The 58263-nt window shown below is 53.3% G+C and overlaps 2 protein-coding genes across 4 annotated transcripts; one reads left to right on the forward strand and one right to left on the reverse strand.

Annotated features, from left to right (window-relative positions):
- The first annotated feature begins 8182 nt into the window (after positions 1-8182).
- HK1 (hexokinase 1) lies at positions 8183-41482 on the forward strand. Of its 3 annotated transcripts, XR_013922322.1 has the most exons (19): positions 8547-8852; positions 15197-15359; positions 19727-19875; positions 23428-23547; positions 25931-26026; positions 27208-27307; positions 27403-27586; positions 27668-27823; positions 29454-29687; positions 31089-31393; positions 31775-31923; positions 32030-32149; positions 33313-33408; positions 34267-34366; positions 36531-36714; positions 37900-38055; positions 39069-39302; positions 39930-40800; positions 40917-41482. XR_013922322.1 is itself a non-coding variant. In XM_080347352.1 (18 exons), exons 1-18 carry the CDS (start codon positions 8390-8392, stop codon positions 40072-40074), a joined length of 2754 nt encoding a protein of 917 aa, XP_080203478.1. In that variant the 5' UTR covers positions 8183-8389; the 3' UTR covers positions 40075-41482. The 3 variants fall into 3 exon arrangements, 2 of the variants coding, with proteins under 2 accessions (XP_080203478.1, XP_080203477.1); XM_080347352.1 differs by lacking the exon at positions 8547-8852 and adding an exon at positions 8183-8452 and having other exon boundaries at positions 39930-41482; XM_080347351.1 differs by having other exon boundaries at positions 39930-41482.
- A 3721-nt stretch (positions 41483-45203) lies between these two features.
- TACR2 (tachykinin receptor 2) lies at positions 45204-53848 on the reverse strand (the record flags this gene model as incomplete). The annotated part of the gene is made up of 5 exons (XM_080347613.1): positions 45204-45399; positions 46368-46564; positions 46853-47009; positions 50304-50498; positions 53445-53848. 5 exons carry the CDS (start codon positions 53846-53848, stop codon positions 45204-45206), a joined length of 1149 nt encoding a protein of 382 aa, XP_080203739.1.
- Between the last annotated feature and the right edge of the window lie 4415 nt (positions 53849-58263).

Genomic DNA, 58263 nt, shown 5'->3' on the forward strand with positions numbered 1-58263 from the left:
TGGAGACAGAGGTGCCCGAGTGAGACCGCGGGTCCCGCGTCAGGGCCCAGACGGGGCTGGTGAGCTCATGGCAGCCGTCGAAGGGGCTGCCAGGGATGAGCTGCAGTGGCCCCAGGTACCGGGGCTGTTGTGAGGATGCTTTTGCTTTGCCGAAAGTTGCGTCTTCCCCCAAGGCAGGAAGGAAGGAAGGCGGAACCGGCGGGATGGGGTTATGTGCTGCTGCTGGGCCGCCCGTTTAAAGCACTGAGAGCACAAGAAAAGCTTCTTGGCTTAAATAATTAAAAAGAAGCGATTCTCCGTGGCCCACCTCTCGTGGCTGTGCTGTGAAGCCAGGCTCACAGGTTTACTACCAGGAATGGCTCAGGGGGATGGAGAAACCTATTTCATTACAGTAAGAACTTTCTTTCTGACTCATATGTGAATTTTTGAAAATTGTTTATTCCCCCTCTACTTTTGTGTGTGTGTGTGAAAACCTGAGATAAAATAGGGGTTCAGCGTCTCTTGTGGGTTCGTATTTGCTCTGATGTGCTGGGTTGACCTCGCCCGGCTGCCTGGCGCCCTCCCAGCCGCTCTCACTCCTCTTCCTCAGTGCGACTGGGGAGAAAACAGGAGGAAGAAGCTGGTGGGTGAAGATGAGGACGGGAGATCACTCACGGGTCACCATCACAGGCAAAACAGGCTCCACCTGGGGAGTCAAAATAGATTCAGATGGTGAGAAACAAAGGCAAAATTAAAATGCCACCTTGGGGTTATTAGTGTGCGCCAGCACGGATACCGGCCCCGCTGCAGCCTCCCCAGGGGCGCTCGGGAAGACCCGAGAGAGCCAGAGAGGACTGAGGGATGAAATGCCGGAGAAGGGAGAGAGGGGGACCCCGAACAGGCCACGTAGAGTTTCTGATCCTTCTCTAAACTGTTCTGTGATGGCAGCGCGTAAAATTGCAGGAGCCACCGTCTTCCCCAGAGGGTCTGTTTCCATCCGCCCCAGCCTCAGTGAGGCAGGTCAGAACCTGGGCCAGGAAAAGGAGTCACCGGATTATCGCAGAGCAGCTCAAAATCTGCAGTTGCTCCTGGATGATGCTCCGCATCGGTGACTGTCTCCTTGTACTGATTATTAATGGGAATATTTTGTATCGTTAAGGTTTGGTGGGTTCTTCTGGTTGGGATGACAAACCTTTAGGAGGACTCGGTTGCTTTACCACGCAGCACTGTCTCGCTGAGCCCCGTTCCCTGTGTGTGGCAGGAATCCCAGGGCACTGCTGTGTCTTGGAGCCGTTCACAATCTAGAGCTCTGCCCGCACATTCCCCGTTATTCTGGGTCACGCTCGTGGTCCGCAGCCTGCGTGGCCCCACTTTCCCTCTCCTTTGGGGGATGCCGTGGCTCTGCGGCTGCTGTGTCCCAGCTGCTGGGTGGGTTTGTAAGAGAAGACCCGTGTGCGGGTGTGTGCCTTTCAAAGACACTCTGAGGTTGGGAGGGGAGACGTTAGCACCTACAGCTCTGCCTCCGTTCCCGTTGACAGCCCCTGCGACGACGATGTGACGTGGCCAGAGGTGCCATGGCCGTGCGGAAGGAGCCGAACGCCCTGGACATGCCCGGCTGCTGCTGCTCCCCGCTGTGCAAGGTGAGTACCTGCCGTGCGCCCCTCTGGCTACAATGGGGGGGTCATTAACCTAATTTTGGGGAGAGCTCCGTATTGTGAGGATATTAACCCGGCCTGCACAGGGGGCACTTACACTGGGTCTTGCTGGAGAAGGAGCATGAACCAAAAGCCTCTTCAATTAATCCGCGACCTGCGAGGAGCTGGCAGCAGTTGGGAAAGCGGTGTCTGTACAGTGCATCAAGTTAGGTTATATTTTCATTCATCTAAGTAGTCGTAACTGCCTCATCGCTTCAGTGAATTTCTGGTTATGCAGACATCCTTTAATTGGTGTTGAACTGCCTCTTTTCAAGACAAAAGATTTGAATCGAATGACTGCAAATACTTTACATTTAGCCCTTAACTTCTGAAATTTCAAACCAGTTTGCCCTTTCTTTTGGTGACGTTTCTTTTAACATGTTTTACTAGCATTGGAGATTTAGTGGAGTATCAAATCTGCATTTGTGCCCATTCCAATTTGCTGCAGGCAAGAGATGTCCTAAGAAATGAAAAAATCCTTCACCTCTGGGCCAGGAACGGCAACTTATTGACACTAAGTTCATCACCATAACACCACCACCCTTCTATTGCCATATAAACCGAGTTTGTTGATATGGTTATGTGTGCATATAAATATATGTGTGGGTATGGTCTGTTTCACGTGTACATGATCTGCAATAATAATGGGTATGGTCTGTTTCACGTGTACATGATCTGCAATAATAATGTACTACCAATGCACTAGAAAAACTGGTTGCTCGATGCAGCAGTTCTCACCTCAGAGGAAAAACCCTGAACTACTGCAGGGCCCCAAGGCGAGTCAGAAAACAGGGTGGTAACTGCTTTCCTCTGCAGACATGTAAATGGGCTGTAATCGTGGCACTGGGCAGGGAGAAGCTGCTGCGGTGAATACCCAGGACAGGAGGGGAAGGAGAAAGAGATGGGTTGGGATGGACGGCGCTTCCATTTCATGTTTAGTGTGTAAGGAAAGAGCAAAGTGAGTGGACTTGCACGCAAGGTGCCCAGGAATAAGCAGGCTGGGTCTGTGCTGGAAAACCGCAGTCAGCTGGAAAACCTCTGCCTTAGTTCATTGTAACTCGCATTGATACAAGACCCAGCGTCTTGCACGGACAGGAGCGCGTTGTGTTCTGCCTTGGCTGCTGGCTCGACGTTGCTTTGGCCACACGCGGGCTTGGCCGGGCGGCTGGTGGCAGGGGGGGTGGCGGCAGTGCGGCTGGTGGCAGGGTGGGTGGTGGCAGCGCGGCTGGTGGCAGGGGGGGTGGCGGCAGGGTGGGTGGTGGCAGCGCGGCTGGCGGCAGGGGAGGTGGCGGCAGTGTGCATGGACATGGGTGTGCCCGCGCTGCCCGGAGCCGTCGCCGGGCCGGATGTGCCATCGCAGCTGGGGACTCTTCTCTGGGGGGACTCCTGTCATCATCCACAAAGCGTTTTAGCACAGCAGGGGGGTCACACTCTCTGCTGGCAGTGAAACTGGTTCCCTGCTTTGTCCGTCACCCCGGCAGCAAGAGGGGCTGTCTGTGCCAGTTAGTGCCTGTGCTGCGTTTGGGGACGCCAGCAGCACAAGGGAGACTGTGCTGTGAGAAAAGTTCCCCTTCGCCAGAACTGCTGCATGTTGGAGCTCGTGCTGGAATGAGTCCAGCATGGGACAGTATTTGAGCTTTCAAGTTGTTTCTATACATTACAAAGTACCAGGAAACAGGTTCCTCTCCGTGCAGCAGGGAGATGGCTCCTTGTCCCCCTTCACCTCCGGGCAGCGGGGCGGCTTGGACACAGAGCTGCTCATGGCCCCCGAGCCGTGCCCCTCCAGCTGCGCTGCCCGCAGGGTCCTCTCGTGTGCATTGAGGTTTTTCTGTCTTAAAACAACGCACAAGAAACCCCTGAAGATCACAGGGTTGTTGGCAGCCTCCTCAGCGGCACAGAGAAGCTCTGCTGTGCGGTGCAGAGGTTAAGTCTGGTGGCGGTGTGACTCCAGGGGGCTGTTTCATCTTTTCCCCCGTGAATATGAGGATTCGGATAGAGTCCTTTGTGGTGTAGCACATGCAGCCCACAGCTTTTGGAAGTTATTGGTTAACTAAAGGTTGAGTAATTGGGTTTGCCCCCAGTTTGATGAAGCTTGCCGTCACCAAGAGCTTCCAAAAGAAATTGTCAGCCAGGCCTCCTACATAGTGGGGCTTCATCATAAGCCTTGGGGTTTGGACTTGTGTTTATCTGCTTTCTGGTACCGTGGAGGTTGTGTTCTCTGCATCCCTCTGATGCTGAAGAACAGCGACTACTTGAAGGAAATAAAAGCAAACACAGCTGCCCGTGTTTAGCTGTGGGGAGCTGAGACAGGGAGCATTTCCATCTGCCCCAGCAGCCCCTGTTCCCATGTGAACCAGTGGACCACGCTCCTCCTTTGCTGCCTTGGCTTCCTTCTCCGCTCCCCTCATGGCCGCAGCCTGGACACGGCTGTTTGTGACCCTTGGTGGTGCAGTACGCAGCTTCCAGGGGTCGCTGTGCTGTCCTTGGAGATCTCTGGGATTTCAGTCTCGAAAGCCATAGCCCTGGGTAGCGTCATTTTGCCCTCAAACGCTCAGCTCAGTGAATGGTGCTAAATGGTGCTAAAATCCTTCCAAAGGGATCTTATCCCTGCAGCAGCTCCAACAAAACAGGGCAGATCCCTTGTCAGCCTCGGTGCCGGTGCCTACGGTAGGGCTGGGTGTTGCCCTCTCGGGAGGCAGAGGACAAGGGTGTGGGACATCTCCTGTGTTATCCCCAGCGCTGCACCGTCCGTGCCCCGTCCGCTGCGCGGGGACCTGGCGAGGCTGATGTGTGTGTGCGCTCTGCCTGCATGTGGTGCGGCCTTTTCCGAGCGGAATGAGCTCCCCCCGAGGCGTTCCTGGCTATTTCATCTCCTCAACAGGGGAAAGGTGAGATGAAGCATCCTGGCTGTGTGGCTGCTGCCTGCTGAGCCTGCTGGCGAGGGGCGATCGCGTGGTGCGTTCAACCTCGGCTGGCTGAACTGCTTATCGAATCGATAGCTCTGCTGCTTGTAGGTTTTCTTAGTGGCTTCTGCACCAAGTTGGGCACAAGTGAGCAGTGATTTCTTTTGCAAACACGTAGTTTCCTACCCTGAAATGGGAGCTTCAAAGGCTACTGAAAAATTCCCTTGTTAGAGGTGCTGTCACCAACGGGGAACTTACTGTTTCTCAGCAATGGTGTTTTCTTTTACTTCGCTCTGAGTATTGTGGAAGGAAAATGCCACGTGGGGAAAGGTGGGCTGGTCATTTTCCAGACACTTAAAAGCAAGAACAACAAACACAACTACACCTTCGTTGTTTCTTTACAGAAGTAGAAAGCACCTAGCGGCTGTGTACACCAAAACTACCTGATGGACAACCCCCATTGTACAGGAGTCAGATCTGAATGAGACTTGTATAGAGCAGTAATCATTTATTGAAGAAATAGACAAAGCAGGAAAAAACACACCCAGGAGACCTGATGCACCAAATTACTTCAGTCACTTAAAACACTTCAGTACAGCTAAACCTGGACAATAAGATTAGAGCACAATCAAAATAGCTGCAAGTCGTCGGGTGTCACGTTCAGCCTCCAATAATTTGTCTTAAAGGACGGTGGCTTTCAAAATAGCCGGCAGGCTGCCTGGCAGCGTACATTAGGTGCTGGTAATTAATTGGCTGCTGAATTGATCTCTTCCAGTAAAGCAGAAGGGAAAAGCCAGGGTTAGATGGAAGGAGAGACTTGCCGAGATGAAGAGCTGGTTGGTCGTGCTGGGCTGGGCAGGCTGTGCTGGGCTGGGCTGGGCGGGCTGGGCTGGGCGGGCTGGGCTGGGCTGTGCTGGGCGGGCTGGGCTGGGCTGGGCAGGCTGTGCAGCCCCTCACTGCTGGCCTGGCAGTGCAGAGAGGGCTTGCAGATGGTTTGGGTGTCCGTAGGGACATTTAGCCGCCCTTCCAGCTCTTCGATAGGAGGAAAGCTCATTCAGCCGCTGCTGGTTACACCATCGAAGCTGGCCATGTGCTCTTACTTGTCCTTGCAAGGAGACATTTAAAAATACTAGATGTGTACACCCCGCGGCTGTTTTGCCTTGGATGGACTGTCACTTTTTCTCTAATGGCTTTTAGGCTGTAGAGCTCATTTTTCTTTTTCTCCTGAATGCCACGCGCAGCAACTGAAGACTGACCAGATTATTTGCAGTATTTCTTTAACTGTCGCGTGAACCACCTCCTGTTTAAGTGTATAATTTATTTGGGGGTTTGCAGTTTGGGTGGGTTTTATTTTCCTCACACAGAACCAAGGGGGCTCCAGAGTAGTGATGTTTTGAACCTCTTGCTTTTGGTGGCTTTAAAAGAACCTGACCAGTTGTTTCTGGTGAGTTTGAAAGATGCTGTAATACAAATGGTTGGTGGAGCCAAAAGCCACCTGAAGATCTGTGACATTTTCAGTTCACTTCTAAGTCACCATTTTGGCAGATGAAGAAGACAAACTTGTCCTCCTCTTGCACATTCTTAAGGCAGGTGTCATGCTAAAGAGAAGGCCATTCTTATTCATAAGGCCATTCTTATTCACTTGGATATTTTGGAGTTCCCAAGCTTTTATCTGGCCCATTCAAATTCCTTGAGAGCCAGAGGAGATGGTTTGAATTCCTTCATTTTGGTCAAAGATGAGTTGAAGAGAACGTGAGCCTGTGTCCAAGCGTTTTGACTGAGTGAGCATCCCTGCAGCCGAGTGTTTCTGTGTCTGGGGGTGTTCAGCTGTCCGAGCGGGAGCAGACAGGGAGTGGGGCTGTAGCCTGGGGCGGGGGCAGCTCAAACACGGGGCCTGCGGGGGCCGAGGGGCCAGCCTGCGCTCCCACCGGACAGAGGGCGAATGTCAGTGCAGGTGTGCACACAGCGCCTTCGTGCTTTTACGTTTTCACCTGGGCCGCTGCGGGACGGCTTTTTGGCGAGGACGTCCCTGGTGCTCAGGATGCTATTTGCCATGCTGGGGAACGGGAACAAGGGTGTTTTTCGGTGCGGAGCGGAAGGTCTGCCGTCTCCTGGCAGTGGTGGCGGATGGTGCTGGGGATCCTGGGGTCCAGGTTCAGCTCAGGAGCCTCAGGGTTTGTGCTTGTTAATGGGAAGGGCTTTGGCAAGATGTTTCCAGGAGAACGGTGAATAACTCAGGTGACTCCAGCTGCTGTGTTTGATAAAGGTGAATTAGCGCTGGACTGAGAGCAGAAAAAGGCTGCTAAGCCAGCCTGGGCATTTTAGAGTAAAGGGACCAAAGAAGAGCTAGATCTGTCTTACCTAGTGAAGCAAAAGCTGAGGATGCATATGGTTACTTGCCTCTGTATTTACAGAAAGTGAACATCCGAGAGTGAGGCGAGCAGTTTCAGCTGAAAGATAAGGTTTAGCAGGTGACAGTCGGATGGAAAACAGGAGCCAGCCTGGGCTGGGCATTAAAGCAGAAGAGGAGGGGCATGGCCGAACAGCGAACTGTGTCCGAGTGGGAGCTCGGTCGGGCTGTGTGAGGGACGGGGCGACGCTGCCGGACGCTGTGGGACGGTGTCGCCCAGCTCCACGTTTCCGTGCCCCGAGGGCTGCAGCCGCGCCCGGTCACAGGGCGACGCTGCGGGGGGGCGCAGGCGTGTTCGCTCGTTAGTTTGCCAAACAAACGAGCAGGAGTAACACATGCAGAGCAATGAAACGCTGGATGGAAATCTCACTGGGAGTGAGCGTAACGCTAATGTGGTGAGGTGAAGAAGGAAATCCTGCCCAGCCGCCCGCAGTGATGAGGGCAGTCTAAAGGAGGATATTCCTGCCAAAGCAGTGCTTGATTTTGTCTGGTGCAACCATTTAATTAAAGTAGCACTGGAAAGGAAGCTGGAAATTCCAGAAGCAGGTTTTTAATCACTTGGACTTTGATAAGACAGTCTGTGCAACTCACGCCTCCAGCATCACTGCTGTTTGCATGGACGTGCGCTCCTGTCCCCGCGGACGGACGGGGTGCGGGCACACGCCCCGTGGGCTGCCAGCATCTGCATTTGGCCTCCAGCTCTCGGAGGGGCACTGTGTCTCTTGCTTTTCAGAGGCTCTGCAGCGCTGCACGTCTCCTTGGGCGCTGGAGAACGCGCCCCAATGTGGCAAAAATGTGGGCAGCGCACAGGGAGGAGAGGTCCTGTCCGCCAGTCTGTTTGATGGTGGGATCTTGTGGGTGGAATATGAATGTGGAATCCCCCAAATACAACTGCCGTAGCAATTGTCTGCTCTGGGGGGCTCCCTGCACGGCTCCCAGCGGCTCAGCCGCCAGCCCAGTGGCTCCAGGCTGGGTCCTGCTCCCGCTGGCAGGGGGTGCTCCGTGTAAGCGGAGGTTCCCACGGTTTTGCTGTTTTCTCAAAGATTTCTGATGGCAGAGGCTTTTCTGGAAACACCTTTGTTTTGGTGTTTCGTTGTTTGTTTTGTGCGTGCTGCTCCCGTACCGCAGCAGAGCTCCGGCAGCCTCTGGCAGCCCGTCTAGGGTACCCTGTGGGGTGCGGCGGCGCATTGCCCTCCTCTTCCTCCTCCTCCCCGCTCCGCCAGCCAGAAATCGCATCGAGAGGGCTTCGTGCCGCCACGTCCGAGCGGGGCTGCGGGCGGGGCCGGCCCGGAGGAGGAGGAGGAGGAGGAGGAAGGGGAGGCGCTGCGAGCGGCGCGGCCATCCCGGCCATCCCCGGCCGCCGCATCGCTGCGTGCGCGGAGCCGCCCGCTGCAGCCGCCAGGATGATCGCCGCCCAGCTCCTGGCCTACTACTTCACGGAGCTAAAGGAGGACCAGGTCAAAAAGGTAGCTGGAAATCCCGCAGCGAAAGGCTGCGCCACCCCCCGTCTCCCCCGGTTTTATTTTTTTAATTTTTATTTTTCCTGTTGGTTTTGTTTCTTTGTCCCCAGAGCTGTGGGGGCAACGGGAATAAGCACGTTTTTGAGACCAGCCAGACGGGCCCCTCCAAAGCATCCCGGTGGCGAGCGGGGCGGCGGCCGCCGGGCGCGGGCGATGCTGCGGGTCAGGTCGCGGGATGGAGCTGGTCGGAGCGGGGCGAGGGCTGGGGGCTCTGCCAGTGGAACGGTGCTGGTGCCCTTCCGCGGTTTTCCTAGGCACCAGCATCCCTGCAGGGCAGACTTCGTCTTCCCCAGGGTGCCCGTGGGCATCTGGCACTCCAGCAGCGGGTGACGAAGACGATGAGCAGGTAGTTTTCACATGATTTGAATTTGTGTGTTGCTGCAGCTTCTGGATTACAGGAAGTGGTTGTCAGTTGTGCTTAAAAAGAAGAAGTATTTCTGTGAGCCTCTTTTCCTTTAGCATTAGGTGGCTGCTGCTGCGTGGTTGTTATAGCCCTGGGATTTAGCACTGCCACAAGGAAACGGGTGCAGAGCACAGGATAAATAAAAACATGGCAGTTATGTCCCGGCTGAGCATATTGCTGAGCTGTAGGGAGCCGAGAGCTTGGGGCGACGGATGTGGGGACACCAATCGGGAAAATAATTGCAAACATGACAGGGCCGGGCTGACGTCAGTAGCAGAGCTTCCCCACCACCTCCTGCGGCCGTGCTGGGTGACCCGCCGGGCGCGTGGCCGAGCGCCTCAAGGCATCCCGAAGGTATTTTTGGGAAGCCTCAGTGGCAGCATTTGCAGGGTCGATTTGTAGTGGTCTCGGGGCTTGTCCCGGTGGGAAGAGAGCACCATTCCCTTGGGGCTTCTGGCTGTGCCTGGGGAGCCCTCCGCTCCTGTGTGCCCTGCTTGAGACGTGCTCACCTGTGCCCACTCTGCTGGATGAAACCTGAGGCAGCACCCATATTTTCCACATCTTCTTGTGTGGTTTAGGTCATTTGCTTTTCCAGCCGGCAGCTCTCACGAGGAGCTGAAAGCTGCGCCCAGCCTGCAGCTCTCTGCGTCTCCTGGCCCTGTGTATGCGGCTCTCCCTTTTCCCCAGCCCCATATTTTCCCTTTCCCGGGGGGTTTGTAAGTGCTGCTGGCGCCAGGCGTGCGTGCCCGGGTAAGGCCTTCTCAGTCTTGCTGGGCCTGTTATATTTAGCAACCCGAGATAAGCACACGGGTGCGCGCTGGCGGGGAGCGGCAGAACGCCTGCGTGGGGAGGGCGCGGGGAGCGGACGGGCGAGGGGCTGTTGCCGGGTTATTTATCACAGGCTGGTTTGGCACCGTGAGGCTGCTATTGTCTGACAGCACGGGAAATCATTAGGCCAGGGAGCTGTAAAGCATTTTTATGGATCCGTCTGTTTTGGTCTGAAAAGGAAATTAAAAAATCAAAAATCCAATTAAAAAGAAAAAAGCAGGCTACTGGTGTTGGACGATGTAAGACATCTTTTCCTGTTTATGTCCTTTTGGAACAGATATTGCGCCTTCTCCCTTGTGGCTGTCCCGTAGGGCCCTGCAGCCCCGGGGAGCCATGGCTCGGTTCCCGGGTACCCCCAGGACAAGGGGGGTTTGCTCCATCCCGCCGTGCTGCTGGCGAGGCCGGCGCTGCATCTCGGCGCGCAGCTTGCGGAATACGTGCCGGCGCGGCCGTGAGTCAGCGCCGTCCCTCTGCTCCGCTTCCGGGAGGGCAGCGCTCGCTGCCCCCGTGCTGGCGGCCCAACAGGGCGCTGCCCGCTCGCCGCTCCGCCGCGGGGGCTCCTGGCTGCCCCTCCGCCTCGCTGGTCCGTGGCAGCGACCAGCTCGACATGGGGTGGCACAGGCGGCAGGTCACCTTGAGGATGCTGCTGTGGGTCACCGGAGGGGTGTGAAAGGGTTAAAAGCACTGGCGAGCTGCATTTGGGAATGGGTTTGTTAAAGGGATCTCCGCTGCACCGGGGCTGGACACCCTTCTTCCCTTGCAGTCCCAGGTTTTCCTACATTTTTGGGCGGGCAGTAATGCTTAGCGCAGCCTTTCTGTGGTGGGATCCCTGCTGAGGGGCACAGATTGGACTGCAGGCTTCAGGCCCTCGGGACACCCTGAGAACCAGCGCGTGCTGCTTCCATACTGGTTTTGCTGGATTTTAGACGCTCCCTGCAGTTTCAGAGTCATTTTTTTCCCCACTTTGCAGTTTCTGGAAGGTTTTTCCGGCCGAGTCGTGGCGAGCGGGAGGAAGAGGCAGGGTGGACGTGTGGTGTCGAACAAGTGGGGGGTTCATCACGCCTTGGCAGCCCCATGGTCCAGCACCCCTGCAAGGGGGGATTTTCCCATGAAAGCACGCGTGTGCGCCCTTGCACATGACCTTCCGTGCAGGAGAAGTAAGCTGGTCACGTACAGTGCCCTGTACCGCTTCAATAGGCGCGTAGTTTTACTCCAAGCAGGATAAATTATCCACATGTTTTTCAAAGCATCCGTTCCGTGGGTGTCTGTGATCTTCAGGGCTGGCTGGAGCTGAGCGTGCCGGCGGTGAGAGCCGAGGCTCCAGCTTCTCCCGCAGGGTGACTGCCACCGCGGGCCGCGATGTGGTGAGGCACCCCTGGCACGCGTGCCGCTGGCCTGCTTGCCGAGCTGTGCTGCAGCTGCCTCTGAGCGCCTTTGTTCCCAGCAGGTTTGTACCTGCAGCAGCTGGCTCCAGCAGAAGGAGCCTCTAGGTGTTGCGGATTTCTGTCTGTTGGGAACAGTATCTTTGTGTCCTGTGACCTGACCAGGGAACAAAAAAGTGACATTTAAATGGAATTTAACCTTGAAAAGAACGTCCTGGAATGGGGTGTAAAATACAGCATCAAAAAAAGCCCTTGTAGAGTTGACTTGCCAGTATAAAGGCATTTTAGGAACCAATCTGATAAATCATAAGTAAGTGCAAACAGTTCCAGGGTGTCTAAGGCACTTGTTTTAACACGCCTTGGCTCCCGATGAACCTCCCTGGTGCCGAAAGGAGTGCGGACTATGGTTAGCTCTGCAGAAAAGTGTTTACGTGCTGAAGGGGTTTCATGCGAAGGCTGTCGGTAAGATGGGCTCTCATGGTTTCCGAGGTTGTTGTGGGAGTGCTCCGTGCTTGGACACCACTGACTGTTGTCAGTGTCCAGGGAACGAAGCACGTGCTTGAGGAACAGCCCTTAGTACTGCCCATTTCATTATGCGCTGATAATTACTCACAACTTCCCGGGAGGCTGCTGGAATTTCAGAAACTTCTCGTACGCAAGTGCAAAAAGAGTCTTTCCTATGTGACCAAGAAAAAATAGGTGCGCGTGGCTTGGATTACGACATCCTATTAAATAAAGAATCACTCACAGATTCTATCTAGCTGTTTTTTTAAGGAAAAGAAAGGAGAAAGAAGCGGTTGATGTCCTGGCGGGTGCTGCAGTGTCACCGTGGGAAGGTGCCCTTCCTGGGGGTGGCTCCGAGATGACAGCCGAATGAAGGAGCGCTTTCCGCTCCTTGCCCACGCAGCCACCTGCCTGAAATGGCTCCTGCTCCGTGTCAGCCCCGGGAGGAGCTGCCGCCCGCCTGCCCCCGAGCCTCGGCGGGGCTGCGCGTCCATCCTGCGGAGCCTCGGCGGGGCTGTGCGTCCGTCCTGCCGAGCCTCGGCGGGGCTGCGCGTCCGTCCTGCCGAGCCTCGGCGGGGCTGTGCGTCCGTCCTGCCGAGCCTTGGCGGGGCTGCGCGTCCGTCCAGCCGAGCCTCGGCGGGGCTGCGCGTCCGTCCTGCCGAGCCTCGGCGGGGCTGTGCGTCCATCCTGCCGAGCCTCGGCGGGGCTGTGCGTCCGTCCTGCTGAGCCTCGGCGGGGCTGCGCGTCCGTCCTGCCGGCTGTCCGCCTGGCCCTGGCCCTGCTGGCCTCTCCGCTGCTTCCCTTCGGATAGGCTGAGATTTGCTTTCTGATCGGCTTTTATTGCGGGCAGAGCAGGGTGTTATTAAACCTCCATCCCATAATCCAGCATCCAGCCCTCCCTCCTCCCCCAGTTATTTATGGCTGTTTGCTGAGGTTTCTCCCTCAGAGCGCTGCCTGTGTCGCTGGCACAGGGCAGCAGCACTCTTCCCTTCCAGCTGTGCTGCTGCATGGCCGGCCCTTTTCCCGCCCGGATAAAAAGTTAAAAAGCTGGTTTTTTTTCAGCTTTGGAAACTGTAACACACAGGAGCGGTACTGTTTCAAAACCAGGTTTAGTCCCCGGCTCCCCCGCCTCTTGGCCCTGTGGTGAAGGTGGCCTTGATGCGACGCACGATGCAGCGACGCACCGCGATGTGACGATGCAGCGACGCACCGCGATGTGACGATGCAGCGACGCACCGCGATGTGACGATGCACTGCAATGTGACGATGCACCGATGCGCTGTGATGTGACGATGCACCGCAATGTGGCGATGCACTGCACGGTGATGCGACGATGGCCCGCACAGCGATGCTCCCCGTGCGCAGGAGGGTCCAGCCCCATTATGTAAAGGCGCTGACGGTGCTAGTTGGTTTGTCAGCGGAGGAAAAAGAGCCCTCCCTCCTGTTCTCCGTCGCTCCTGGGGGCAGCACAGGGGCAGTGCTGGGGAGAACAACGGGCTCGTCTGGTCCTGACCGTGCAGGCAGCAAAACCTGCGTTTACAGCAGGGCTTTTGGCGGGGAGGAAACCTTCAGCCCTGTTTTTGGGAGAAGGATGTGCAGAGGGGTATTTTAATGGCACCATGAAGCCTGACTGTGTGAGCGAGGTGTTAGTGTAGCTGGGAGATGTGGGGAACGGGGCCTCTGAGCGGCAGCGCGGGGTGCTGAGAGCTCAGCCCCAATAAGAGGTTCCCCCCGGCTTTAAAAGGGAACAGCCTCATGCTCTGACATCACGGCCTGACTCTCTGCTAAAAAAAGCCGTGGCAGGGCTTGCCGCGGAGGAGAGCCCTCGCTCGGCTGCCAGCCCGTGCGCCAGCCCCGCAGCGTGGGCTGCACAGGCGCCCCGTGCAGGTCGGTGTTCTGGCTGAAATGGCAGCAGCGCGGGCTGCGCTGGTCACTATGAGGAAGCCGTGAGCCCGTCGGAGCGGCGCAGGACACGGCTGGGACGTGGCGATGCTGCCCCGGGGTCTTGCGTTTGGCCCCTGTTGTGGAGAACCTGTCTCAACTCCTCTCCTGTGCGCCTGCACCGATTCGTGGGGCGGACACGGGGTATCATTTCATTGCATTGTACCGTCCCCCAAGCGTCTGTTTGATGGTTGTTTTGCTCTCGCTCTGCACTGAGCACAAAGGCCAGGTCAGGATCAGGCCAGGGAGCTGTGCCCAGCAGCTCTGTCCGTCTGTCCGTGCCTTCCTCCCCACCTGTGCAAATGCTTGGTCACGGTGGGAGGGCGTCTGGCTCGGGGAGATGCACTGTCTTTGGTGCAGACCTCGACTGCGTGCGGCAGAAGTACTTTCTGCAGGGGCAATTAAATTGGTGCTGGTTTTACTGTCAGTTTAGGGTTTAATTACATTTTCATTGTCTGCATTTCCTTTGCGAACGGCATTATTCATCCCTTCCCGTCTCAAAGTCCTCTGCATACGTACTTTTCTCATGGAGTGTTATAACGTTTGTCCTCTTAGGACATAATGCGTGGCCCTCAAGGCTTCCCGAGAAGGGAAGGAGGCACAGACGGCCTTGGCACAGAAATGGCTTGGGCTTTAAAATGAGGCGACTTTTCCAGCGTTGCTGAGGACAGAAAACATGGGCAGGGTTTTATTCTCTCGGTCCTGCTAAACTGGAAGTAAAAGTGATCCCGAAGGTGTGGCTTTGGTCTGAGCCACTTGCAACGCCGCATTTCCAAGGCAGATAATGAATCGAGGCAAGAACAGACTGGCAGCTGAGGTGAAAGGGGTGGGACATGCGCGATTAGCAGGAACCCCTCAAGGCCACGTTGTGTTTTCGAGACATAAAGCTTCTCTCACTCTCCTGATGCTGCAGATGGGTGTAATATTATGGAAAGCAGTATTATTGGAGAACCGAAACCACCTCCTTTTCCAGGGAGGTAAAGGAGGTTCCTGTCTTGGGAAGCCGCAAGGGACAAGTCAACAACTTTTAATTTGATGTTCTGTCTTGGGGAGGGAGTTGGTACCTGCCCACAGCCGGGTTCTGCCCCTCTGGCTGCGGTGGCTTTGGACTGGGATGGAAGATGCTCTGCTACGTATACAGGATGTCTCAGCCTGGAACGTGGCCCCAGAACTGCCGTGGCAAATCCTCCTCAGTGAAGCGCTTTGAACACAGGGCACCTCTGTGGCCCGCGGTGACGCCCTCGCCACCCCGGCTGGGACAAGGTGCCACAAGAAGGAATTTTAGCCTCGACTGTTGAGCTTGTGGGCAGTCAGGAGAGCGGGGGAGCGGGGCGAGGGCTGGGGCGAAGGGGTTTGTGTGGAAAGAGGCAGCAGAGCGATGTGGGCTGGGTCTTGCCGTGGGAAGGCAGTGGGATGGGGTCCTACTCACGCAGGTCCTAGCGCTTGCACGTTTTCCTTGATTTTGACTCAAAAACCAAGGCGTGAAGCGTGTGGCTGCGTCGGCAGCTGGGCTGGAGCCCTGTGGCCGAGCTGGGGCTATACGTGATTCTTGCAATTAAAGACAGGTACAGCCCTCTTGGGGCATCTCAGGACAGTCTTTCACTCCTTGGTGGCGTTTGTCTTTTTCCCCAGATTGACAAATACCTTTACGCCATGCGGCTGTCTGACGAGACGTTGATAGACATTATGGCTCGCTTCAGGAGGGAGATGAAGAACGGCCTCTCCCGAGATTTCAACCCAACGGCTACAGTGAAGATGCTCCCTACGTTTGTGAGGTCCATTCCCGACGGCTCAGGTAAGGAGCCGCGTATGTGTTTTCTGTATTAAACACAGCGTGCTTCGTGGGGAACCTGTTAGAAACACCCCAAGAGCAAGAGCAGTTGCTTTGTGCGACCCCGGACAGCACCCCGAGGACAGACTCCCCCGCGGGCAGCGGGCGCGGGGCCATACGAATGGCAGAGCCAGCCCTTCCTAGCAACGGGTCCCCCAAAAGTCAATACGTTTGTGCTGAGGTTTGTCTGCTGACCATCAGTACTTCACACAGGAAGACTTTTGATTGATGCAGTTCACACTCATGTGATTTAGCATCTCAACAAATACAGCGGCTTTTAGTCATTTGCTGTTTGACTCATCATCTCCTCCTTATTTTCCCCAGTGGAATTATGAACTCTTACGTGCCGAATTTGAGTTTCCTGGTGCTCGTTTTGGTTTTTGGAGCCACCTGGCTGGCCGTCTCAGGGCAGACCCACAGAACGCCAGGAGGCTGCGGTTTGTGGACGGGGCTTCTCCCACCCGATGGAAATGTCCGTGCTCACTGTACCTGATAAAGGTGGCACACACAGCTGTCAGAAGCCAAAAAGATGTGCTGGTGCTTGAGACCAAGATGTGACTTATTTTAGTGTTTATTTTAAATATTATATGTAGAGTATATAAATATTTATAAACAGTGTGTAACAGCGTTTCTTATTTAGTGGTAATACTGGATTTCCTTCTCATGTAGCACAGCTGGTGAACTCTAGTTTGGTGCCTACCACAGCTTATGTCCTTGGTGTGCAGAAATGGCATGGTTGTAAGAACTGCACAACACAGTTACCTGTTTTGAGGCTTTTTTGAGTTAAAATCAATGATTTATTGGGTGAAAGGGCAGGAAGCTGGTGCTTTGTGTTACTTGGTGCTGTCTGGCAGGTGGGAATATTTGATAGTTCTGCTTTGCTGTCGCTTTCAGCCACCAAACTGAAACAAAGAGAGAACAAGCTCAAACTTGAATCCCATGTTTCCCTCCCTTTAGCTCTGCTGGCCGTTGTGTTGAAATGGAAAGGCAGGCAGCCCCGGGCAGGGGCTGCGCCGAGGGGCCGCGGGGACACGCGGCTTTGCGTGGGATCCCGGCGTTTTCAGTGGCCGAGACCCCTGTCGTTCCTCCGTGCGTGCGGAGTCCCCGCGGCGCAGCCTGTCCCCACTGTCCCCAGCCTGTCCCCAGCGCCCTGCTCTGCCGGCCGCTCGTGGGGGCAAACCGGGGCTGCTTGCCACGAGTCCAACAGTTGTGCAAATTGCTCCGTGGCACAAACCAGGGAGCCTTTGAGGTGCCATACGGCACAGGCAGCCAGAGCAATGCTTGGTGCTGGCTGAGCATAAATCTGTATCGAGGCGTTCATTTCAGATCATGTATTACACACCTGCTTAAAAAAGCAACCTCGTGTGTTATGTGCAGGGTGCTCAGCTCTTGATCCCGAGCCCGTTTGGCTCGAAGTGGACACGGAGCCCCTTCCCTCTCCCTCCAGGGGCCCTGGGCATGTGTTGGTGTTGCTGTGCCCGAAGAGCGGGTTTGGTTCCCATTCCTGCCCTCGGCCGTCCCTCCGCAAAAGCCAGAGGCTGCAAGCCTGCCCGTTTCCCTGGCCCGTCTCTAATTACTGCCCCGTAAGCTCTTTCCTCTGAGTCTGATTATTATTATGAGAGCTGACTGTTCAGAAAATACCGTTGTTTAGTTTCAGAGCTGTGCTTGTGTACTTTATTAACAAGCCGCTCCCGGGTAATAATTCGGGAGGCTCTGAGACTTTGGTGTTAGCAGCGTTTTTGCTTCATTCGGAGTTGCTTAATTTATGAAAGTCAGAAGGGTTTTTGTCCAGAGTGCCTGGAACGGTATCTCAAGCTAATTCAAAACGCTTTCAAAGGATCTTCCTCAATTAATTTACAGCAGGTTGGATTGCATCGTGGCGTTACGAAGCATAGTTTAAATGCTGCTGCCTGGGTTTAATTACTGAAGTACGCGGAAGGAAAACGGCTGCTTTGTGTACGGAGAGATTACGTTCTAGTAATCAATTACATTCTAGTAATCTAGTAATCAGAGTGCTTTTTTCTTCTTAACTGAAAAGGATAATTTTTAATAACCAATCAGAGCTTGATGGTGCTCTTAATCAAACATGCTAATCTGTCGATTTGCTGTCAGGGAAGATGTTTCTGAAGTGCAGTGTTTGTTTGAGGAGTGCACCAAGGTGCGTTTAGGCTTGAAAAAGCGCCATCTGGTCCAGTGTTGATTTTTGTGTTATCCATTGGAGGTAATGGCTTGTATGTGACAGACGATACTCATATGATGAAGCTTATTCAGGTATTTGCCTTAACGAGACACTTATGGTGAGTACTTTGCTTCCAGCCTTGTTGCGGTGGAGGGGTATGAGGTACCGAATTTGTTATGCCGAACCCGATAAAGGGAACTGCCTCTGCCGTTTGGATATGTGCGTGTTTCAAATGGCATTTGCACGGGAGCAAAGCGATATTTCAAACCACTATCTATTTTCAAACTGTTCAGAAACAGGCGGCGAAATGCTGCAGGGTCGGTGTTGTGGCAGACTCTGAGTTTGCCCGTGTCTTCAGCAGCAAGAAGGAAAAGTTACATTGTGATGCAGCAAAATTAAGGGGATTATTAAGAGTTGTGGGCGCCCACTGTTGTTCTGATACGTTTTTCTGTATGGTCCATATTGTTCTAAGTGTTTTTTGTGTGACAGCGTTTTTGTTTCTGTGTCACGCTGCAAGCTTGGGAAACTCTAAGGGCTTCTGCAGCGCTCCTGCCCCTCGTGGGCCGGTCCTGCCCCTCGTGGGCCGCTCCTGCCCCTCGTGGGCCGCTCCTGCCCCTCGTGGGCCGCTCCTGCCCCTCGTGGGCCGCTCCTGCCCCTCGTGGGCCGCTCCTGCCCCTCGTGGGCCGCTCCTGCCCCTCGTGGGCCGCTCCTGCCCCTCGTGGGCTGCTCCTGCCCCTCGTGGGCTGCTCCTGCCCCAGGGACACCGCATCAGCTCCTCTGCTCTGCTCAGCGGGACGAGGATGGGGAGGAGCCGCTCGCTAAGCCAGGCTTTAGAAGTCCTGGTCTGAGGCTGGGCAGGGTGGTCTCAGAGGCAGCACTGGGTCTGGAAATCCTCGCGGATAAGTTGCGTACCCGATACTTTGGTGACGGCGTGGGGTCGGAAGGAAGCCTCTGAGACCCGAGTTGCAGTTTGAGGTGGCACATCAGAACGGGGGTCTTCCCATGTGGGATACAGGTAGAATGGAAAAACAATGATGGTGGGAATGGCGTCCCCGCGGTCACAGCTTGAAGTCGCAAAGCAGAATGAAAAGAGGCCGAAGGGCGCTGCTGGATGGGCTTGGCAGTGCGTGTTGGTGGTGCAGGATGTCGGGGAGGCGGCTGGGGAAGCTTCTGGCACCACAGCAAAGTACAGATCCCTGAGGAAGCTCCGTGTGCCTCCGCTTCACCGCCAGCCCGGGGTGCCCTGCGCGGACACGAGTGCCCGCAAGGAGCCTCGGTGATAACCGCAGCCTCAGCACGCGTTCCTGGGTGACACCCTGTGCACTCTGCTTCCCTAAATATTACCTTTTTGCAAGCTTTAACAGCTGCGGTCTTTGTTTGCTCCCTCTTTGATAAGGCGAGATAGCGTGAGCGGTGCAGTCGGGTCTGTTTGCTTTGCTCTCCAGAGGCTGCTGCAAGTGTCGTTCACCTGAACAACTCCCTGAAGTGGGAAATGGAGGCATCCTAACTCTTTCCTTGGCTCCGGGGAGTTATTTAGGAGCTCTGTGGGGGGATTGCGGCTTCTGAATAACTCCTGCAGCGCAGTAGGGCTGCCCCGTGCTTTTTCAGGCTGTTGTCTCCCTGACTTGTGTTCTCTGACTGCAGTTTGTAGTGACTCTCGGCCTCCGGGGTGAGGTAAGTGGCTCCTGCTTTAACTGCACCCGTGCATAAAGTGTTGGTTTTAGAACAGTGCTCAATCCTGCCACCATTTGCTGTTATTTGCCAAAATGGCACAGGTTCATTTACAGCGCAGGGCTGCTCATCAGTGTCTGGCATCCCTTCATTTCACTGTCTCTCTTTTCAACATCTTTCGGCTTCCTCCTGAGGTGTTTGCCAGGTTCATCACGAGATGTGGACACAGACCCCCCACTGTTAGTCCATTCCTCTTTGACGGACCCTCGTTGCAGTTGCCTGTCCATCAGTGACGGTGTTGCCAATGTAGCGGCTTCACATGGAGCTGTAGGGACTGTGTCCGTGTTTCGCTGGGCGCTTGCCGCTGAGCTCTGGCTGTAGGCGCTGGCATTGCCCGCGCGTTGTACTTAACAGAGCGCGGGGTTTCCCAGATTTGTGTCCCATACACGTTCTAATCGCTTGTGTCTTGTTTTCCACATAGAGAAGGGAGATTTCATTGCGCTGGACCTTGGCGGTTCGTATTTCCGAATTCTGCGGGTGAAGGTGTCGCATGAGAAAAAGCAGACGGTGCAGATGGAAAGCGAAATCTATAACACGCCTGAAGATATCATGCACGGCAGTGGGACACGGGTAAGCACCTCGTCCTTGGGACATCGCTTCACATATCAGCTACTCTCATGCTGCCGGTTTAGAGAATCACCACAAGAATGACCTCAGCACCTCAACACGTAGCACCCACAGTGTGCACAGACTCAACTGCAACTCTTTGTTGATACTGAAAATGAATAAGCAGTGGTTAGTGTAATACAGCACGCACGGGTGCTGCAAGTCTGTTGGCATTGCGTGTGGGACCTTCGGCTGAGTCAGGGAAAAAATGGCCTAGAAATAAAAATTCTGACTTCAATAGTAAAGTTACCTCCTGTAGGTGGGATGGACAGCAGGAAAACAAGCCGGTATTGCAGGCAGCAGGCATGAGCAGCCCCGCCATCGTGACTATGGGGAGGGGTAGAAGCGCCCATGACTGTGACTCTGTGATACCCGTCCCGGCGGTCTGAGCAGCTCAGCGAAATGGAACGTACAAGGACTTCAGGAAATTACAGGAGGCTGATAGAATGTTTTGGCACAACTGCAACTTAATTTTTGTTGAGTAAATGATGGGGTTTGGTTTTGGTTTTTTTGGTCCCCCTGTTCCCAGAGTAGAAAACGTTTGGCTCCATTAACCCAATTTCAAATTGGGCTCTGTGGAAGAATTTATTTTCTTGTTACGATCAGGAAGTGGATTGCAATGAATATCTTACTGACAGATTTGTCTCATGTCAGTGTATGATAAACTGGTAATTTCGTTGCTGGAAACAGGAAGGTTTTTACACTTTGGCTGGGATGGGGCGCATCCAGGAGGCAGGGCCGGCTGGCTCAAAGAGCCTCGGCGCAGACTTGGTGAAGGCGGTAAGGAGAGCCAGGAAGGAGACATCAGCTCTGCATCCTTTCCAGGGCTTTGCCATGTTTGCGCTTTAATTTCCAAATATCTGATGCCATTTGGCCATGGGAACCAGCAGCGCGGGGATCGGGCCGATGGGGTTTTTCATGGCTCTTAAACTGCGAGGGCTGAGCAGGGCTCCTGGTGACCCTGAGGGGACACTCGTTCAGGTGTTTAAGCACCAGGAGAAGGGGAACTGAGAGCATCATCAGAATTGCATCTGGATTCAAAGTTGTCCCCTAACAACACCCAGCCATGAGTAACCTGTTCGCTGTGGGACTGGCCGCGGCGGGTGCCCGGGAGCTGCGCGGGCAGGGCTGATTTGGTGCTCCTGGCTGATGTGTAGGCTTGAGGTTCCCTGAAATCCCTGAGCCAGACTAGTGGGTACTTGGACTGAACTGCCCACGTGGGGTAGGCTACTCACATGTTTTTCAGCAAGCCGTGTCATTAACTTCAGTGAGTTATGCTCCTAAAGCCCAATACATAATCAGCTGATTGAAGGGATTGTGATTTGTGGCTTCACGCCTCACTAGCGGGGTTCGTTTTGGTATTTTCTACTTCATTGCACTCCAGCTTCTCTTTTCGCCCATCTGCCAGGCACAGGCTGACAGCTTTGCCGGTAGGAGACAGTTCCCTGTCAAAGTCAAGGGCAGAACTCTCGTTGACTCCAGCAGTGTAACAGCAGGTCTAAAATTTGTAAGAAGTCTGTTTTGTGTGTCAGCTCAGTGAACGGGAGCGTGCCCGGAGGCGCGACTTTGCCGTTGCTTTCTGTGTTGTACCACCGCTGGGGGTAGGCTCTGGGTTTGCGGCTGTTCTCCCAGCCTGAAGCTGTGCTTTTCTTGGTCTTTAAATATTGCCCGTCCAGGGGCTTGAGCCTGAGCTCAGACCCTCAGCCGCCTGCCGAGACGTGCTGACTGCAGCCAGGAGCATCCTCGTGCAGGCTCCTTGGAGCCCAACCTGAACAGGCAGCTTTGTGGCCAGGGAAAGTAATGAAGCTTGAGGTCACATTGCCGAGTGCATGGTGGTTGCATCGCTTCAGGTCTATAAATGTGCCAAACCTGGCCGGCCGTTGCCTCCTGGCTGCAGCATTCGCTCTGTCCGCCTCTGAGACACTGGGTGCGATATTGAGCTCATGCTGTTCCCATCACACACCTATGGGTGGGCAAAAACTTGAATTTATCTTTGTTTCGCCTGCCCTACTTTAATGAAATCCACAGAAACTTTGTAATGCTGCCTCTGCTGTCCTGTGAAAGCTATTTGGCATTTGTAAGGTTCGGATGTTAACGGACACGGACAAATGCTTCCTCAAGTCTCCTTAGGAAAAATGTTGTGACTGTCAGTGGCAGCAAAATCAATAAATGCCTCTCTCTTCCCTTTCTCCTCCTGAGCGTTGCCCTCCCGCTGTGCTTTACCGCACAGCAGCGCAGCGGGCGGCGCGTTCCTGGCTAGACGCGGCTACGCGGGGTCGGAGCGCGGCTCGTGGTTAACCGCGGCTCCACGTGGGCTGCGCCCCGGGCTGCGCTCGCCTGTCCCACCGCCACCCGCAGCCGCGCCGCCCGGGGCACCGTGTGGCGACCGTGTGCTCGCGCGCGGGGACGAGCTCCGGCACGGCGTGCGGCACCGCGCGGGCTTTCCGGGGCGCTCTGGGGGTGCCAAGGGCTCCAGCAGGGGGATTGGACTAGATGATCTTTTGAGGTCCCTTCCAATCCCAAACATACTGTGATACTGTGGCTCCTTCGCAGTCAGACACAACGCAGGTCGTGATTCGGTATATGAGAGGGATTTTTGTGTAGCAGCATCCGCAGTCAGTTATTCTGCTTCCTGCTCTATGAATTCCTGAGGGGTTTGTGTTTGGCCCCTGGTTATTGTCTGTAATCCTGGGAGCAGCTAAAGCAGGACATAGGGTTGAGTATTTAGCAAGATACTTTGAGATGGAAGGCGTAATAAAAACGTACTCTCCTGTTTCTGTCTTGGTCCTGGAGCAGTACTGACGTTTCATTACCCAGCTCTGTCTCTCTTGTTCGTAGCTCCGTTCCTCTCCCGTCTGACAGCCGAAAGCAGTCCCGCCAGGCGCGGCAGCAGCGGTGCCGCCCGTGCCGCCCGTGCCGCCCCCGTCCCGCGCTCGCTGCAGCGCCCTTGATTGGCACAGGGCAGTGAATGGCAACGTTTTCCCTGGGAAACTGCTGAACTTCTGACTAATCAAACCTGGCCTCATTTTAGGAGTGTGTTTAAGTTGCCCTTTTAAATTGTGACACCACACACACCACTTCTTGACCTGCCTCCAATGGCAAAATAGTTCTCTTTGGTTTTAATAATTGCTGCAGCCTGTCTGTAGCGCTTTCCCGTCTGCCCAAGACTCTGTAAATTGCCCTTAATAAAGCTGCCCAGGCCAATTGCAACCAACAGATATCTTGTTGTGCTCCCTCCCAACTGTCCCCAATCTTCTGGGCACTTTTCCTGGCTTTTGTCCCACCGATGTTGCAGGTTTTTCCAGACAGTTAAGTTAAAATGCGAAGCCCAGTTATCTGCTGGGGCAAGTGAGGACTTGTTGATGAGTTTGACATCCATGTGTGGTATATCTTTAAAAGTTTGGAGCAGATACGTTCCCTTTCCCCTCACCCAGCACAGTTTTCCTATGCTGTCTGAAATATTTTCTCCCTGAAACTCTGTCTCCGATTGTGACGGTTTTATACTTTTTCTTACAGCTTTTTGACCATGTTGCTGAATGCTTGGGAGACTTTATGGAGAAACAGCAAATCAAAGACAAGAAATTACCAGTGGGGTTTACGTTTTCCTTCCCTTGTCGACAATCCAAGCTGGATGAGGTAAGAAGATTTCACCGTTTCTTACTATGCGAAGAGCTATCGCATTATTCCAACGCTGCTGTGGAAGCAGTGTCCCAGACAGGTCTCGTTTTCGGGATGAATGAGAGTTACATTCCAGTGTCAGGCTTCACGGTGTGTTAATGTTTGTGCCTGACCGAGCCGGTGACGGGTGATGGAGAGGCACCCGGTGCTCTGTGCTGAGCTCCTCGCTGCTCCGGCTCGCGCTGTGAGCACGGCGCTGGTCCTGCCTGCCTCTCCCCTCCCCTGGGGGGTTTGGCTGGGGAGGGCCCAGCCCAGTAGCGTTGGCTCAGGTTTTGCAGAACCCCACAAGCGCACCACACGGGTCTGGACCAGGACCGCTCCTGAGCAGCGGTGCTGAGCCTCGGTGCTCAGCGCTGGGGGTCTGGCCGGGCAGCTGGCAGCAACGCACTTTAGGAAGGGATGGAAATAGCCAGCATTGTGTGAAGTGCCTGATGTGCTTCCCATGACAAGGATGCTTCGGTATTTTCCTTCTTGTGCTCGTTATATCACCGATGACTCAGCAGCCTCCCGGTACAGCGTTGCTATGGCAACGGCGTAGCAAAGTGATGTAGGGAAGTTAAATCATTGCTTTTCATACTTGTTGAGCGAGGCTGAGGCCTGAAAGCAGGGGCGTTCAGTAGCCCAGAGTCTGGATGTAGCGAAGAGCAGAGCGCTGCCCTGTCCTGCGTCATCCGAGAAGGTGGTGCTGGCGCAGCGCGGCGAGCTGGCCGTGGGGCGCGGCGAGGCTCGGCTGCTGGCCGCAGCACGCTCCCGAGGATGAAGTGTGGGTGTTGGCTGCCCTTGCGAAACCTTGTGGTGCTGCATGGAAGGCACTGGTGTGCTCAAGCCGGCAGGATGAAGTCCGTGTAGTGTGGGGCAAGGGCAGGCAGGGAGCACAGGGGATGGCCTGGGGACACCTGTAGAGATGCTTTGGAGATGAGCAGTCATGGGCTCTCTTTATGACAGTTTTTGTGATATTTTGGGCGTTGGAAAAATCTGTTTTTCTGGATTCTGCGGGCCAGATTTGCTCATGGATTTCTGCTTCGCGAGGCTGTGCTTGCCCAGGTGCTGGTTTCTCATGCTTGGCAGAGCAGTCACTGATTCCTGCAGGAGTGCCAAGGTGGCACCGCGTGGCTGGGTCCTGCTCAACCTGGCTGTGCCCCAGGGACTCCTCCTGCCACCGGGGTCTTGCTGGCGCGGCGAGAAACCCTTCCAGCTCGTGGCTGCTCTTTGCCAGCGCGGTTTGACCAGCTTCCTGAACGATAAACGTTACATGCACCAAGGAACCTTTGTGACCATTAAAGCTGTGCCTGCAGAGTGGGCTTTGCCCATGGTTGTCCTGTGCAGCAGCACGGGGCTTTGCTGGATTTCTAAATGACGCTAACGAGGGTGGCACAATGTAGGCAAACTGAGTTTGTGGTTTAGTGGTAGGAATGCCTCCTGGTCTGGAAAGAGCTGCTTGGGTCCCTCCATATCCCGGAGCTTTGGGGTTGGATGCTGTCCCAGCTTGGAGGGTGAACAGGTGCAAGACGCGGTTGATTTTTAAGCTGAGGTATGGGCAAACATATATTATACCTGGGCAATGGCTGCTTGTGCCTATAGGCTTCAGCTTTTCTGGTTTGTAGCTTCTTGTGCTCCTGTTGTAATAGATGTGAATATTGTGATGGGTGTGAAAAGCTGAGCTGATTTGTCTTTCCTATTGACTACTGTCAATGCTCTTCTCCTTCTTTTCTTATTACTTATTCACTGAATGCTCTGAATCAGCCAAGCATTCTCTAACCAGAAAAAAACAGATGTGGTCATTAGATGGAGGGATCTGCAGGCTCTCTATGGCGGTTTGCAGACGAGCAATGCAACAGCAGGTTTTTCTTGTGATGCGTGCCGTGAGGGACGCCCATCGCTGCGTTTCCAGTGTTCCTGTTTACTGCACACACAAACACGGTCCCACGGGGACCGCGGCCGCCTGACCCCGCAGCGGCCGGGCCGGGGCACGGGCAGCGCTGTGCTCAGCCCTGCGCCGTCAGCGTTTTGTGAAAGCGCTCCGATCCCATGGCCCACAGGGGATTACACGGTTTTCCAAGAAAAACCGTCGAGGAGTAACTGGGAGAAGAGCGGGCTGGAAATACAAACTGCAGACAAACCCTTTTCTAGTGAGGGAGGGGACAACCATTTCCCACCTTTCAGCTTATTGTGGTGAGAACCAAAGACCACCAGTTTCTCAGGTTGAACAATTAAGTCATATAAGAAAACTGACCTGAAGATGCATTTGAAGTTACAAAATCTTGTTTTTAAGAGCAAAGCAAAAAATCAAATTGTGTGTTACGGTGTCGTCCCGTTGAATATTGCTGTCTTGTTTCATCAGGGCATTCTAATAACCTGGACGAAACGCTTCAAAGCAAGTGGAGTGGAGGGAGCAGATGTTGTGAGGCTGCTGAACAAGGCCATCAAGAAACGTGGGGTAAGTTGCATTTAGTTCTTTTTTTAACTCTGTACCACAGCAAACTGGTGTTTCCTGGTCAGGAGCCACCCTTCTCGTCCCCGTGATCTGAGCGAACGGCGCAGCTCTGCTTTCTTGCTGTTCACTGGGAAATGGAGCAGCGTCGGCGTCGCTACATGGACGCTGTGATTTTCCTCGCAGCACACACCCAGTCACCGTGTCGTGGTTTGTCGCGGGCAGACCCGCAGCAGTGTTACCGCTCTCCAGAGCTCAGAGAGTACCGCGTGTGCGGGCGCAGCCGTTCAGTGATACCGGCCCGTCTCGTGTCTGCGTTCGGCCGAGCGGCGCGGCTGCCTCGGCTGGGCATGGGCGGCAGAGCAGAGAAGGGCGTTTTGGGCTCGGTGAGCTGTGCTGCACCCTGCAGCTGCTCGTAGAGGGGGAAGGTGACCAGGTGGCTGATTTAGGCAAATAGAAAGGCCCTGACTGTGAGATGGAATGAATTTGGGTTTGCGTGATGCTCACGGGCAGCTGGTGCGTTGATTACTCAGCATCTAAATTCATTGCGAACTGGGCGCAATCTGCTCAAACTGGCTCATTGTGGACTCTTAAGAAAACTTGAATTTTGCTGTTACTGAACAACATTACTATAGTCAGTTACTATCGTCAGACTTGTTATCAGGTAGAATAACACACTGAAGAAGCTAGAAAGAAATGAATGCATGTCATTTAGGTAGCTTTTAAAATTGTGCTATTTGCATATATTATATTAAAATCTTAACTTAAAATAAGCTCCTAGATGTTTTGGGTCAGTTCTGTGAGAAATACGTAGTTTGGGAATGTTTTCTCGATTGACTCCTCAGGGAACCGCATCAGATTACTCCATGACATTTAACTGCAGGGTCCCTCATGCACAGCTTGAGTCCCTTTTCTTCCCTGCCCGAGGGGGCTTGTGTGAGAGCAGGTCTTGCTCTCTAGAGTTACAGATGTTCTATTGGTTGCCAGATGTGTTACTCTGCTCTCACTATTGTCCTGGGTATGTGGGATAGGGAACTGGCAATAGAGCAGGTGATATTCAAAAAGGTGAGCTGTGGTATTCAGACAGGTTATTTGGCTGATGTTCCTTGTGAAATTAGTTGATATAAGCAAACTGGCGACAAACACAGGAAGCCGCATGGTCCAAGTAACGTTTTGTTCCCCATCAGGACTACGATGCAGATATCATGGCTGTTGTGAATGACACCGTTGGGACTATGATGACCTGTGGCTTTGATGACCAGCGCTGTGAAGTTGGCTTGATCATTGGTAACGCTCACTGCTGCCGCGGCGTGCTCGGGGCTCTTCTCCCTGTGCCTGGCCCGCTTGGTTAACACCTCACGTTTATATGTTTTTCTCTAAAGGCACCGGCACCAACGCCTGCTACATGGAGGAGATGCGGCACATCGACCTGGTGGAAGGGGACGAGGGCAGGATGTGCATTAACACGGAGTGGGGGGCCTTTGGAGATGATGGCTCCCTGGAAGACATCAGGACTGAGTTTGATCGAGAGATTGACCGTGGATCCCTTAATCCTGGGAAGCAGCTGTGAGTGGGCAGTTATTTGTGAGCTCTGCTTCCTTTGTTTTCCCATGGACCGGGGGTGACTGCTGCTGTCCCCTTCTGCAGGTTTGAGAAGATGGTCAGTGGGATGTACATGGGGGAGCTGGTGAGGCTCATCCTGGTGAAGATGGCCAAGGAGGGGCTGCTTTTTGAGGGGAGAATCACCCCTGAGCTTCTCACCAAAGGGAAGTTTGAAACGAAGCACGTTTCCGCCATAGAGAAGTGAGTACCTGTCCTGTGCCCCCCCGGGCTTCACAGTGGCTCTGAACGTTGATTTCCTGCATCTCCTTTCACTTGTGGGAGATGTTCTGCCGTGGGCGCCCTACAGCCAGGGGCAGAGCCAGCGCGCCGGGATCCCCAGCGGGCAGCCTGTGCCATCCGCCCTGGGGTTCCGTGCCATCCGCCCTGGGGTCCCGTCCTTCCCTCTCTCGGGAGGGCGTGTGGAAGCCGACCAGCCTGTGCAGCTGCAGGCGCTGCGCGGTGCTGCTGTCCCCTGCCGCGCTGCAGCTCAACGCGGCGGCCAATTGGCTTAGTGCCTCCCGGCAAACATTGCGCTGCTCCTCGCCGTGTCCCCGGGGCCGCTGGGCACGAGGAAAACAAGCGTGACGAGGCAGAGCGTTCGGTCCCGTGGGCAGCGCCGGGCGCCGCGTGGTGACCTCCGAGCTATGCGCCAGCTGCTGTCTCCTGGTGTCAGCACCCCTTTGGGCTCTCCCCCTGCGTTCTTAAATCTGCGTCACCGGGATGGTTTATACCGTGGTCGCTGGGCTGGCTTTTCTTCCCAAAGTGCTGCTGGTTTTGGTGCACGTGTGTAGATGTACTGACGATTCTGAGTTCAACACCAAGGGAACAGCCTGTGACTTCTGCAACGCCCCCTGTTCTACTCCTGGCCCTGCAGACCATCTTATATGAACAGCTTTCCGTTAAATGTGTGTATTCGTCTTAACCACAGAGGTCCGTGTGGTGCAGCAATCTAATGTTGAACAACAATGAGAAAAATGCAGTTATTAAGAGCAGAATTTGCCCTGAAATCCCACCCCACCCCCTGAAGAGCACTTTGGTTGTAAGTAGAGGGCACATTCCTGTGCAGCTTCAGATTTCTAGCTGGCACCAGCAAGATGCAAGAGTCCTTAGGGAGATGGATGGGGTGCAGTTAATAATGACAAGATATACTCCTTGTGTTTTTGTCTGGGAAGCGAGCTCTGGCGTGGATAAGCTTTGCCAGAAACTTTGCTGTCAGGGTGTTAATGTGGGAAAATGCAGGGCAAGAGGCAGAAATTCAGTGAGGCTGGAAAAGTCTGACAGGAGTCCCATTGGGATGAAATCACTTAGGCAACCTTCACTCAGGGGTTTGTTTTCTGGTTAATTTATTGAGACACACGAGGAAGCAAGCGTGGGATGAGCTGTGTGCTCAAGCCTGAATTGTGGGGTAGCTGTTTCCTGCTCCGGAGAGGAGAAGCTGTTCGCAGTCTAAAGCATCAGTGTGATGGAAAAGCCTTTAGTTCCTCCAGCTCTGTACAAGTGCTTGGAAGCTGTGAGCTTTCTTGGGGGTGCACAGGAGGAGCTGTTGTGGGGTTGTTGCTCCGCTCCGGGTCCACTGCTGTTGGATCTGGAAGTACATGGTTTGTAGGAAGAGTGTTTGCACCAAGCTTTAATGGGAAGTTGTTTTCTGTCTGTGAATGAATGCATATTTAGAGCATTTTATTTCAAGCATCACGGAGCTTCCCAGTCCATATTCCCTGAGAAACGCTCTTTCTAACCCCTTTCTCAAACTCCAGGCAGGCTGGATGTGACTCAGTCCTGCGTTTCACAGCTCCCGCACTGAGAAGCACCTGTTACCCCTCTCTCTTTGTAGGAGCAAAGAAGGTTTGAACAAAGCCAAAGAAATCTTGACGCGCCTGGGGGTGGAGCCGTCCCACGAGGACTGCATCGCCGTCCAGCACGTCTGCACCATCGTGTCCTTCCGCTCGGCCAACCTGGTGGCCTCCACGCTGGGCGCCATCCTCAACCAGCTGCGCGACAACAAAGGGGTCGGCCGCCTGCGCACCACCGTGGGGGTGGATGGCTCCCTCTACAAGATGCACCCGCAGTGAGTCCCCTGCTGCCCTTGTCGCTCCGCACCTGCCCGGCCTCTGCTCTGCCCAGGGCTGAGCCTGGAGCCCCGAGGTGTCACCCCGGCAGTGGGCTGGGGGTGAGATGAGGCACCACAGGGGTTTAGGGAGCTCAGAGGACAGGAGAGGTGTCTTATACTGAAGAACTAGGATGAGATTTAAAAAAGCAACCAGACAACCAAAAGAATGCAACAAAACCACAAAGAAAAGAGCCCAAAACCTGAGTAACTGGATACCACGATATCATTGAAAACTGTGGTGGCTTGAGCACCTGCCTTAAAGAGGTCTCCATAGACCTCTTGAAAGGAGAATTCTTACTACAAAATATCACTTTGTGTCTGTGGCTGGGCGTTGAGAGACCTGCAGTAATGCGCCTCCACCTCCATTTTCCACTCAAACTTAGTTGTTTGGAAAATTACTGTGCCCAGCCCTATTTCTTTCAGTCTTTTCTGAAGAAATACTTGGAAACCAGGGGAAAAAAATTGGTGCTTATATTTCCGTGGCCTTTTAAAAGCTATCTTTGTCTTGCTTTTCCCCGTATTGAAAGTTCTATTTTAAATCAAAGAGCTGTTGAGATGTATGTAGAAATCAGAGGAGCCGAGCTCCTCTGCTGTGGATGTGGCACTTGCGAAAGGGTTTCCAAGCTGTGCATGAAGAAATGAGGAGATGCGCGGTGTGCCGGTGTGGTTTCTGCACACACCGTAAAATGCTTTTATTTAGTAAATAATACCTGGTGATAACAAGTCACGTTCCAGCCTGGGCTGTAGGAGTTAGCCGTGGGTGCCGGGGGAGCGGAAGCACAGCGTGCAGGGTGTATTATAACACCTTGGCACTGGAGCTGGCTGGGACAGCAGAGTCCTGTTCATGAGGAGACTTTTGAAAGGAGAAATACGTTTAACATTTCGTTTTCAGTTTCTCATTATTCTGTTGGAAAAAAAAGATACCCTTAGTTAAAGAAAACCACAACATTTTGGCAAACAGATTTCTGAGAGTGATATTTCGACCAGCTTTTCCAGGGTGTGTTAAGATCACACACACGGGCGATTTCTGTTTCTGAACCGTTTTGTTTCCTCACACCACCTAAACCGGCGGGTTCGGGGAGGGGACCGGGGCAGCCTTGGAGCCTGGAGGTCTCTCCCACGCAGCGCTGGGGTCAGGGGATGACGCTCTGGCGCTGCACCTTGCTGGTTGCCGGCTTTTTGGGGGAGTTTGGGAGAAAAGAGGCTGTAGGGAAGTGCTACATTTCCCCCTGGCAGCGGGGCTGTAGCTCGCTTGGTGACGGTGAGCGTCCTTGGTCCCCTCATCGCCATCCTGTCCCGGGGGCCGTGAGGAAGGTGACGCAGACGGCGTGCAGCCCCCCCTCCCTGCCCTCCCCGCAGGTACGCCCGGCGCTTGCACAAAACCACCCGGCGCCTGGTGCCCGACTCGGAGGTTCGGTTCCTGCTGTCGGAGAGCGGCAGCGGGAAGGGAGCGGCCATGGTGACGGCGGTGGCGTACCGGCTGGCGGAGCAGCACCGGCTCATCGACGAGACGCTGGCCGAGTTCAAGCTCACCCACGAGCAGCTGCTGCAGGTGAAGAAGAGGATGAGGGCGGAGATGGAAGCGGGGCTGAAGAAGAAGACTCACGAGACTGCCAAGGTGAAGATGCTGCCCACGTTCGTCCGCAGCACGCCGGACGGGACAGGTACAGCGCGCCGGGCTGCAGCGAGGGCGCGGGCACGGCGGTGGGCGCCCCGAACGCGCTCCCGTGATGGGCTTTGGGCTCCTAACCCAAACCCTGTCTGGGCAGCCTGGGGAGCCTGTGCATTTCGGGGTGGCTGGCCAAATTTCTGCTTTTCCTCAGGGAACAGTCGTGTGGGTCCTCTTTGGTTTTAAACAGAACCAAACCCAAAACCACAAACGAAATGGCCAGAATAGTCAGAGCGGAATCTAAAATCCTCCTTTGGTGAAGACCTTCCCAGCTGAGAGCGCCTAAGAGATTTTATGTCAAAGCGCTTTCTGGGGAAAAGCACTTCTAAAGATTTTGATTGCGGTTCTTTAAATACACACAGATATTGTTTTACAGAGAACGGAGACTTCCTGGCACTCGACCTTGGAGGGACAAACTTCAGAGTTCTGCTGGTGAAAATCCGCAGCGGTAAGAGGAGAACGGTTGAGATGCACAACAAGATCTACGCCATCCCCATAGAGGTGATGCAGGGAACGGGAGAAGAGGTATTTGTGCTTCTCTTTTGCAGCACTGCGACTTTTTAAATAAATAAATTTAAATTTAAGCGCACGTGACACCGTGACTTCAAATGCGTGACTTTTCTCTTTTAAGCTGTTCGATCACATCGTTACCTGCATTTCTGACTTCCTGGATTACATGGGCATAAAAGGCGCACGTCTTCCTCTCGGCTTCACGTTTTCCTTCCCTTGCAAGCAGACCAGTCTGGATGCCGTAAGTTCCTTGTACCTTTTGAATCTGCTTTTGCGCTTGTGCTGGGCCTGATTTCTTCATCATCAGCGCGACACTTACAGGGAGGTTGTGCAAGGGGAGGGTTCGTGCTCTGCCCCTGAGCAGCTGCTCCTACAAATAGTTCCTTTAAAGGCAGCGATGCAGATGCTGCTCAGCCGTGGCTGTGACACACAGGAGCAGTTACATTTTCCACGGTGGCAATATCCCTTTTTTAAGGCACCGTGGTGTTTTCCAGTCGTATAAGTCAGCTGGATTGTGATACTCCCGGTTCTGCAAGCGGTGAGCAGAGTCCGTCCGTCCTGCCGGCTCCAGTTCCCGGCTGATCTGCTCTTGGCCCGCTCGGCTTGTGTAACCTGCAGCGTCCCTGTTCTTCTCTTTGCTTTCATGTTTAACTCCTTCACTGCCACACGCGTCCGCCAGCTCCGTCGTGCAGCTGTTAGCAGTTTCCTGTCTACTTAGCGCTGTTCTTGAAGAAAGACACATGTTCTGTCACCCTTTTCTGAGTTTGTTGTTTCTGTCACACTTTTGTTGTCGTTGCGTTGCTCTGGAATTTGGAGACCAAGTCTGATTTAGTAGTTTTAGAAGCAATTTCCACATATATAAAGAGATACTCACTTTCATAGAGCCTCTCCTTTCAACTTCACACTAAAGCACTTGAAATGTCAGGTGTAGAGAATAACCTCTGAGTCTTAGTGAAAATAAGATGAATGTTCATATATAAGGAAGGAGGAAATAGGCGGTGATGTTAGGAGCAGCATTCAAAGGCTCTCATCTTCCTGGTGACAGGAGGCTGGGTCAAGCCAAGGAGCCTTTGGGGTGTGACAGAGAGAAGACAGGTTGTTCAGCAGAACGTGGCACCCGTGGTGGTGAATGTGGGAGAACCTTCTCCTTCTAGGAGTCTGTGTGCTGACGGGCCGTGAGTGTTCATGGCCGTTGGCTGGGACCGCGGGGCCGGAGCTGCGCTGTGCGGTAGATGACCCGTGGTCACCCGTGTGAACTGTTGTGATTTCTGCTTCTGTGGGCTGGGAGGTGAGCAAATGCAGGAGGTGTCAGATGGAAATGCTCAGCGATCATCCCTTAGGGGACTGCGGGATTTTTGGGGCAACCTGTAGGAAACTTGATAACCTGTTTTCTTTCTTTCTTAGGGTATCCTTCTCAATTGGACAAAAGGCTTCAAAGCTACAGACTGCGAGGGAGAAGACGTGGTGTATTTGCTTAGAGAAGGAATTAAAAGAAGAGAGGTGATTTATTTTTCCTCTGGTCTTGTTTCCGTTCTCTCCTCCTCCTCCTCCGTCCTGCCCTGTCCCGGCTGGGCGCCTGGGTCACGCTGATCCCTCTCGCTGGGTTTGGGTGCCTTGAGGAGACGGGCAGGTGCAGATGCAGCCCCAGCCCTGGCGTGTGGCCCGACGGTGCAGGATGGTCCACAGGGTGTGGGGGAAACGGGAGACTTCAGCCACTCAAAATGAGCCACACGGGGCTTTTGTTTCACCGCTTGTTTTGTTTTGCGTTTTCCCTGGAGATGCCTAGCTTGCTAAACTTAGCAGAACTTTCAAGGCTTGTTTCAAACCCCGTGGCAGTTTCACTGCACCGGAGCGTGGGGACAGCAGGGGCTGCCAGCGGGGCGACGGGCGAGCCCAGCTCAGCGCACACAGACCAGTGTCCCCCTCTTGAAAAGGCCTCAAGCAGCTTAGCTGAGTCTTTCTAGGAAGGAAGAACAGCAGCCTGAGGAGAGCGCTAGTTTTAGCAGAGTTTCATCAGCAGGTGAAGAAAGGATCTTAAACACTCTTGCTACTGGATTTGCTGCCACACTGTTGTAATACAGAATGGCAGTAGCGCTCTGCCGTGGGCCTAGATACAAGATCTGTACTTAAAAATACTTAAACCAAAGAGAACAGCCAGGAATAGACTTTCTTCTGAAGACAGTCAGTTGTATGTAGAGCATGTGAGGAGCCTCCCGGTAGTTCCTATTTGTGTGTGTGTAAAATCAGGCTGGTACTTCCAGCTGCCTGCTTTCCAGTGTGTGGTCCTTCAGTGTCCCCTTTGGTGCGAGGGCTTCCCCAGACACAGAGTTCTCACTGCGTTATTTCTCTCTTCCAAAGGAGTTTGACTTGGACGTGGTGGCCGTGGTGAATGATACGGTGGGAACAATGATGACTTGTGCTTATGAAGACCCAAACTGTGAAATCGGGCTCATCGTGGGTACGTGTCAGAGCTGCTTTTTACTTGGCACTTTTGTATTAAACAGCACACGGACACACGTGTCTGCATTCTCATGGAGAGATCCCTGTGGCGAACTGAAGATATAGGTGGGGTGTCCGGGAGTGAAAGATTTTCAGGTCAAAAAGCTGTCCCTTTGGAAACAAGCTGCCTGAAGGAGTTAAGAGCAAAACTCAACAGCCGGCTTAGTTCTGCGCATGATCGGTTGAGATAAGCACAGCCTGTAATGCTGAGCAAACCCTGCCTGTTGTAGCTGGGTAGGTACTTGGGAAGCGAGCAAACATGGGCTCGCATAGTCTCACCAGCTCCGGGTGTCTGTTAATCTGTCCTGTAGGGGTTTTCCCCGCTCGGGTGTTCGGGGTAGCCCACGCTTCCCTCCAGCATGTGTGCTTTCAGAATGAACACAGTTCCCGAATGGCACGTGATGGAAAGCTCTGATGGACAAAGCGCAGTGACTGACAGCTGGAATAATTCCACAGCCCACTACCGGAGCCTCTGCAAGTGCCGTGCTTGGGGTGCCTGTGGCACAGGGCGGCAGGCTCCCCCGAGAAACGAATTTTCAGTGGGAGAGAAGGGGATGGGGCACCTGTGCAAGCTTTGGGGGTGTTTTTCAGTTGCGAGGTGGCTGGTAGGAAAATAAAGCGCTGCTGCTTTCTCCCCCCGACAGTTGGAAATGCCCGGGATGCGCCAGCACGGTGCCTGTGGGCGGGCGGCCGTGTCTGCGCGGCTCCGTGGGTGCCGCGATCGCAGGGACGCGGCTCCCTGCAGCAAGGACGGCGTGTCCTTGGGTGCTGCGAGCACCCTCGGAGCGCCTGCTGCGGCCCTGCCGGATCGCTCCCCAGCCAGCGCGTCTGCGCGGAGCTGGGCTCGGGTGGCCTGGGTACCTCTGGCATAACGAGAGCAAGAGCCCCGGGGCTCTGACGGCTCCTCTGCCTGAACTGCCTTGGCCAGACCGACGGCGCTTCTGAGCAGCCCGCACGAGCCGGCGGTCGTCCTGCTCTCCCAGCTGCAGGCAGGTGGGTGAATTTCCCTGCTGTTGCTTGGCAGGGAAAAACATTCTTGCACAGGCGAGTTCAGGTCCTGCTGGTGTCCCGTCTGCACCCAGTGTCCTGTCTCACCGCTCCTGCCCCCGAGAGCCAGGCTTTCTGAGCCTTCACTGCTATTGATGAGACCGGGTCTCTGCTTTTCACGTGCTGGCAACAGGAGATCATCTAAAAGCCTGTCAGTCTAACAGTCTATATTTAATAGATACCCATGTATTCAGGCAGCTCGTTCTGGACAATGAGACTTGTCGTTGGGAGCCTGGCCAGTGCTGATGGTCCACAACTGGGCTTGGTCTGGTTTGGTCCTGCAAAGCTGGGTCTTGGTCTGCAAGCCCAGACTGCGCCCCTGTGGCTCGGCTCTCCTGCAGCGGGGAGGCACTGCGGGAAGGTTTATCTTTGCTCAGGCTCTAATGATATACTAGTCTAAAGAAACTGCAGTGGAAAACAGACTTGCCGATATATTAATAATTGGTGCAGAATCTGTGATGCAGAGTTAAATGAGAGTTCGCTGAGCAACTTCAAGAGAGCTTTAGCCCCAGGTGGCAGCAAAAGCTGCCTCTCTTTGCTAATAAAGCTGTGGCTCCCAAGGCCTCTGCGTACAAGAAGCACTTTGTCATTGCGGTGCTCCTGAGCATCCCCTTTGGGCGGAATCAGACATGGCATCGTTTAAACACGAAGTAACCTTCCTGCCAGAGAAACTGTTTCAGCAATTTGGATCAGAAAAGACAGACAAACAACAGCAACAAAACACCACAAAAAACCCCAAACCAACCAACCAACAACCAACAAAACCCAAACAAACAAACAACCACCAAAAAAACCCCAAACAAACAACAACAAAACCAACAGCCAACGAAGCAAGAACTGAAATATTCCCTGCAGTTAGCTGGTAAAAGCCCTGGGCATTTCTTTCCCTGATGCCTCAGGACTTGCTGAGGTTCTCAGTTCAGCAGTTTTCCCCCTGCATTTTGTTTCAAAGGATGATTTGACTTCATCATTCAAAACAAGCACATTCAGGCTCCTCAGAAGGTTTTGTCGGGGCTGTCATCCTCGTTCTAGTGTTTTGTTCCAAACAAAGAGTAATCTCCGTGTTTTCTTTTCAGGAACTGGCAGCAACGCCTGTTACATGGAGGAGATGAGGAACATAGAGATGGTGGACGGCGAGCAGGGGCGGATGTGCGTGAACACGGAGTGGGGAGCGTTCGGGGACAACGGATGCCTGGACGATATCAGGACGATTTATGACAAAGCGGTTGATGACTATTCGCTAAATGCCGGAAAGCAAAGGTACTGTGGGATGGGTGGCGTGCAAAGCGCAAGCCAGGCTGCCTTAAATGCTTTTAAGAGAGAACTGAATCTCTCCCGGTTTGAGAAGGGAGAGGTTGGGTCAAAAATGGCTGCAGCCCTGCTGTCCTGCGGGATCTCCCTCTTCTGTGCTTTTCCTGCTCGCTGCTTGTTTTGCAGCTTATTTGCTGCCATGGGACTGCAGCGTTTTTTTGGTGAGAACCTCTTGATATCACCAAGAGACCCTTTTTTCTCCCCGTGTTGTGCTGAGGAGTTGATATGGCTCATCATTCTTTTGCTCTTGGTCTCTGGGCTGGAACTGCTGCATCCCCAGAGCACAGGTTTTCATCATTTCTCGGCAGCAATGCTTCGATGCCAGCAGCTTTTAAAATGATTTTATTGCTAGAGCAAATCCATCTGAAAACCTGAGGGATGCAGACAGGTGGGCAGGTCCCTTGGGAAGCTCTTTAGAGATGGGGGTGACACTGATGGACCCTGATGCGGTGCAGAAATGGCATGGAGGACGCAGCCAAAGGCAGCAGAGGAGACAGCAAGGGGAATAATTTACTCCAGAGAGTCAGGCTCCCAGGAGGGAGGACTCTTGAGGGTACAAGCCCGAGAGAGCTCCTGGTATTAAATGGGCTGTGTGGCCGGGATCCAGGGCAGAAAACCCTGCGTGGACCTTCAGGAGGTGAAATAAATGCATCACTGGATGCGTTTTTTAAAATACATGGAGAAGCGTTTAGTTCTCATTACTGCATGTAGCCACGGAGCTTTTTCTGCGGAAGGTCTCAGCTGTGCTTGTGCAGCGGAGATGAGTTTTCCCTGTGGTTTCCGTGAGGGACGCATGGCAAATTTCGCTTTGATGTGGGCACTGTGCTGCTCTCCGGCAACAGGCTTGAATTTCTTCATCTGGGAGAAATAGCAGCCGTGACTGGCAACAGCCTGGCTGGGGAACGTGGGAGGGAGGGAGGGATGGGTTGTTTGTAGGGGTGCTCGCAAGGCTTCCCACTGAGTCATCTTGCTTTTTCTTGCCCAGCTTTTCCAGTAAATGGCCATTCTGTGTAAACTGGGTTGTGTATTCCGTGTCGCCAATGCGTGCAGGCAGGACTCCTGGCTGATAATGCGATGCCGCCGTGGCGATCGCGAGCAGCGTCCCTCTGAGCCTGCTGCTGTCTGTCGCTGCAGGTACGAGAAGATGATCAGCGGGATGTACCTGGGGGAAATAGTCCGCAACATTTTGATCGACTTCACCAAACGGGGGTTCCTGTTCAGAGGCCAGATTTCGGAGACGCTGAAGACCCGGCATATCTTTGAAACCAAGTTCCTTTCTCAGATCGAGAGGTAAGAAGGCTGCGGGGGAGGTTCGGGGTGAAGTAACGCGGTAGCGCTCATCTGGCAGCGCTGCTGCAGGGGAGGACAGCCGGAGAGCATCGCTGGGCTCTACAGAGAAGAGTTTGGTCTCAGCAAGAGCCTGTGCATGTGCAGAACAACTTTTTACAGCTTTACCTGAATTTATAGTGCTGCTCACTGCTAAATCACGGGGGATTAGGACTGTCAAGGATTCCCTTACCGTATCGTTTTATTTGCTTGCTTGGAAATCAAGGCATTTTCCTGTAGCCCCTTGTGTGTATCTACCTATAATTTGTTGAACTGAATGAACAACAGCTGAACGAGCCCTTCTTCTCTGGATATTTTTGTATCTGTATTGCCCAGACTTTGTATTTTAGTAATCTCAGAGTCTGTTGAGTCTATAGGGTGGAAAACCCCAAGCTGTCATTAGAAGTGTTTTCCTGGAACGCCCTTTGGTTAGAGAAGAGAAGGGGGCTGTGCTGGGGGCTCCCCGGCTGCCCGTGCCCGGCCCGGTGCTGCAGCGTGGCGCAGGAGTTTGCGCTGCAGCGTGGCGCAGGAGTGTGCGCTGCAGCGTGGCGCAGGAGTGTGCGCTGCAGCGTGGCGCAGGACTTTGCGCTGCAGCGTGGCGCAGGACTTTGCGCTGCAGCGTGGTGCAGGAGTGTGCGCTGCAGCGTGGCACAGGACTTTGCGCCGCAGCGTGGCGCAGGAGTGTGCGCTGCAGCGTGGCGCAGGAGTGTGCGCTGCAGCGTGGCGCAGGAGTGTGCGCCGCAGCGTGGCGCAGGAGTGTGCGCTGCAGCGTGGCGCAGGACTGTGCGCCGCAGCGTGGCGCAGGAGTGTGCGCTGCAGCGTGGCGCAGGAGTGTGCGCTGCAGCGTGGCACAGGAGTTTGCGCTCCCTGGGCTCTGTTGCGGGGCTGCTGCCTGGCGTGGGGGTGCAGTGGGTTTGTGGCGGGGCCGTGACCAAGGGAAACCTTTCCTTTAACACCGTGCCCTTCTGCTTGTGCAGTGACAGGCTGGCCTTGCTGCAGGTGCGAGCCATCCTCCAGCAGCTGGGGCTCAACAGCACCTGCGACGACAGCATCATCGTCAAGACGGTGTGCGGCGCCGTGTCCAGGCGAGCGGCGCAGTTGTGCGGCGCTGGAATGGCTGCGGTTGTAGATAAAATTAGGGAGAACAGAGGATTGGAGCGCCTGGAGATAACGGTCGGTGTGGATGGGACTCTGTACAAACTGCACCCACAGTGAGTATTCACCTCCTCAGTGTGTGTTTGTTTGCCTGCGATCCGGAGCGCGTTGCTTGTGCATCCGTGCTCCCGGTGCACCAGACTGGTCTGTCTGGCGAGGATAAGAGCCAGAGGAAAAAGTCTGAATCAGGAGTGGTCAGGGCTTTCTGAAGGGCAACGAGAGGATCAAGAAGGACTTGGTGAGGGTTCTTGGGGCGGTGACAAACTGAAGGGGACGCGGCTTGCCGAGCAAGTTGGGAAGCCGCTCAGCAAGGAAAGGGTCTCTTGGCTCTGCAGGAGCACTGACAGAGCAGTGCTGCGATGCCCCTGCCTCTCTGGAGGCGTTTCTGTTCAGCACACAGAGGAGTTGGCTGCTGAGAAGCAATGGCAGGCGAGGGCAGGAACCTGAAAGAGCTGGTGGCAGCAGGAGGGGACCAGTGCCCCTCTCTGGTGTGCGTGGAGGGAGATGGGTGGGAAGGAGATGACTGTACGTGCTCTCTTCTCTCCCTTTGCTGTGTTGGTGCTCCCGGCATTCAAATCCACCCTGGTTTCCAGCACGTTAGTTCTTTCCCCGTTGCAAAGGGCAGCACAGCTCCGCGGATGCTGCGGGACCTCCCTCACCACTGCCATCGTTTCCTTTCACAGCTTTTCGAGGATTATGCACCAAACAGTCAAAGACCTGGCGCCCAACTGCGACGTGACCTTCCTGCTGTCCGAGGACGGCAGCGGGAAGGGGGCCGCGCTCATCACGGCCGTGGGATGCAGGCTGCGCGATGCCGAGCAGAACTGAGCCCCGCAGCCCGGCCCCGATTCTGTCTTGTGAGCACTTTCCATAAAGCAGCGACTGCGTAGTCAGAACTGGTGGAAAAAACCCAGAACTCACTGCTTTATCGGGGGAAAAAAAATACAACTAATGACATAAAAAATAGGATACAAGATAGAATGTGTGCTGTTAATAATATCTCCTGTTTCTGGACCCCAATCTGCATGTTTCTTATTCACCTTGTTGGTACCTTCCCCATCTGTAGGTCATGGAAAAATCAGTCTATAATTTCTGCAGCTGTCAAAAATCAGTTGTTGTCTGAGACGGAAGCGCCGCGAGTGGCGCGCGTTGAGAGCTGCCGTTGCATCGTCCCGCGCGTGTTCTTTGCAGCATCCCTGTTGCAGCACTGCCAGCACACTGACCACCCACGGGGGTGTTGATGCTTTAGCGAAGGGGAGGCAACGGTTCCCTCCGGCACATCTACCTGCTGTTGTTCCGATAAAGCGATTGTGGAAGCATTATGGTGTGTCAGCACTGTGCACACACGTAACTCTATAGCGGGACTTGACAACGCGACGTACTTGCTTCCTTGATGCCTGTTTTGTCACGGTAACAGTAACGCCCCTGTCCCACAGAGCTGGTTCCACTGGTATTCCCCCGTGCTTCTGTGAATAGTGTTGTGTTTCTGGGCAAAATCTGTCACGGTTCGGCAAGAAGTCCCTAAACAGTAAAACCGAGTGGCTGGCGATTGAGGTAATCCAAATCTCCAGACCCGGGAAACCGGTAGATTTATGGTCCCTAGGCGGGCTGTGCTGTGTTCTTCTGTTCAAGAGCTCTTATTAAAAGTATTTTCTATCTCTTGTTGTTAGTCTGGATCAGAGCGCTGCGGCTGCCCCTCTACCGAACTGCAGCTGGGCACTGTCACCCAGATGTGTACACTGCCGTCTCTCGCCTTAAAATGGGTATTTGCTTCCACGTAAAGCTTTCATCTTCACTACTGTTCAGCAGCCACTCGAAACACAAACACCGAGCTAGAGTTAGTCATCAGAAAGGAATAGGAGCATTTCATTTTGATCTTGCCTTTGAGGATCTGGGTGCATAAACTAAGCGAACTGCAAAGCCAGAAATCAGACCCAGCTTATTCCAAGGACTAAAGAAACAACAAAGATCACGTACACTTGGTGCATCCTGTCCTCCGTCGAGTCGATGCCATTATTGTATTTGCGTACCAGTTGCATTACTTAAATTGAGCAGCAGTTAGGAAGGCAAACGTTGAATAACATTTGCAAGTCACGCGACTTTCTGGAAAGAGGGAGACCACATAATAGTCCTTAATTCCCGCTCTTCTATCAAAAACGGGTTTGAGATGTCTGCATGGTTTTCCCTGCTGCCTTTTCCTGCAGTGAGTAGATGGAAACATGCAGGCTGCTCCCCTTCGTCCTGGCTCCACTCCCTAAGATTTGGATTGCCCTACCTATCGATAACATTTCAGTATGCATTATGGTGCACTGTGGGTGAATGTTGTAAAGTAACATGTGAGTCACAAACAGTCATTGCAGCTTTAAGTGTGCGTCTACCTGAAAAATTGCATGCCTGACTGGTTTTGCAAAGGTAGAGAGTCGTTTTCCTTTGCACACTAGTAGCTCCGGTACTAGTGTTATGTGATACTTGTGAAAATATTAAACTTTTTTGATGTGCGTTAACTGGTGTTTAGTGGTTCTTTCTGGAAGAGGTGCTGTTGGCTGGTGGCTTAGTGCTTTGGGAAGAACTATTGTGCAGGGAGAGCTGCAGCCTAATCCCAGCGGTGCCTGCGTTTTGTGTGTGTGTTTTCATTCCCGGGCGCCCGGGGTCAGTTCACACAGGGCAGGTTTTGCCCAGGTCCCCGTGGCTCCCAGCGCGGTTCAGCAGCGCCCGCGTGGTTCGTGCAGGCGCATCCCAAGCCCTGTCTCGCACGGGGGATGCGCAGCGCAGGAAACCTCATCCCGCTGCGCGGAGCCAAGGCCGTTGTTTTAGGCTTTGCCACGTACACAGTGATGGATACGTGACAATCGCTGTGTCCCCGCAGAACTCAGTGAGTCTGTCCCCTTCCTGCGTGCGTAGGGTCAATGTCGGCAGAATCGCAGCGCCAGGTGCTCGTACACCGTTTTGCACGTCCTGCATTGGAGTTGTGTATGAAACCCCCTTCTCGCATACACCGAAGTTGTGCTTCTCCAACAACCCGTCTTAACGTTACAGCTTGGAAAGTCTCTGCCCCCTTCGTGTGCAGCTATGACCCCCAACAGGAGATGGAAGAGGGCGAGAGGGTTTTTGGGCACAGGGGACACACCGAGTTTTGGTTGCTTGACGATTTGCGGGTGTTTTGCCTGCTGCCAGCAGCGCTGTAGGGCGGTGTGAGCCGCGCCGGGGACCTGCGCTTGGGGCTCTTCAGCATCTGAGGGCTCAGCTCAGCGCAGAATAGAGAATGAATGTGAAGTGGAAGGTAAATTGGTCTCAGGGTGACTGTGAATTTTGGAGATGCTGGCATAGGCCGTTTTGTTTATTGGATGCAGCTCATAACAAATAGGGAGTGAGTTTGTGTTTCTAACAGCGCGACTTTTCCTACTGTGGACCATAGGCGATGTGCTCGATAACACACGGCAGTTCTGTTCCAAAGGGAGACCTGGTGGCATTCCATTTCCAGTCTGCTTCTTACCCCTAGGAAACTGTTCCAGGTGAATCACAAGCTATAGCTGTCCGAAGAAATGTCTCCAATGTTATCCAAGCAATGACTGAGATGTCTTACTTAAAGCTTTTAGGCTTGGTGAATAAAATAACAGTCCTCTTAATTGTTAAGCTGTAATTACTGCAATATGAACACAAAGACCTTATATTTCCTGGGGAAAAGAACATTTGCATACCACTGTTGTAATGTCATCTGCTCCTTGCTCCTCTGGGGTTCCCTCAGAAGCCTTTTGAATGGGTTTTAAAACAAGCAGACTTTGTTTTGTTTTGTTTTCTTAAGAAAATAGCAGAAGGCAAAATAAAGTGTTTCTGAACTTCTGAACCCCGTTTTGTGCTTCTTGTTTGTTCCTATGCCATAAAAAGCGAGATACTCCAAACGTTTTCCTTTACTGACTGCAGGGTCTCCATTGCTGCTCAGAGCACAAGTAACTGTGCGGAGGAGGGATTTACTGCTGCCCCGGAGGTGTTTTACTGCCGTGCGGTGTTTAATCATGTCTCTATTTATATGAAGAACTGCGTGCGTTTACTACGGGGCATGGTGACCCTGTTCGCTCATGTATCACGGGAAATAACGCAGTCTGCCTTGGCATGCCTTTCCTCCCAGTATCTAACGAGGGCTCAGAGCGGCTCTGCTCTTTTAGCTGTTGGTGTTTCGAGCAGAGCAGCACCTCAGATCTGCAGCGCGAGTCCCTCGGGGCACAGGGCGTTTTGCTCGTGACCTGAAGAAACCGTCCTCTGCATTCTGCACCCCACAAGAGAGACGTGCCACGAGCTGCTGGAAACGTCGGTGCCTGTCGGAGGCTGCACGGGGAGACAGAGCCCGCGCGTCCGAAATACGCTCTGCCCGGCTGTCGGTGCAGCGTCTGATCTGATCCCAGAGATGTGCGCCTTGCAGAGCATCCCTCCGGAATGGTTTCAAATCCCTTCGGAAGAACAGCTGGTGGTGGGTGTCTGTAAATGCTTCTGACTGCTCTCCCTCTGCCCAGCGGTGCGATCTGGGGAGGAGCAAGCGGGCCGGTGCGGGGCTGGACAGACAGCGGCTGGACAGACAGCAGCAGGGCTAGAAATGGCCTGCCGGGACTACCTAAATTAACGAACTTCTTAAAAAGGGTACACGGCTCTGTGCCCTTTTGCCCCATTAGTGAGACAAGCTTGCCGAGCCTCTGCGTAACACGATCGTTCCCCGCAGCAGCCACGGAGGTGAAGAACAATAAGTGGCAAAGGAAGATGAGTCTGCTGGTTCTTGTACTGAAACACGCTTGGGAAGATCATACCCCTGAGCGCTCTTTCAGTTCAAACCATGAATCTGTTCTCTGAGTTCATGCAGAATTACACTTTGTAATCTTGCCTGCACAGTGCAAAAGAGAATATTTCAAATAACTGGATCTCGTCAACATTCTAGGAGCTTTTTGCGTGCTAAGGTATGGCTCTGTGATACTACATGCAAACCTGGCATGAAAGGTGAGGGTGATTGCTACTTATCGCACTGGTATTAAAAGCTGTGTTACTTTTACATAATGTTTATATTTCAGCTTCTCCTGTCTTGCATGCCTGCACATAACGCCTCGGGCTTTGAAGATTACAGATTTCAGCCTTTATTTTCACATCCAAGAAGAGAAGAACAGTGATAATAAAAACACGGTAAGTCTGGCCGGGGCAGGCGAGGGGCTGTCTGGAACCGGCAGCGGTGGGCTGCGGTCGGCGCTTACAGGGGGTGGGCTGGATCCGCAGACCCTCACCACACCAGCCAGCAGCTCACGCCTGGCCACAGGCTCTTCTGGGAGCCTCGCACCAAACTACGCACCACGGTTAACTATGTGAGGTCAGGGGAGTCATTTGGGCACAGCTTAATAGGGACACGGCATGGTATTTTGGTATAAAGTTACAGAAATCTGTGCAAAGAACCGTTTCTCTCTTTTAGCTGATGAGAGATGATGCTGGGGAAGTTGCAGGCATGAAACCCCCAGAGTTCGGGAGGTTTTCAGGGCTCTGTTCGGTCTGGATCTGTTAGTGTTTGCCCGTGTCGTAAAGCAGCTTTGCTCTGCAGGGTCCGCCTTCGGCTGCTGAGCCGTGGACCAGCTGCCCACACAGCCCCAGCGTCCGCCCAGATGGGGCCAGATGTGCCCCCGCCTTTCTGCTCCATCGCCTCTTCTCCAGATTTAAGTGTCTTGGTGGAACAGAAAGCAGGAGAATCACTATCTGCAGGAGAATAATTGATGTTCTGCTGATCGGCACAGCCTCACACCTGCTTCGCTGCTTTTTTGGGCAAATTCTCTCTGTTCCGAATCGCAGCTGTTGGTGTAAGGGCGAGCTGAACTGCATCCACAGCCGGGTGATATTTGGACCTACGCAGATATGAGTATTATCAGCAGAGTGCTGTCGATGCCAACGGCACCTGAAAAAGTCCTGTAGGAAACAGTTGCTTCAGAAGAAAATCAAAGCGTTAGCTGGGTGAGGGTAAACGACGTCTTCTCTTTCTCGTTCAGTGCAGTTTCTGTGTCAAAACTTGTTGTCCTCGACTTCCTGTGGGTTGTCTGGTAGAGAGATGGAGACCGAAGTTTAAGTTTGTCTTTCTCGGTTGCTTTTATACAGGGACACCACCGGAAGGCTAATTTAAAGCCAGAACGGAACCTGTAAATGTAAGACAAGAAATTAAATGGTGAAATTCTATTTTTAATTGTGCAGAGAAAGGATAAATGCATGACTTGGTTCTGCCTCTGAATTACCGTGGGAATAAAGAAATCCTGTGGTAGTCAAACGAGTGAGGTGAAGAGCTAAATATATAAAGCCGTGGGTGGAAGAGCAATGGGAGTTATGATCAGATTTCCTTATGTTTCAAGTAAATACAGAAGATGGGTGAAATGGCAGGATGTTTGGTGTGCTCAGTAGATGATGCTGACCATAACAGCATTTGATGAGAGGCAGAGCATCTGAGGAAAATCCATGTGTTTACCCATTGAAAGCTTTTTAAAAATGATTAATAATTAAATGACGAAGCTGTCTGCTTTCTGAGAGAGGGGGAGGATGCGTTTGGGTGTTTCTCACTAAACGAAGGTTGGCTGAACGCTGCCTTCTGCTGCGAGCTTAGGGACAGGAGCTGTTAGGAGCGCTCGGAAGGAACCGCTCTGCGGTTGAGCCGCTTTGCGGGTGGGATCCGGGTGACGCTGCACTGGGGTGTCCCCAGCACCGCTCCCCGCCCTTCAGGCTCAGCGGGGCGGCGCTGCGGGTCAGCGGTGGGTGAGCCGGCAGGGTTTGCGTGGGGCGGCTCCCCACGCCGTGTCCCGTCCAGCCGCGCCAGTGGCCCCGGGCTCCGCTCTCAGCGCGGAGCAACAGGGACATCTCTTGGCGCCGCGGGGCTGTGCTGTCCCAGCCGCTCGCTCGGGCGCTGTGCCCGCGCAACGGGGCTCTCAGCAGGTCACCCGTGGGGACGGGCCCTGCGTCTGCGTGGGTAATCTCGTGTTATTAGCAGAGTATAAATTAACTTGTCTACCTGGCCTATTGACTGCGGTTGAAAATCACGTTTATTCTCACCCTCAGAGATCGGTGCTTGTTCGCATTGAGAAGTTCATTCTCTGTGCATACACGTGCGCGCCACTCACCTTTGGTTAAGACAGCAGTATATGATGGGGTTGTACATCGTTGAACTCATGGCAAGCAGAAAGATTGCGAGATAAACCTGCTGAATGTACTTCTGCTGGTAGATGTCTTCCTTAAAGCTCCCCAGGATGAAATAGATGTGGTAGGGCAGCCAGCAGACCGCAAAAATGATCACAACTACCACCATGGTCTTCACAAACTGGAGAAACAAAACCGGAGCGTTACTGCTGGGGCTCCCTGCAGTGGCCTGAGCTGCGGGGGAACAGGTGATGCTGCCTTTGCCTGGGTCTGGGCTGCTCTGGCGAGGAAACCAGCCCTGGTGGGGGAAGCGGGAGCAGGGAGGGAGCTGAGCACGTTTCTGCCCCAGACCGAAATATTTTGTCAACCTTTCGTGCCCAATCCCACAAGGTTTAGTACCAAACGCAAGCTCAGTTTTGGTGTGCAGGCTGCTGTGCCGAGGGAACTGTGTTAAAGTTTCACTTCTGACCTTTTTTTTGGCATTAACTTGGTGCTCATAGCAGACTCTGTTAAGGTGGTTGCCTGGGACCGCGCTGCTCCACAGGGTAATTCCTATAATGCTGTACGCAACAAACATCACCATCAGCGGCAGCAAATAAATCAACATGATCACCGCAATGTGGTACCTGAAAAAGAATAAGCACGTTTTCACAGTCAGTGCAGCCAGCTCTTCAGAAATTGTCCTTTGGACATGTCTGGATGGTTCCCATCAACGTCACCCCCAAAGCATAAAGAAGCAGAAATTTTGCCTACAAACTTTGCTATGGGCTGACAGTAAAAGCTCCTCTTTCTGGTGGTGTGCTGTGTTAGTCCTTGGACTGGATTGATTGCTCTTTCAAGACACAGTAATATAATTTACCTTTTATCAGAGGGTGACAGTCCATGGCCACTTGCCCTGAACTTTGCTATTCCACCGCAGTCAGGAAAGACAAACCTTTAAGACTTGGAGCTGTAAATATACGGAGCTTTAAATCACAGATACGGAAAATGAATATTCCAAAAACTAGAGGATAACTTGACAAACACAGTAGTGCCAACAGCTTGATTTGGCAACAGTGGGAAAAAGCAAAAGGGACCACAAAATGCAGCAGGCTGCTAACGGGTGCACAAGCCTGGCAGCGGAGATGCTGCAGACAGCAGGGCAGTGCTGGAGTCACCACCTGGAGGGGTTTAAAAGGCATTCAGACCAGGTTCTTAGGGACATGAGTTAGTGCCAGAGTTAGGTTACAGTTGGACTCGATGATCCTGAGGGGAAATGATTCTGTGATTCTATCCTACGGAGGAACGTCTCCTGTGTGCAGCAGAACGCGAGCCGCAGTCCTTGCTGCGTCTGCGGTGCAGCTGGTTTATTTGTGCGCGCACACAGCTATCTGTCACCAACAGGCTCCTTGGTTACTGCTGCAGCCGAAAGCAGCAGCGTCTCCTTTGGCTGTGCTTCGTCTTGGCGCTTTCTAGCTTTCCGTGTTACCCCACAAGCTTTTGCTGGTTCCCTCGTGCCAGGGTTTGATTGTTTTAAGCAACCACCATTTACGGGGAGGGAACAACCTGCTCACTCGGTTACAGCAGCTGTCAAATGAATGTAAACAGTGTGACAAGCAGGATTGGGCAGGAGGGCTCTGGCACCGGCTGCCGGCAGAGGCCCCGAAGGCTGGGGGGTGCAAATGGGCTTTCTGGGGTCAACAACGCTCCGGTTACTTCTGCTGCGTGAGCGACCAGGGTCTGCTTTGCAGAGCGCGGGGAAGCGGGCGCTGGGCTGCTCGGTGGGGGCTCTGCAAAGAACATTGATATTTGTGAAATGTGGTGGGACCCTGCCTGTGTCCTGCATTTCCGAGTGTCCTCAGAGCGGTAGTCGAAGGTCTGATACCGTGTGGAGCGCAGCAGAAATGCAGAGCCCTTCTAGAGTCCCCGTCCTGGGAGGAGGAGAGGAGGGGATGGCGTGGCGTGGCGTGGCATGGCATGAGATGGGATGGCGTGGCATGGCATGGGATGGGATGGCGTGGCATGGCATGGGATGGGATGGCGTGGCATGGCATGGGATGGGATGGCGTGGCATGGCATGGGATGGGATGGCGTGGCATGGCATGGGATGGGATGGCGTGGCATGGCATGGCATGGGATGGGATGGCGTGGCATGGCATGGGATGGGATGGCGTGGCATGACATGGGATGGGATGATGTGGCGTGGGATGGGATGGCATGGGATGGGATGGGAGCCTAAGCTTGAGCACGTGGCTAAATGAAACTGTTAGTTTTGTAGTTGTGCTTCTTTGCTCCAAAGTTAACCTCTGTGGTTAAGGTTCTTCATTTTGGTTAAACTTGTATAGATTTAGTCCCTTCATACCCAAGATTTCTCAGGTGCTGGCAGTCACAGCAGTACATTGTTCGAATCTTCTCGGACTTGTTTCTATCATAATCATAAAAGTTTTTCCTACAGAAAAGGATTTTCCTTTGTTCTCAGGTCTAGAAAGTTGGTTTTACTTGACTACAAAGGATTTGGAGGACCCACAGTTAACAAAGGAACCCAGCTCTCTGTTACTTTTTGGTTGCTTTGTTTGTTTGTTGTTTGTTGTTGTTGTTGTTTTGGGGTTTTTTGGGGGGGTTTGTTAGCATTTCTGTTGCTCTGTGTGTGGACCAGCCCATGAGTGGCTGCACGTGTGTTTCTGTCCCTGGTCTGTACCGCGGGCGTGTGTCCTGCCAGGTCCGTCACTCAGGATGATTTCTGTGGAGCGCTGCTTCCAACTTCCCTTCTGGGACAGCTACTGGAACCCGTAAATCTGAGGCTGCTCGGGAGCGCGAGCTGGCGAGTGACGTGGTTTGTGTGTTCGGGAGATGCTGCTCTCCAGCGGGGGATCCCAGAAAGAACCCGCCTCGTTATTTGCCGTGCGCAGGACCAGCCTTTCCAGCCCGCAGAGGTTTCATCAGCATGCTGGTAAACTCCTTTTCAGTCCTTCCTGAACAGCGGACGCGGGAGAAATAAACCTAATGCTTTTTGTCTGAACGAAATAGTCAGCAGTGGCTTATATATAAGTGATTATCCACTATTCCTCCTTCTCAATCAGTAGGACGTGTTCCCTAGCGTGTGCCACGGGTGCCGAGTGAAGAGCCCCGTGAGGAGCACGGCGTGTGAGCCTGTTTCGCTGTGTTGTGGGGCTGGGACGGCTCGCTGCGGTTGCTGAGCGCGCTGCAGCGCAGCCCGGCTGGCACAGGGCTCCCGGACACAGGGAAGGTTTGCTTTGAAATGGTTTTTCCATGTTGCTAATCGATTGGTTCCTTTTCTGCGGTTCTTCCATTACTACTTTGTGTAAATATGTTTTGCTTGATAAATTTCTCAAGCTGCTCTACGTATCACGTGCTTCGAATGATGATTAATCACAGCAGATCCCCGAAATGCAGGGCATGGCTTGTTTCATTTGTCAGATAAGTCAGCTAGAAAGCCTCACAATGCTTCAAACGTGCTCCTCTGGTTTTTTCCCTTTTATTTTTCTTCCCTCCTCCAAGAGTAGCATAATTTTTAGCTAATTATGTAGCTTCCCTGCATTAAATATACACATTTTCTTCCTGCCTGACAGAAGGAGAAAATCCAAAATCTTTGGAACTAGGATTTGTTGCTTGTTTAGAGATTTTTCACGCTGGTTTCTCCTAAATCTGCCAAGCCCTGTATCCAGGGTTTCTAGAGCCTATAACCCGTTTTCAAAGCAGCAGAGGATGCTGCATCACCCTCCTTTACCCTGAGCTGTGATCTCCAAGAAGCTTTTTCCACAGCGGGCTTAAACCGAGCTTAGCTGGGCTACACCAGAGCCGTGTTTCCCCCAGACCTCCTCCTCCCCGCTCCCCAGTGCTGCCTGGAGCCAAAGGTTCAGAGGATGAGTGGATCCCATAGTTAACTTTTGCGCGACCCGGCAGCCGCCTGTTTCCCTTACGTGAGCTGGTGCTTGGAGCCGACGTCGCCGGGCCAGACGACGATGCACTTGGTGGTTCCGTTGTCCGTCAGGATCTCGGCGTAGAAGCACTGCGGGAAGGCCAGAGCGAACGCCACCAGCCAGATGAGCGCTATGATGACCCTGGTGCTGCCCGCAGAGAGCCTGGGCCTGAACGGGTGGATTATGGCCATGTACCTGCGAGGAAAACAGGTAACGCTCTGCGGTTGCATTGGTGGACTGTGCAACAAATACAGCAAGTGTCACAACTCGCTGGACGGTGTGGTGGCCTTTATCTATAGGGATATTTTGGCAGGTTGCAGGCTACAAATAAGTGAAAGGAGTTAAATCCTTCCTAAAGAGTCTTAGGGCAGAACATATTAAAACCACGCGTATGGACGCCCCTGGTGTGAGGAGGTGTCAGTTTTCCGTGCCTTCTGCACATGCTCTTTGCAAGCATTACCCTTACTTTGGATTTCTTTTTTTAATTAACTTTTCAAATGCTTTATGTGTTTGCTCTGAAGCTCCGCGCTGTGAACTCGGTGTTAGTTTGGAGCTATGCATTGTTTAATACCATGCCCTTTTCTCCTTCCCGAACCAAAAAAACCCAAACCAAACCCTCCATTTCCCCCTAATTATGCCAATGTCCTCTGACACCCTGGATAGCTGATTGGGGTCCCGAGTGTCCTTTATCCTGGACTTTTCCCCCATTTTTTAGCTGTGGAAAGCTCCTGTGCCGCCCACCTCTGCCTGCGAACGCTGCAGGACTCTGCTGTGGTGCGAAGAAGGGCTGAGGCTTCGGTCCCGCACCTGCTGGGAGCCCTCACGGCACATCTGACCAGTGAATTACTTGCCAGCCCCAGGGCGCTCTGGTTTTAAGTTCCCCGTGTAGAAATGCGCGGTGTCGTAACGAGTACATAATCAATTATGCATTTCTTGTCATGCTCTCCGTACTCTTTGTCATGGTTGTTCCGAAAGCAAAATAGAGTGGAAAATGCCAATTGCTTCCTGGTTTTCATAGGGAAAACCTGGCAAGCCCTGCGCTGCCTCCTTGCCGGCCGTGGGGAGGGAGCTCTGCCCGGCGGCCGCACGGACAGACAGCACAGCGAGCAGGACAGAGCTGCGCGGTGGCAGAGCCTTATTTAGCTATAAAATTTTAATGCCGCTTTGCTTTCCTTTAGCTTGTTGTTAGGCGGTGTTAGACAGCGCTCGGAATCTGCTCAGAGAGAGGAACCAAGCGGAGAATATTTGCCTACTGAAGTGCCCAGACTTGTGGCTCTTGGCGAACGGCGGGTCCTGGCTATAAATGCCACGCACTGTGCTTTTAGGCAAGCTCCTGCAGGTTGGGACATCACCCAACCTGCTGTGCGGCAGGGCTGCCCTCGCCCCGGCTCCTGCTCCCTGTGCCCTCTCCCCATGGCGCTCCCCGGACACCCCGGGATGCTGGACCACGCTCCCCGCATCCTCCCTCTGGTCCTCGTGCTGGGCACACATAAAAAAGCTGAATTTCGGACTGTCTCGCACGCTTTCCGAAGAGGCCCTAGGAGGCTTCGCTAACCGGAGTGTGACGTGAGCTGATAGAACGCGTCTGTGCCCGGGGCGCTGCGGGAAGCGCGCGGAGGGAAGAGCCGCTGGGTGCGCACAGCGGAGTGGCCCTAAACCCACCGGTGAGCCACATCAGGGCCTTTTCCACAGCAAAGACGACTTACAGAGCTGTCCCTTCTCAGCCTCCTTCCTTACTATAAACCACTTCAAAAGACATTGTTTTATCTAAGTTAAACAACGGGGCCCAAGTGGACGCAAGTTCCCATAACAATAAATGGAAGCTGTAAGTTTCCAGGACAGCAGTGTCAGGATCTATTTTAAGGCTAAGCGAAGAATAGCTAAATATGGTTTGCAGCGAGATGCCAAGTTTTCTTTCTGATCCGTGCCATGTGACTGAAGGGATTTTGGCTGTATAGGTACTTTCACCAACAGTCCCCTTGACATGTCAAGCAGGCATGAGGACAGGCTGGAATGGATTTATTTAAAAACATAAATATACATACTATTTGGCAGAATACACATAAAAAATAGCAGCTACTAAAACGCTGTGATTTAAAGCCAGGAACAGCTCAGTCGTGGGTTTTGGGGGGTGTTACATGCAAACAGGGCTAGTTCGTTTATCTGGTTTATCTACGGTGGCCCCCGCGGTGGGTGTGCGGGTGAGCCGAGCTGCGGCAGCGAGCCCCGTGACACAGGGAGCCACCAGGCTTTCGGGTGGCTCCCGGGGAGCTGGAACGGCCCTTCGTGGGTACACGGGCTCGGTGAGTGGTGGAGAAAACAGCGACATGCGATGGAAAAGACGCAGGTGTTCCCAGAAAGTAGAAGAAACAGAGAGAAGGTGGGAAGGAGAGTGGAGAGCCCAGCAGGGAGCTTAACCTTCTGTAATTGAACATGCCGTTGCCTTCGAGAGGAAATTCCCATGAACTTTTGGCCACTTTCTAGTAAAAAGAAAAACAGCGTCACGCTACTTAACAATGAGCTGTAAACACAGTCGGACTCTGCAAATTTAAGCTCAAGTAAGAGAGACTTGGCATATAGGCAGAAGAGAGCATTGTGAAAATACCAAATTACTTCGGAAGTCAAACAAAATCACTGTAATTGCTTTCTTCCCTCTCGGAATAAGTCATTCTTGTGAACTATTGGAGCGGACTCTGCTGGTTTTGATCCAAGCCCCATTATTTCTGGTGCTTTGCTGGACTCACAGGAAGGATTGTGGGTGCTGATACTCTCAGCATCCTGCAGCAGATCCATATCGCTCCAACTCTGCCCAAGTGACAGATCCTTCTCGTGATTTAAAAAGGAAGTTTGTTGATCATAAATCACTTCCCAGTCATCCTGCAGTGTGGGAGCGATAAAATACCAGGCACCTCCTTTCATTACAGACCCAGGTGTGATCAGAGCAGGGATAAGACAGAAGAGCCTTCCTTTCATGCTGCAACCAGCCTCTAACCCCCAGTTCTATTTTCCTGGTGCCCCCGCACTTTACCGATGCAGCACCTGGCACGGTGGGTGGGGGCCAATGGCACAAAGCACTGCAATCACTACTTTTGTTATTCACAGCCGATTTTTGGGCCCCCGTGTTCTCCGTTCGCACCTTACCTCTCTGCGGCCACGGCCGTCATGGAGTAAATGCTCACGAACATGGCGGTGATGGGGAACCAGTTCTGAAACCTGCAGAACTCCTCGCCAAAGTACCAGACGTTGTGGCTGGCGTAAATAAAATTGAAGATGGTATTGAAAGCAGACATCAGCAAATCCGAAAGAGCCAAATTGACGATAAAGTAATTAGTAGCCGTCCTCATTCTCCTGTGCGCAAGAATGATCCAGATGACGGTGATGTTGCCAACGATGGATGTGATAACGATGAAGGAGTAGGTGATAGCCCACAAAGCAATCTGCCATCCCGGCTGGGTGAACTGGGTGACTGCCGTCCCATTGCTGCCGTCCTCGAGGGACGCAGCCTGCGACGAGTTGCTAGCGTTTAAAACCGAAAAGCTGCTCATGGCTTTTTCTTCAGCTAAACCTAAGCTGAAGTCTTCTGGCATCTGCTCATTTTCTTGCAGTAGATGCTGGTGCTGAGAATCAACGTGCATATGACCAAGTGCCATTAAAAAGCCATTGGGATGAGACGTCCCACGTCCTCTTGTCCTGTTTTCCAAGCAATGCAGTGCGGTTCCAGGAGTAGGTGAGCGATAGCAACGACCTCCTTGCCTGGCATTGTAACCTGTGCTTGGAGAGCAAAAACTGCAGAGTGACACTCTGTCACTCTCTGTTTCTTTTCCTCTAAGTAAGAAAGAAAAAAAGAAGATTAAAAAGAACAAAAGTGGGGGTCCTTTTCCAGGTGAATGGCAGGCAATGTCTTCCTATGGATTAGTTTTAAGGCCGAGAAAGTAAAAAGGGAAATATGAAGCCATAAAGCATTTCAATCCAAGTGGAAATCCCTCTTTTGCAGGGCAGGGGTTTCCCGAGGAGCAGGCAGCGGCTCCCCTGCAGCAGGCTGGGCACACAGGCTCCTCTGCCCCGGGACTGTCGCACCGAGGCGGGCGCTGCTGCGGCGGATCCTCTGCGGGGCTGGAGGAGACTTGGAGGGGAGGTGGAGTCTCTCGCAAGCAGAAACTAAACAACCGACTTGACATCAAACGACAGGCGGCAAAGTGGTGCTTCAACCTTTCCCCCCACCATCCACTCGGTTTGAAATAACCTCTGAAGCAGATACGATGCTGTATCAGGATCTACAGGTTTAAATGCACGGGTAGCTACTTTGCCGGGTTTACCAGTCCTGCAGGACCCACCCCGGCTTCCCACGAGCAATCAGAGCAAGAAAGGAAACAAAATGCATTTTAGCAAGGCGGTCTTGCTCTCTGCAACTATTTTTAATACATTTTAGTTAATGGTGACTGCTCAATATAACACTACTCAGCTTAAATTACAGCAACGAGTGCTGTTGGTCCTCGAAGAGTCGTTGGTCAGTATTGCCAGGAGAGAGGTGTTTGTGGAGGCCAGACCTGAGCCGGGACTTGCGAGCAGGTTTTGGTGGGAAGCTGGTGGCCAGGAGCCCACCCAGAGCTCCAGAAATGCCGCTGCCGGTGCTTTCCAGCAGGGAAACATGTGGAGGAGCCTCGGCTCCCCGCCTGCGTGTCCCGCGACGCCGAGGGGCTGAGCGGGGACACTCCCCGGCTGCGCTGCTGCAGCCCCTCTCCCCAGCGTGCTGCAGAGACTGCTGTCGGCCCCGCACCCGCACGGGGAGCAGTGCCTGGTCCCCGCAGGAATGGAGAACCCCCGGCTCCCGTCTCTGCTCAGAGCACAGAGCTCTCGCTCGCAGCTCTGCAGTAAGTGACAGGAACATAAGCAACGTGCCGAGGCTGAGATTTCCAAGAGCACTTGGCGCTGCTCGCGCCTGCTCTGCTGGGAGCTACAAGTGTTTCAGGTATTTAAATCTGTTTTCAGCTACAAAACCTATTTTCAGATATTAAAACTTGTTTTCAGGATTCAGAAAGCTCCTGGCAAGTAACGTGAAGGAAAAACTCCACCCCAAGTGCATGCGGCCCTGGGACAGCAGAGGTTTTCCAGCTCCCCTGTTCCTGGAGCTGCAGCTGTGCCACAGGGCAGTATTTACCCACTCAAGGTCCCTTCCACCCGCTCAGCAGCACCACTCTTGCCTTGCTTCATTAATTTGTGGAGGCAGCCTTTAATTAACCCATCACCTAACCACTGCAGCTCTTCAAAGCAAATCTTCTCTGATATGGTATTACCCAAAGTTAATACTTGTAGTGCTACATGTTCTCCTCGTGATGGGCTTTCCTGCCAGCAACCCCACTCACTGCCTTACAGGAACTACAGAAATACACTCGTACGTATCTTCTCATGTGCGTTGCAAAGCTGTTCCAGGCTCTTCTTGAAGGTCTTACGCTGGTGGCTCGCTGAGCAGCTTATGAGCCGTGTGCCATGCAGGAGGGCTTGGCCTGTTTCGCAATACGAATTCAACAGCTTGTAGCGCTCCTCAGGCTTTTTTTCCTTTGGCTTGCTCAAATTTCTTCAGATTCCAAAGAGAATATGAGCAAAACCCTCTTTGTTTAGCTGACAGTGGAGCTGCAGTCTTTGTCACAGAAAGCAGAATGTGAGCAGGGGCTTAGGGAAAGGGCTGTACTTGTTGGTGTGCTGATGGTGAACTCAAACCCTCTCCCAGCTGACTTTAACGATGGTCATGGTGTCAGTGTTTCCCAGGAACCTTCTTCTGAGCCATTTTTCTTGGTCCTCGATCTGCTACGTGGGTGATAATCTGAGAGCAGCCACCCTTTGGTCAACATTTCATCACGTAAGTCAGCAAGGACTTGCTTTCATTTATTCACACCCACACATTTTATTAGTTTCCTGGTTGTGCATCGATGAGTTTATCATCCTGGAGCCTGCCCAGTGATATAACCTGTGCTATCGGCCTTTTACCTTGCAAACTGGAGCGACTTTTTTACAGAGGCAGGCTCCAAATTCCTTAGGAAAGCTTCACTTGCTTGGGACTATGTGCAAAACCTGCCTCTCCAGTGAACTGGACTTATACCAGGGAGAGCCGGGATTTGGGTTCGGCTGGTTTCACTGCTGTTTTTATTACAGGCGGGATTGTTCGAGGCCACACGTCGCTGTGCTGAGTCACCGATCCCAGGGCTGTGCAAAGGCTGAGAGATGCAAACAAACGATGCAGGTCTGAAAGGGGGAGTAAAGGTGCACTTTGTCTTTTGGAAAAATAATACAATGTAATATAGGCAGTAGGGGCTTTAATTGTATTGCCCGTTGGATTCAGCTGTGGGGGGAAGGACCTTTGTCCAGGGAACAGCAGGACGCGTGGGCCGTGGGCACACACCTGCAGCGCGCAGCTGGACCGCAGCCCTGTCAGCCAGGCTGGGGCTGCGGGAAAGCAGCAGAAACGCTGCTGGTACCTCTGGAAAGTTCGGGGTCTTTCTGACACGCTGCCCTTCCCGGCAGGTCTCCGAATGCCCCGGCTCAAACGCTCTGCAGATCGTGGTTTTGGACCACCCGTGGCATCCACCGTGCCCCGTACACACTTGTGGCAGCCCGGAAGGAAGCGAGGGAGGAGATGTGGACGTTACCGGTCCTTAACGTGAACCAACCCGCGGCTGGTGAGCCATCAGGTGCCTCGGAGCGGATGCGGTAACGATGCTGGCGGAGTTCCCGACTCCGGCTGGGAAGCTGCAGCTCTGTGCTGCACGGAGGGAGCACAGCGCAGGGCGACCCCAGCGCCGGGGCCGTTCGGAACATCGCACTTTAAACCACTGTTTGCTGCTGAACTACATGGACTGGGTCCAGGAATCTTGCCATTTCATTGTCTAGACAGAGCCCCGATTCAGACAAATAAAAGCGTTATTCAATTATTTTGATATGGCTTTGTAACACAAACGCGTCTTAACGTACTGGCTCAATTCACAGTGAAAACAATGGGAAAACGGACACTGCTTTTAAGCGGCTTCCCCATGCAGCCATTGTGCCCTGATGTTCTGTTAGCAGAAATCACAGCACAAATGACAAGGTAAGGTGTGAGGAAAGTCAAACTCCTATGATTAATTTTGTTAAATAAACAAACACGGAATATGCGTAAGTGACAGGCACTTGTTCAGGTGCGAATGATGCCCATGAGACATGAGGAACGTGTGGTGGACTGTAATCCCCAGCGTTTACGTGATCTGTGATGCAATTTCCAGCCTGCACACTCTGGGTAAGTGCCAGCGATATTTGCACATTTGTCTGAAAGTTACCGGTATTTTAGGAGATGAATGCTCTAGGCCATTATATTACATATTATTGTCAGAAATGTAATAGGCGAGGAGCTGCTCTGTCGTCAGCAGGGACAGGGGCTGGATTATTTGTTTCTCAGAAGCAGAATTTAGCACTGCATGCAAAAGCAATGGCACTTTTTTAGCCTTTATAAAAGAGGTTTTGGTAGTGGTTACGGGTTTATTTTACATACCTAACAAAATGATGTGCGACCGACCACTTATACAGCTTTACATACACAGGTTTTCCACAGTCTCGTTGCTCGATAACAATAAGTGCCGCGGCACTTCATCTCCCCTGATCGCAGACGCTATTTTCAGCGCTGTCTGTCTCTGCTCTGCGCCAGGATGCAACAGCCGACGCTGTGACAGTTGTCTGCGCTTTGAATGAGGCCTTTTTCCCCGAGGAAAATGGTCCTTTGTGGGGCAGGAGTGCAGCGCTGCCAGCTTGAAAGGGCTTATTTCATCTCAGAGGCACGAATGGCGTTCGCAGTTCATGATCGCTGTGTAGACCCAACACTGACCCACTGTCACGGCAGCGGGACGTGGGTAAATGCCCACGTAGGCAGAAAATTTGTCCAGGGCACTGCGCCTGTTCCCTGTTCCACTTGTGTGTTGTTATTTGCAGGATGGGA

This window comes from Nesoenas mayeri (genome assembly GCF_963082525.1).
Source record: "Nesoenas mayeri genome assembly, chromosome: 7".
Classification (NCBI taxonomy): Eukaryota; Metazoa; Chordata; class Aves; order Columbiformes; family Columbidae; genus Nesoenas; species Nesoenas mayeri.

What these genes read in the sequence shown, in the direction of transcription:
- HK1 (XM_080347351.1), top strand. Translation starts at nt 8,682, where the DNA reads ATGGAGCTGGTCGGAGCGGGGCGAGGGCTGGGGGCTCTGCCAGTGGAA. An exon ending in TGCACGGCAGTGGGACACGG is followed by an intron (nt 19,876 to 23,427) that starts GTAAGCACCTCG and finishes TTTTTCTTACAG; the next exon opens with CTTTTTGACCATGTTGCTGA. An exon ending in CTCTACAAGATGCACCCGCA is followed by an intron (nt 29,688 to 31,088) that starts GTGAGTCCCCTG and finishes CCCTCCCCGCAG; the next exon opens with GTACGCCCGGCGCTTGCACA.